Here is a 72,089-nt window from a genome sequence, read left to right on the forward strand (position 1 = left end):
TATGCATTAACCATATATGTTGCCGCCCCTCCTTAACTATTCTACATATTATGTATGTTGTAGGAATGTTGTTATTATAATTGTTGCATAACAAAGTGAATTTGCACAAAAACCTTCCTAACTGCTTTAAATGATTTAAAATTGACTCGGGATTGGCAACTTTTACATGTTTTAACCAGCATGTTAATTGTTATCTTGATATATTTTTTTAATGTTTTTTAATTATTCATAAAAAATATGATTGAATGAGCAGAACAATTCAAACACAAAGTTTTATTGATATCTTCTCCCTCTTTTTGGTAGACTTAAAACCAAAATGAATTTCAGACTCCTAAATGGAAAATTACTTTCATTGGCGGACATGTAGTTACTGTAGCGTTTGCAAATGTAGAATTTTTTATTTGCCAATTGCATAGTATTACGTACTAGTTTGTCATCACGAAGACCAAGGCAAGACCGACCGGAGAGTCAAATGTACATGTACGTGATAGAATCAAGTGTTATCTTAGACAATGCTGATAAGTTTGTTTATTATTCATGTTAATATAATGAGTGCATTTTAAATTTATCTATCTTATACGAGGGTCTGGATCAGGGAGTGGACCTCCTTAATATTAGGTTACTTTTATTTATTCATTAAACGAATGTTTTTCTGTATAATTTCCTACTTTGACCAATTATGATCATGTAATTTTGTGTATAGAAAGTGTTCGTATTTTTTATTTGTTACATTTTTATTTCTGTAAATTCAATCAATATTTATATTTTATGCAGTTCTTTTCTTTGATAAATATATATATGTTGAATGTTTTAATCTACTTTATCATTGAAATCATGTGTAGTATTGACCAGTATTGTATTTTTTTGTCTTGTAGCAATTTTATTCTGCCCTAATAATTTGTTTACCTTAGTTATAAGTTTCTATTTTTACCGTGCCACACTTCAGCCCCGTTTGTATATTAGCAGCCCTTAATTTTATTTAGTTTTTTCTTCTAATTTGATTTTTGATTTTTTATTTTTGTCCCCAGCTGTTCTGTTCTTTTCTTTTTTGGCTCATTATAATGACTGTTCTCTAGTATTCTATTACCCCCCCCCCCCCCTTTCAGGACCTTCTGATATCAACGGTTAGTGACAGCTCTTAGAGCATACAAGAAACTAACACGTATTCAAAATGAAAATCAATATACATGTATGTCGCTTTTCATTTCAACACAATTCAATCTTTTATTAACTGTCTTTCAGCAAAAGTCACTGTCAAATGAATCATAGCCGTTTGAATAGCTGGTTATTGGTCTTTAGGTTAAAACGAAACTACAGACCTTCACCTACGTTATGATAATAAGTTTGACATTTTACCAGTAAACAAATCAATATTCATTGTAAGGTAACATTAATAGTGACACCGAGCGTAGTTGTCGGTAAGTTTCTTTTATTTGTATAAGAATGACATGAGGGTTAATGCTAGGAAAGGTTAAATAATCACGAAAGATTGTAAGAAATTAAGTAAGAAAGTGATTAAACTGGAATCCGCTTGTATTACGCTTCACTCAAACAAAGTGTAGTAGTCAGCCGAAAACCAGCTTACAAAGTGATGTGTGGTCTTAAATTCTAAAAATAGACCTAATTAACTTTTCCGATAGCTCTTTCCGGATCAATCGTATAAAAAAAATTCCGATACTCATGCTGCTTTGCAGATGCAGATTATGACTAGAAGCCTCTACTAAATTTGAACATCTTAACCTACGGTGATTCGACAATAAAGTGCATATATATATATATTGTGTACAATCATTCACATCATCCCACATCATCTTTTTTACATATATCCAATATATATAATGTATTGTATTGTTTGCATACATGCTTTGTAAATATACTATATTGTTATAAATTGTTCATGGGAGAACACTTTATAAGTTTGAATAACTTGTGTCTCATCCCTTTTGCATATTTAAGCAAATAAAATATTTTTAGCATAACATAATGGAAAATAATTAGTTCCTTTTGAATATAGATGAATCAGATACGTCTGCTTTCATCATTTTCGTACCTGTGCATTTACAGCGTTTTTTACCACATAATCGACTCTCTCCAGAAGCTATGGTAGGTTAATTAAGAAACTAAATCTCGTACCCACAGATTCATCACAATACATGAAAGCTATCATAGGGTGCATCCAATTAAAAAGATTTATAAATTTGTAAATTTTCACCTTCAAATTGTTGAAGAACCACTAACTGATATCAAACACACTACTTAGTCCTTGAGGACATTGTAGGCCGTAATAGCTCACAATTTGCAAAATTTCCTCAGAGAAGGTATTGACAAAAATCTTGGTCGTTTATATACGTATTTTATACGTTTGTAAGGTTTTTGGCATTTTTCGTATTTTTTGAAGTCGTGATCTGCACAGACTAAAATTAAATAGTCCCAAAATAATTTAAACAATGACTCAATCATAAAATGAGGACACTTATCTCTATGAATATAAACCCCCTCTACACGAATATTTCACATGCAGATGGTATTGATGCATGTTGAAAAAAAGATGCGGAACTAAAGGGGTATACAAATTCATAAGTCGAAGACAAACTGACACTGAATGCCATGTAAAGAAACAAAAAACGACGAAAAGACAAACAACATTCTACAATATACACAACAACATTGAAAATTAAAAACAGAGCATTACGAACCCCACAAAACACAACATAGAAAATTAAAAACAGGGCATTACGAACCCCACAAAACACAACATAGAAAATTAAAGACAGAGCATTACGAACCCCATAAAACACAACTTAGAAAATTAAAGACAGAGCATTACGAACCCCACAAAACACAACATAGAAAATTAAATACATAGCATAACAAACCCCACAAAACACAACATAGAAAATTAAAGACAGGGCATTAGGAACCCCACAAAACGCAACATAGAAAATTAAAGACAGGCATTAGGAACCCCACAAAACACAACATAGAAAATTAAAGACAGGGCATCACGAACCCCACAAAACAAAACATAGAAAATTAAAAACAGGGCATTAGGAACCCCACAAAACACAACATAGATAATTAAAGACAGGGCACTAGGAACCCCACAAAACACAACATAGAAAATTAAAGACCGGACATTACGAACCCCACAAAACAAAACATAGAAAATTAAAGAACGGACATTACGAAATCCCCAAAACACAACATAGAAAATTAAAGACAGGGCATCACGAACCCCACAAAACAAAACATAGAAAATTAAAGACCGGACATTACGAACCCCACAAAACACAACATAGAAAATTAAAGAAAGGGCATCACGAACCCACAAAACACAACATAGAAAATTAAAGACAGGACATCACGAACCCCACAAAACAAAACATAGAAAATTAAAGACCGGACATTACGAAATCCATAAAACACAACGTAGAAAATTAAAGAAAGGGCATCACGAACCCCACAAAACACAACATAGAAAATTGAAGAAAGGGCATCACGAACCCCTCAAAAAATAGGGTGATCTCAGGAATTTGTGATTCTCAGTAAAATTTATTTCATTATAAATATCTATATAAATGTGTAGCTTTGCATTTTACAGAACCTCAAGAGTCGACAATGAGTACTGGATCAGGTATGTTTGACAATATCAAAATGAAAAACATTTAACTTTCAGTTATTTATAGATGGTTGTTGATTATTAAACAAATTATTGCTATCTACCACGATTATTATGTAGAGCCTATGGGATGTAACTGATACTTAATTTAATGTTTATTGTCTGCACGTTTGTCATATACAAACACACTTACTATCATTAAATTAATGACCAATGTTTGCAAGTTCAAAATGCAAATATATTTGAATCAAAAAAGTTAGACTTTTTCAAGAGTGTCTACATAATGGGCAGAAGACCACTCTATGTTGATATATTGAAAAACAGAAGTGACAGAGCTGCAATATGTAAGATCCGTATAAGCGCTCATATACTGATGATTGAAAGAGGGAGACATCTAAATATTCCCAGAATTGAAAGATACTGCTCTATGTAATTCTGGTCAAATTGAAAATGAAAAACATTTTCTTTTACATTGTGAAAAATACTCAACTAAAAGGGCCATATTTTACCAAAAAGTTTCAAATATAATCGTTGATCCTACAAAATTTAAAAAAAATGAAAATAATGTAATCTTTTTATTAAATAATAATTCATACACAATCCTAAAATTGACTTCCTCTTTCATTTCAGACAGTCTGAACCTGCGTAAAGCAGATTAACTCTATAAAATTATCAATATGTCTAATTCATAATCATTGTTTATAATATTACATATTAATATAGTCATTATTTGCAATACTTATTATGTATGATCAACTATGTAATTAATATACCATGAGCCTTAACCATTTATTGTTGATGAGTTTGTGCTAATAAAATATTTGTATTTGTATTTGTATTAAAGTTTTTTTTATGTAATTTTGTAGCAGACCATTATCGATCAAAACTCATTACAATTGATCAGCAAAAGAAGAAACAAAATTTATTATTGCAAATAGTTGCAGGAAGCTTAATTCGTACTCTATTTGACCTTTTAACGTTCTTGAATCGAACTTCACTGATGAGACTTTTGTATCTACGAAACGCGCGTCTGGCGTGCAAAATTATATGCCTGTCATCTTTGATGAGTGTATTTAATATCTTTTGAAAACCCAATCATTTGAAACATTCTCAAGTCTGAACTATTGTTTAAGTATTCATTTGAAATTGGTTTGATTTAGCAAATATACATTAAAAAAAACTGCGTACAGATGCGTAGATTTTCAACTGATTAAACTTGTATGTTTTTTTTTTACTAGATTACAAATTCAGTGAGCCTTTTAAACTTACGAGTCAAATGTATGATGACTATCACGACAATGGCTTTCTGATTATACGGTAGGTAACAGATGCTTCTCTATATAATAATAATGAGATGTGGTATGATTGCCAATGAGATAACTATCCGTCATAGTTCAAAGGACTAGGATGTAAACAACTAGAGATTACTGTCCGACCTTCAACAATGAACAAAACCCATACCGTATGGTAAGCTTCAAAAAGACCCGGCATAACAAAATTGGAAACAATTAAAAAAGCAATGGACTGATTTATGCCATAATCAATGAAAAAAAAATATGACAGAATCACCCCCATGATTTCGGAATTTGGCGTAACAGCACAACATAAAAAAACTGTAAAATTAGTTGGAAAGGGCTCGACTCATCGTATCAACACATGTCACAACACAAACACAAAGTTACACAGTTATTGAAAGCTATTTCAAAGCAAATTTCAACTTATAAATACACCATGTTTTCCTATAATAAGAAAACAATCAGTATACATCCAACGGATTTAGTGTAAAAACGTCATAAAAGGTCTTAGGAAAACACGACCTTGTGCATTGCCAAACTATATCTCAACATTTGGTTTGATAAACAGCCAATCCGAATATGAAAGCATGGTAGACTTTTATAGCTGACTATGCGGTATGGGTTTTGTTCATTGTTGAAGGCCATATGGTGATCTATAATTTCTAAAATAAACGTTATTTGGAATCTGTTGGATAGTTGTCTCATTACCAATAATACCACATCTCCGTATTTTATAAAGTCTTCAATACTGGTATACAAAAGTTAAACAAATATTACTTATGTTAGTTTTCAGGAAAATAAGTCCTTTTTTGGTACTAAAACTATGCTTAAAGGTCAACTTTGAAACAGCCCGGTCTAATCATGTTGATTGTAAATTCGCAAAAAAATTTTTGATTGCAAACGTAAGCCTTGAAATAACGTATCAACTGAGAAATAGTTCACAGTTGTAAAATTGAAACATCTTTTGTCAAAAAGTCGTGGTGTCAACATTGTCGTCAAACTTTGAAAGTGAATTTTAGTTCTACATCCGTTTATTTTTTCTTGATAAGCCTCCTTACGAAGTAATTTAAGTCTCAGACGAATGAGGAAACATGCCAGGAGACGAGGAGAGTAGAATGTTCTTATAGGAATGCCGACTGTCTGTAGATAAAAATTCAAACAACAAAACAATTTTCGCTTTCTTATTTTCAATGTCAGCGTTGTTAAAAGCGGTAAAAGTCTTTGTTTATCCTTTGTTCTCGAAAACCTTGTTCTTATTTGAAACTTACACGTCTTCGGCCATGTTTAAGGGTTAGACAATCTGCATGTACCGATGTTGTTTTTTTTTTATTTTGATGTCTTACAGTTAGACAAGAGACTTTCAACAATCCGCTCTCTAAGATCATGTATCATCAATATGTAACAAGAGTAACACGACGGGTGTCACTAATTAAACAGGAACTGCTGACCCTTCCGGAGCACCTAGTTCAACCACAGTTTGTTTTGTTTTTTTGTTTTTTTGAGTGGGGGGGGGGGGGGGGGGGTGATAACTTTAAACACCAATTACTTTGAACAATTAAACCTTGTAAACAGCACTCTAGTTACAGTTGCTTGAATCTTAAATTGAATAAATATGTTATAAGACATAAGAAATAAGAATAAACCAAGGCCCATAAGTCCTAAACAACCCTACAAAAACAGAAATAAATAACTTGGCCAACAAAAAAATATTTAAAAGCACTACGCAGAATTTAAAGGCTTAGAAACACGAACGACGCAACCCAGACTGGTTGTAAATGTTAATGCCGAAAAAAAACTAAGTCTATCTATCAGTAAAATACGAAAAAATGAAGAAAATAAATATTTTCTTTCTTTGTCAAACCTTCAATGAACTTTATCAAACTTCGACTTCAAAATTTACGGTTTTTAATGCTCTTCAACTCTCTATTTGATTTAGTTTCCAACTGTTTTGATTCGAGCGTCATTGATGAGTCTTATGTAGATAAAACGCTCGTCTGGAGTACAAATTATAAGCCAGGTATATTTGCTGAGTTTTTTTAAATATGCAAGTGGTATTCGTTTTTGTCGAGCCTGCGACTTTTGTCGCAAAAGCGAGACATAGCGATCCTACATTCCGTCGTCGGCGGCGTAAGCGGCGTCCACAAATATTCACTCTGTGGTTAAAGATTTTGAAATTTTAATAACTTTCTTAAACTATCCTGGATTTCTACCAAACTTGGACAGAAGCTTGTTTATGATCATAAGATAGTATCCAGAAGTAAATTTTGTAAAAAAAAATCCTGTTAATCCGTATTTTACTTATAAATGGACTTAGTTTTCTGCCAGTTAACATTACATTCACTCTATGGTTAAAGTTTTAAAAAATTTAATTACTTTCTTAAACTATCCTGAATGTGTACCAAACTTGGACAGAAGCTTGTTTATGATCAAAAGCTAGTATCTAGAAGGAAATTTTGTAAAAAATTATTTTCTGTTTTTCCGTATATTAATTATAAATGGACTTAGTCTCTTCAAGTTAACATTACATACAGTCTGCAGTTAAAGTTTTTAAAACATTTATTAGATTCATAAACTATCCTTGATTTTTACCAAACTTGGCCAGAAGCTTCTTACAATCAATATATAGTATCTAGAGGAAAATGTAAAAATTATCTTCTTTATCATTTGTGCATTCAATAAATTTATGTTTCAACTCTTTTATAAATCTATAAATTTGATTGCATACTGTATTCATTTTTTACAAGTATAACTTTTTGCATACATTTCAAACGTTTTATTTCATTAACTGTAAATCTATTATATGCATTCCCCTATCACACTGAAAACATAGACAACAGCAAAAGTAGGCGAGACAGGGGTTCCGCGGAACCCTTTCAAAACTTTTTATAAATATAATGTCTTATTTAATGAAGAATTTGACAAAAATGTAACTTTACTGAAAGAATACTTTTCCTTTTTTACAGTCATATGTTTGATAAGGACGAAATAGATAAAATTGAGAAATGTGTCACCTCAGAGAAGTTTATGGAGAACCGTTACTCGGTAAGCGAACCACAAGAAATTAATTTTTAGAGGAATTAACAATTATACAGGCATATAGTTAAAACAATTAGGCGTACATAATATTGTTTTTTAAATGTAAACTGTTCTGTAACGACTAGTTTCTGTTATTAAGGTCAAGGTAGAGAAAATTATCTATACCACAGATTTTGATAAAATTTTGAATGCAACTTTGGCTCGTTAACTGAAAATTGAAAAAAATAATGCTTTCATCTCTTATTTTTCTGAAATATTGCAGAATGAAAAATGCAATTCAAGTTTCGATTATGAGTAAAATGAATTAAAAAAAGATTGACATTATTAGGAAAGATTTATAGCATCATGTTTATTTCAGTTAGAAGACAAGGACAATAAGATCGTTCGAGTTCAGTGGAAACATCCGGGTAGTGACATCACGGGCATTGCATCAAGATCAGAGAAAATTGTTAACACTTGTGAGAAGGTGTTTATAAATTGTTAACATAATAAACCACTACGGTCTTTATTTGAGATCATAATATATCCTCAACATTTTCATGTTTTCATAAAAAAATATATTTTAGAATGGGACATCTATCTTGAACACCGATTTAATGGGCACATATGAATACTATTTAAACATTTAATGGGCACATATGAATACTATTTAAACATTTAATGGGCACATATGAATACTATTTAAACATTTAATTGTCTGTCAAGTTTGAAGGCCCGTTTTAGTTTAACATTTTTCTTAACCTACAAGGTTATTAGCTAATCTAATGAACTTTTAACAGGAAAGGTTTTCGTTTAGAGTAAATTCTGTTTTATCTATTTTTGGATAAGTAAATACATAATTGAGTTTAATTTTAATCTAAGGTCTGTATGTTATTATATTAATTTTATAATTGCAGTTATTAGACGGCGAAGTTTATCATTATCATTCCAAATTAATTCTGAAGGACCCTGAGGTCTCTGGTGCAATATATTGGCATCAAGATTATGGGTAAACATATTCTTATGTTAGCATATCTTTTTATTTGAGAATTGTTGATATCTGACGTATGTAATGTTTATACGTTATGTGTACATTGGATATCTAATTCACGAGCTATTACCCTATTTACTGTAGAAAAGAGACAACTTGCATTCCCTTAAGTAAATGTTATATCCTAGTGAATGCTGATTAATAGGGTTATGCAACAGTAGTTCAACGATGTTCCAATCTCATACATCGACTAAGAAGACAACTTAATATAACAAACACATACTGATGGACTCGCTTTAACTTCAAAAAGGAGGGAGATCTGGTGCTCCGACGGGGAAAGGGTCTCCTGCTTAGCATGCATTATATACCCGCCATAAATGTTTTTTTTTTTATTTTTCTCTACAAGGAAAATCAACTCGAGCTTTTATTTTTATTCTGTAACTACTTTTTTGCTTAAAGAGAAAATTGTAATTTGACTCTTTATTGTTTACATCCGTCTTTTGGTCTCTCGTCGATAGTTGTTTCTTTCACAATCATACCACATCACCTTATATTTAAACTTGTAGCTGTTACAATGTAAAAATACTATGTTTAATATGAATTGACCTGCAGATATTGGTATCATTATGGAAACCTTTTCCCTGATATGATGACTGTTTGGGTTGCAGTTGATCCAAGTAAGAAAGAAAACGGATGTCTAGAGGTAACTTTCATAAAAAGAACTGAAGGAAAATATTTTTTTTGTTGTTAAATTGAAATATTGTTTATAACATTCACCGTTTTCATGAAATGTGTTGTAATATTCATGTAAAATCACATGTATAAAGAGATTTTTAGTGTTCAACAGTTCTCAATAAATTGAATAGTTGCATGGTTACACTTTTATACATTCATTGGTTGGTATTTTTTTAAAAATTTGAACCCCCAACAAAAAATGAATTCTCATGATGGTTTTCTTAGGATTTCTAATGAGCCATTTAAAACAAAACAAAAATAAAAATTTGCATTCAATTATTTTGATTTAGTTTTTTAAGGGCAAACAAAAACTGCTGTCACACAGTCAAAGTAAAGTTTCGAGAGTAGGGGGATATTTGTTCTTGCGGACAATTAACTTATGAGTTAGCACGATTTAAATCTCAGACTCAGTGTGTTGGTCTCGTAATGAGAAGCTGTCACTTCACTTTTGGTCATAAGTTGCAATTATGGAAATTTCAGCCGTTAGTTATTTGAAAAGTAGTCAGTGTTGGTTACAAAGCGTTGTACATTTTACAGTGCTATAGTTTGAAGTTCTAGAATTATTCTAGCTGTTTACAAAATAATTTAAAATGTTTTTAATACATTAATATAGTTGTATATTTTCTGCAAGATTTTATTTTAAATTGCTGTACTGACTAAAACACCAAATTGGTACTGTAAAATTTAAGTAGTTGTATATTGTACTGCCCGTTACATAATTTGATATTTCTGCTTTATACATATCTTGTACTTTGAAATTATTGTGCTATAATAGTACAATAATTTGAAAATTCTTATAAACCAATACTGAATATCTGTTAAAAATACTTCAAATATATATATATATATAACTATAGTACTATAGTATACTCACAATAGAAAACCTGAAAATGAATTAATTTTACACATATTTGTTGTTTTGAATGATATGGAACTTTCTTTGAAACAATGTCTTTTACTGAACAAATTAAACATTTTGCTTGTTTTTGTCTCGCCTTGCGAGACATAGGTATTACTATCCGGCGGCGTCGTAAACTATTTGTATAAAGCTTTATATTTCAGAAGGTAGACGACCTGGATGCTTCATATCTTGTATGCAGATACCTTATGTTACGAAGTTTCTGTCAATCATATGTCCATTGTCCTTGACCTCATTTTCATGGTTCAGCGACTGCTTGAAAAAAAAATTGAGTTTTTTTGTCATGTGAATATCTCACTTAAAATGAGTAATAGGAAAACTATATTGTATATGGGTTCCTTACAACGTCTACATGTCCGTCAGAAAGAGTTCACCTGACCTCAACCTCATTTCATGGATCAGTGATCAAGGTTGAAGTTACGTGATTAGGTCCGTTTCTCAAATACTATAAGCAGTAGGTCAACTGTATTTGGTGTGTGGAATGATTGTAATGGGTACATGCCAGTCTGGCAGGTTTCATCTGACCTTGACCTCATTTTCATGGTTCATTGGTCAATGTTAAGTTTTTGTATTTTGGTCTGTTTTTCAAGTACTATAAGCAGTAGGTCAACTACATATGGTGTATGGAATAATTGGAAGGATATACGTCTGTCTGGCAGGTATCATCTGAACTTGACCTCATTTTCATGGTTCATTGGTCAATGTAAAGTTTTTGTGTTTTGGTCTGTTTTTCAATTAGCATACGCAATAGGTCAACTATATTTGGTGTATAAAAAAATTGTAAGGTGTATATGTCTGTCTGACATGATTTATCTGACCTTGATCTCATTGTCATAGACCTTTAAAAATGTTAAGTTTCTGTAATGCTTTTAGTAAAACCCTTATCTTTAAGACTTTCAACATAAAATCAATGGTCAGTAAAGCAGGCGAGACATTTCAGCGTGTGCACTCTTGTATTATATAGTGATGCTTTTGATAATGTATATATAAAAAGAAGATGTGGTATGACTATTTTGTAGGTTTTAGCAAGATCTAATAAATGTGGACGTTTAGACCATCATGTTTATGATGGACAAAATCAGATTGCTGAAGAATCTCGACTGCAATCTATCAAAGAAAAGTGTCCTCACATTTACGCTGAGATGGAAAGAGGTATAAAGTTAAGAAAAATATGCATTTCTGAGATTTGTGAACTCATTTCTTGCAAGTTCAATGTACATAGTATAAGGTTTGAGTGCAAGAGTATTCACTTAACTCTGGTCATATTCATTTTTGAGGTACATTATGTCTTTTTTTCAGCAGAGTATGTATTTTCTTTTTATCGTTTTCTTTGTATACCACTTGGTGGTTTTAATTGTTATGAATAATCAAATACAAACTAGCTAATTATAATAAAGCACTTTTAAGTTATATATCAATCATTGAAATAATTCTGATATCAACTGTCAACTTAACTAATCTACCAGTCCTGCTTTTGTATTTAATTTGTAGTTTAAATATATATGGTCTAGTTTATACATAGGATGTATGCACTATCATGAATAATCTACTAGATTTTTCTTTTTCATCCTGATGTCGCATAATTATACCTTTATGTTGTTACCACAATAGTTAACTGCTTTTTTGTAACTTGACAGTTTTAGAGGATTTATCACTGTTTCTACGCAATAAATGAATCTTTTGATTTCTATATGAATCTTTTGATTTCTTTAAACAGTATAAAGGGTAAAAGTATTTAAAAAAATAAGATTAAAAAGGGGAAAGTTCATAAAAACTGATACAAAAGATACATTTGTTACACGTAGAAGGTTGTTCATACACTTTAACCATGAACTACATATATTAGTATGCATCTTTCATCTACTTTTAAGATTTGAATTAAGCCATACCTTTAATAGTATTTGGATTTCATTGAAAATTGAGTGTTGCATTTTGATACCTTAATTTTTGTAATTATGTACAGAAGGGACTGCATTTTCATGTTCCAATATCTATTTGACAGGCGATGTACTGTTTCTCCACTCGAATACATTGCATTATAGCAGTCCTAACAGAAGTAAGATGAGGAGGCTTGGATTCTTAATGTGTTACAACAAGGCAACTAATGACCCCGTCATAAAGCATCACCATGCTCAGTATACTCCATTACAAAAAGTCAGTATAGATAGCAATTTAATTCTGCAGTAAGATCTTTCAATGTTATCATTATCGGTACTAGCATTGATTATGTCTATATAGGAGAGAATAGATGCCAAGGGGGCAATTAAAAATCATAAGTGCAATAAAAGCGGACAACACCATGGCCAAACAAGACACATCATAACGGTATCAATTGCGCAGAAAACATAATATCAGAAGTGTATCAACAACTTTGCCTTCAGAATGTTTTACTGATATTTCATTGCGCAAAAACCTATTCCCGTATTTCTTTTAAGGAACAGTATTTTGTGTCTTTTATCATTTTTTTGTTGTGCTTATTACTGATCTAATGAGTCAAACCCTTTTTTTACTGTTTGTGCACATTTATATAACAGTAAATATTTGTGCTATTTGACTCTGTTTCCAAATGTCATCCACCAAACTTTTTCAATAAGGGGACAGTTCTGTGTCTAAAAGATGACGTTGTCACTTTTCTTTTAAATTGTTATATCTTTGTTGTTCCTTCATTGTTACGTTCTCCCAAATAATCAATTTTAGGAATAGATAACAGGCAACAGTATTTTACTGATGTTAAGATCTAATAAGTTCCTACTTACAAGATACAAATCAAGATAAAAATAAAAAAGAAGGGAATCTCATGAACTGTAAAAGAAGCGAGACCAGGAAAATGTCCATTGTAAAATATTTTCATAGACACATTTCTTTATTTTTAGCAGAAATGGTATATTCTAGATGATATATAATAATTAGCACATTTCAGGTTCCAGATTCAGCAATCAAAGAATGTTCAAACTTTACTGATTTTTCTGGAAAAGAATTCGAACATCCCTCCACAAACACAACGATGATCGGTAGAAAAGACTTATCACACTGATGTTTACATTCAGAACATAGTAATTGAATCTCACAGATGGTTATCTATAGTTTTCGGGACATCTGGAATATATTTATATTAAATACTGATTAGCTTAATACATGTATTTCTTAAGGAAAGTAAAGTTTCTAAAGATCCAAAGTTATTCACTTATCAAGTTTTAGATCACATAGTGGTATGTCTTTTTTTTAACAGTGTGACTTGAATTATATTTTTACAATTTTTCACAATCATATATTAATTTTTCCTGATGTATTGTACGTATTTGTCTTTGAAAGCTTGATACTGAAGATTTTCTACTTATCCCTTTAATTTAGTTACAAACATTTTATGGATGTAGTAAATTATATAGTCAGAAAACCAAAATCAGTAGAAACATCAAAAGGCATGACACATCGTGGAGTTATAAAATCCTAAAGCGCATTAACTACAACTAAAGATGGAGACCAGGCGTGTCTAAAATTTACCAAACGACTATCATACAATCTAAGGGTTATGTCTTAAACCAAGTGTCAACGCCAGGAACTTGACAAAATCGGTAAAATGTCAGATGGGCGTTTAAAGGAAATTTACAATTATTACGAATATCGAAAATGTACATCTGATGCATTAAAATTGGTACCGTTAATGTTATTATTACCATATAAGGGAAAGAGAAACCCTTGAAACAAAAGTATCTAAAATTTATTTAATTTTAAAATTATCAATAATCATAGTCTCTGTTTAATCAAAGTTCTTTTCAACAGGATCTTTACAAATAGTACAGATGTGTTTTTCTTATATTTTTGAAATGTCTAAAGTTAGAAATGTACTAAAAAAAATATTAATTATATAACATGCATTTAACGTGTATACAGCCTATTGATATTATAGTTGCAATTCAAATATTTCATGTAATATAATCTGTTTTAATATTTCGAAATCATTTTAATTTAAGATATTATCACCCTCATATGCACGTATAGCTCTGATTCATGGTCAGGGTTTGAATATACTTTTGATACTTTGTGAGTTATCATCTTTTAAACGTTAGTATTAGGTTTTGGACCTTCAAATATTTAGGCCTCGACATCACTGAAGTGCACATCTAGTGCAATAAAATTTGTACCGTTAATGTAATCACACCCTTTAACGGTCCTCAAATTCGTGATAGCGACCGTAGAATCTGCAATCGTTTTTCCTTCTTGCTATAACAGTTCTCAGTTCTTGCAAGTAAACTAGACACGGTCTGTCCGAATATCAATCCACAATCACACAACTTTATTATAGTAGCATAATCAGCTCCAATGCGGGAGGTTGTAAAATCGAGTCAAAGCCTGAAACCAGAAACTTGAAAAAGTGGTATTTGCTGCTTCACACGCAGCATTTAGGAGTAATATTAATAGAAAGACTACTCAACTTTTAGTCAGAATACTGTGCCCGGGTAGTATGTAAAATTATTCGGTGGACGTTTAGTGTTCACCAACCAGTTAATTAGTTTATTAGCATTTTGGATTGTTTCTTCTTCACAGAGGATTAAATGGTTTACTATAAACAGCTTATCAATTTCTAGTTTCACAAAGAATAAAAAATATAGAAAAATAGCTATTATCTATTTTATACCATGCCTTATTGATTGAATGAATATCAACAACTATGTAAAATGAATGCCACGTTACCTGCATCACAATACTGGAGTATGTGAATGTGTCAAGAGCTGTTACAAAGTAAATTAATGTAAGGGAAAAATACGGCGTAGAGATAACTCCGATTACATTTGAAACCATTGGTTATACAACAGTCCACCTCTTATTTTTTTCATTGTTTGTTTCGGATTTTAATGTCGTGTTCGTTATATGATAAATGTATGATACTGACTATTTGACGCACGAGAAATATTTCTGGAATAACGTTTATAAAGTATGCTGGTCTCAAAGTCCAAACGTAAAAGATTTGTTTACTTTATTAACACCAAACCAGGCAGAAACCCGGTTGAAATAGAACAAAAGAATCGAAGCTCTTTGTTAGAGAAGGCGATAAATGCTTACTGTAATGTTTACTATAGTAACAATTTTTTAAAAGTTAATAGAAACAAATAAAATGACAATTTTCTTCTCAATTATGAAGTGTTTTATTTTAAAAACACCATTTGCATAAGTTTTCAATTTATCTATTACATAGTTAAGCAGAACAATTAGATAACAAGGCGACGACATGAATATCTATCAAGTTGGATGTTGAAAATGCATAACCTCCGATTTTTAAAAAAAATTTACCACGGACGGAGAACATATCAATCTATTAGTTCAGTAATTTTCGTGTCTGCCCTTTCATTAGGTGACTCAAGAAAAAATTCCAAAAAATGGGTAACAATTGTATCGAAAAGAGAAAATCGAGTGCACCTTTTTATGTTAGGGCGTGTTTGAGTTGAAAAAATTGTCTTGAAAACGTACAAAGCAAGAATATTTGATACATCATCTCGCTTCAGGTTCTATCATTTTTATATATCAAAGCTACAGGTTGACTTTATAACATTAAAAAATCACAGTACTAAAAGATGAAATATATGGGTCAAGTGAAATACCTATCTAATGAATCACAAAAACAGAGTAGGTGTGTTCGAATAGCTATTTTTTTTTACTTAAAGTACTTGCCGACAGTCTTTCAAGTTGGATGATGAAAATGCATATCTTCGGAAAAAAAAATTTTTTTGTGTGTGATAACTAGGGTTTATAGTCTTCAACCACTGAAATGTTTTAGTCTGCCCTTCCACGAAATATTTAATTAGAAGATTTTTAAATGTTTATGAATTTTCGAAAATTCCACCTGACAACTGATCAGACAATAGTTTTAAGTTGAATCAATGCAAACAAGATCATTAACTGATGCTCATTAGCTAGTACATACATTTGTCTTTTAAAATACAATTGACATATAAGGATCGTGATGGTGCTATGTGGATAAATTTATCGGTTTTCAAGAGGAAAATTGGCAGCGCGTCATCCCTACAATGGCTTCCATTTCTACGATTGTGAAAATGAACTGGCGTAATGGGGAGATAATTTTGACGAAGTAGATTCCTGACTGAAACCCTTTTCTGTCACTAAAACAACCAATTCTGCATGCGATATTAACCTTTGACCTTGGATAGGATCGATTGGTGTTGAATTACACACATCAATACACTTAGAAGGTCAAATCAATTACGAAGTTCAAGAGCATTTGATAAGCATATTTTCTTAAAGACATTTTCATAATTTGCGTCTCAATATTTCAAAATTATCAATGACTATGGAAAAACTAAGATTTTAGAATTAGCACGTTTCATGAATTTCATCTGAAGTGTATCGGAAGAAATAAATATTGTACAGCATTAGAAATGCAAAAGAAATGATACGAATTTGAAAGAAATTTATTTTAGAAGTTCGTATTTAATCAGAAATCAAGCGGTTGCTTGGTTAATTGGATAGGTATTTACAGAGCTATTGTATTTTCCAAGAAATTGCACAAGCTCAAGAATCACTTTACTTTTGGTAAAATGGATAACAAGTCACAGACAAATCCTAATTTTTTTTTACCCATTTAACAACTTAGAGCATATGTTTTGTCAGCTGTATGTCTGATACTTGAATTAAAGATAAGATGTAAAATTAGGCTCTTTTTGCCGTTCCTGCAGTTTGATTGTATGCTTTAATATATAAATATTGATGTCTGATAGACGCAATTAAGAATTGATATAACAATTCATAGATTTAGTACGTCTGAAGCGCTTTCTGCATTTATGTATTTACATTCAACATGAACGATAAAAACCAAAGTACCGAAACACATGAGATATATAACCAAAAGAGACCTTGAAATGGTCAAATCCAACTAAGGTATCCTTTGATTGAGGGAGGTGGAACCTATGTTTCTTAATAATTTCAAAATTTATAAACGGACAATTTAAGAGAGGTATGTTATAAAGATTTCAGTACCGAAGGACATGCTGCGCTGAAGATACCCTTGTGGACTAATAGTCGACCGGCAGCGATATTGACCCTGTGCTATAAAAATGAAAATTGCCTGTGAACATCTGAGGGATGTCATTTAAAAGATTAATGACTAGCCTGTTTTATTTTGGAATTCAAGTGAGCAAAACTGATCGCATGATACCTTTTTCTATTAAGAAACAGTTGAAAGAACCATAATAGTCATGTCCAAAATCCTGTACATAGTGTGATCTTAGTTATTTATATCCTTTGCTAAATTTCTGATAGATTTTTTTTATCTGTTTTCGGCATTAGCCTCTTCGTTAAATATTAGTAATGTTGTCGCAGTGTAAATAGTTTCTTAGAGCTACAAACACCCAAGTGATATAGTGTAGTACATTTATGAATTATGTTTAACATGTAAATTGATACTTAAAATAGATCCGAGATAAATAGTTATCTAGAAGTAATACGACGAACATTGTTGACCAAAACTAGGTTAGTACATTTAAGATAATTTTCTTTTTTCAAGTAGCTTAATTTTATGAATGAGGGGTAGGGGCAGTCCGTCTCAAGAAAAGCATCGACTGAGCAATGAAAACAAATACAAGCTCATGCATCTGCTGTTTCATTTAACGTAATGATATTGTCTTGTGTATCTCACCTGATGTTATTTGAATAACTGCAGTGATGTAATAATTATAATAACGTATTAACGTCCTTGGTAAATATCATTAAACTGTAATAAGTACAAATGTAAAATGCACCAAAGCTATTAAAAAATAAGTCCTTGAGTAAGAGTTATTAAAACATGATGATTTGACTCCCCTAACTTGTTCACAAATATTTTTTATTCATAACTTTAGGAAAGAATGAGTCCAATTTGTAATTGTTTTAGTGGTGTCTAATAAAACGAAAAGCCAATGTTCAAACAAATATTTGTTTTTTTATGGAGGAAAACGTCGTACTTTCTTATCTTATCAACCAATCTGATTAAAACAACTGACATCATGAAGATGCTTTTGTATTGACAAAAACTTTGTTTGGGGATGTATTTTTAACAGACCGTCGGCATTCCTATCGGATCCATGTACTTGTTCATGCCGACTTCCCCCCTGATACGTATGGGGCAGACCTTATATATGAGCTTTTCAAGAAGAATTAAAGTAGTTTGGTTTCTACTTTAATCGCATCTTTTACATTAAACTGGGAATAAAGGATATCACATTTTCTGTTATTTCAAATATTGGTTTTTATCTAGAAATTAGCAAATGTTTGTCAGTTTGGATTTATAAACTTTTTGACAAGAGATTATTTCAATATTCCAATTTTGAACTTTCAAACTTTAAAATCTTTCTAGGGTACTGGAGCTGGAAAATTTATCATACTATACTTTGATTAGAATGACAACCCTTTCGAAACTGTAGTTTTTGCAATATTGTCATTCCAGAAACCACTCCATACTTTTTTGCGTGTTTTTGTCCACACTACATTTGTACTTCAATGACAATAAAACTATCAGGTGCCAGAAATAACAACGGTTAATTTGCCCTCGGGTACATAAGAATGCATTTTAATATCTGTCACAACCATGGCACTAATAATTCAATATCTGTCAATGATGACATTATAGTCCATGCGAATATAAACACATTAAACACTGCTTTTGATTATCTTGTAAACAGCAAAAGGTTCTGATTGGCTCTGTTTACGTGAGCATGAGTTTATGACTGTGTGTGTATGTTTGTGTGCGTCTCCCTGTTGTGTTGCAAGATGCATGTATTGTATTTGTCTTGTTTACATGCATAGTACTTGTCTTGTTTACTTGTTTTGTTTTTTATTGCGTAGAATCACTAGTAACCCTTGATGCGTTGACAAACCCCTATAAAGGGTTAAAGTTTATGATATGTAGCAACATTCCAGCAGAAATTGTGAATTACAAAATGGCTTGTTGCATTAACAAGAAAGCCATTGGACCAAGTGTTCTTAGTTAAAAAGTTGTTGATAACTCTTTGAAAAGTTTACTGACGCCATCATAATTATGTGAACGTTTGAGATACATGTATCACAAATATCTTCTTCTTTTATTCATATGAGGCTGACTTCAAACAGGAACTTCTTAGGAAGAAAGAAAAGAAGTTAGCAGTAAAACTTTCCACTATATAGATGATGTTCTCTCACTAAATAATTCTAAATTTAGTGACTATGTTGAACGCATCTATCCCATCGAACTTGAGATAAAGGATACAACAGATACAGTTAAGTCTGCCTCATATCTTGACTTACATTTAGAAATTTACAATGAGGGTCGGTTGAAAACAAAACTGTACGACAAAAGAGACGATTTCAGCTTCCAATTGTGAACTTTCCTCCTGCATACGGAGTATATATCTACAAGTTGAAACGATATTCCAGAGCTTTAATTTCTTATCATGATTTCCTTGATAGAAAGTTGCTGCTCACAAGGAAGCTATTAAACCAAGAGTGTCAAGTGGTGAAGTTGAAATCATCCCTTCGTAAATTTTACGGACGCCATCACGAGTTGGTTAACCGTTATGGAATATCATTTTTACAGATGACGACAGATATGTTCCAATTGTCGTATCTTTTACCTCTCTTGACCACGGATATCGATTACATTTGGAAGACAAAATCAGGTGCTCTTTTTCTCGATTATTACATCACTGAAAGGCGACTTAGCGCCAGACTTTAACATGCCAATAGCAACGTTACGATTGCAAGTAGGAACTGCTTATCCTCCCAGAGCACATGTGTTCCCCCCTTGTTTTGTTTTAAAGGTTAAGGTTCAGTTTTGTATTTTGACCTTTCATTTTTCACGTTTGTGTTGTTTCTTCCTGTTCCAGTCTCGTATCGTTTGCCGTTTAAAGCGTGTATTCATTTCAAACTTTCACATTCAGTTTGGTTGTAGAGTTAGGCACATGTTCCCATGGTTTATGCATTTGGTAATGTCTTTGGGTAAGACCAACGACAGTTTTAACTCACTTGGTTTGAAGGACCCTGTGAGCTTTTGCATCTGTCGTCCGTAAACTTGTCTTTAAAGTCTTTCTCTGAAACCGCTTAATGGATTGCTTTCAAAATTTGTCAGCTTCCTCTATGAAGTTTTCGATTTCGTTCCGGTTGATCAACTAACATGGCCACTGTGGCTAAAAATAGAACATAGGCACCAAGCTGTAGTTTTTACCTGTTTCGGAATTGTTGCCAGTGAGATTTCTGTTTTTCTAATGTTCGCAGTGTTTTTGTTCTTATTGCAAAAACTAAAGGAGCTAAGTTAAAAGTCTAAATTGAAAAATGACCACCAACATAAAAAAAAAAACAACTAGCATGTGCAGTTAAAGGTCCTCATTAGCAAACTGACACTTTTTACAAGGTGAGCGAGACAGGTTCATGTGAGTCTCTTGTTGATATCGTTGCCCCATCACTGAGTAGCACGACGGATATTTGTGAGGTTAATGTGCCTAGTGTTCAGTTTTTAGCTTTTGGTGTTTTGAACCGTTTTTTGTCCCTCTTTTTTTTCTTTATCTGTAGTATTTTCTTTTTTTTCTACGGCTTATGCTTTTTGATTGCCCCCTTTGTATCCTCTCCCCTTTGTGGCTTTTTATTTGACATTTACAATAACACGTTAGTTTAAGAATAAAATCATCAATATGTAATTTCATGGTATCATTGATGTGTCATTTCCAGTAGTTAAAAACTACTGCTGATAATTCTGAAGATCTCGCCTAGATTAAATATGATTGAGTACACATAACTTAGTAACTGGTTGATTACTGCTTAATGTTAAGTGAACAAAAAAAATGAATACTTTGCGTAGTGTGCTAAAATAATAGATTCAACCTATAGCTGCTAACTTCTACGTCATTTTGTCTCTATTGTAACGTTTTCTCATTGGCCATCAAACCACATCTTCGTATAATTATATTGAAATTTTGAAAACTTATGAAGTCGATTTTTTACAGGTATCTCAAGACCGCAAGATGAATATAAGATCAGGTATGAATTTATGAAATTGGAATGTACTTGTTAACTTTTATGTTTTTAGCATAACCAGGAAAAAAAGAGCAATATCACTTATTAGATAAAAATACTAGCGTCATAACAATCTACATTATATGTATGAAGTGAATGAAAATATAACGTTCATGTAAGGAATGAAATTTGTCTCCCCTCCTTCAGAAAATCGGATTATACACTTTTACACTTCTAATGTATATTTCACAGTACAAATTAGATTTCAGTAGGATCTAAAATCCTCACAGTACAAATTTGGATTCCAATATCTACTAATAGAAATTGGAGTTCTGATTTATACTAATTAAAATCCAGCACAAATCAGATTTTCGACTGGTAGACTGATCTGATTTGTACTAGGAGGATCCTGGATTGTGCAATATGATTATCTAAAATGACACGATAATAACATTATTTTTATCTACTAGCATTCCTGTTTATGTCTGATCTATAGCACTACTTACGTTTATTAAGCCTTCATATCGAATCACCGACCAATACCAATCCATATTCCGTAGACAAGGTTTGTGTATTTCAAAGTAGGTCCTTGTGTAGTCAGATTTTTTAAATTGAATTGCTACTAAATTGAGCATCTGTTATTAAAATTTTAGTTTTGCAGTTTTGGGTTTTATTTTTTGAAAATAAAGAGTGTTTAAAATCATTAAAGTCCAAAATGTTGTGTAGTACAATTGTACATGGCTGGGTGCAAAAAAACTCAACATATATACCAGGATAAAACTTTTGTACGCTAGACGCGCGTTTCGTCTACATAAGAACCATAAGTGTCGTAAAAAAAGTTTAAAATATAGTACGAAGTTGAAGAACATTCAAAGGTTAATCAGTTAATTTATATAATTATGACCATATCAATGATAATTTATGTCAACACTGAAGTGCTGATTACTGGGCTGGTGAATCCTCCAGCTGCAGTGGTTGTAAATAAACTCATCATAGATACTAGTACCAGAATAAAAAAATTTGTACGCCAGACGTGCTTTTCGTCTAGAAATGACTCATCAGTGATTGTTGCTATTGTCATAATTAATCTGAGTTGACTGTGTCCCATTTGAGGTATCTGTCATGTCTAGTGAAAAGGGGACATCTGCTATTTCAGACGACACCGTGTCTTCAATGGTGTCTTTTTCGGACCTTTCTATACTGGTCGAGGTCCGCGCCAGTATTATATTATATCTTCATAGTTCATACATTGTATGATAATAGGTGAATGATGTCCTCTTGGGCAAAATGTCCACCCGCAATGAAATCGACCCAGTAGTTGTAAATATGAGACAGAAGATACTAAAGGGATATTCAAACTCATAAGCCGCAGATAAACTGAAAACACCACAAAACACAATATAGAAAACTTAAGACTAAACAATCCGAACCCCACCCTAAACAGGGGTGAAACCAGCTGCTAAGTAACAATCAAGTTATTGCTTATCCTGTTGATAGGTAATCTCTTTGTATTCATATTCATGTACATTATAAATAACACTGGAAAATGAAAATAAAACTTTATAAATTCATACGTCTTAAGCCCTTTTCTGGATTTATCTTCAATATGAACTCTCAAAGCCAAAAATGTTTAAGTACCGAAACAATTGAAGAGCTATATGATCTATTAAAAAGTGCCCCAAAATGATAAACAAATTTGTCTACGGTCAACTTTGCCTGTGTGTCTAGAAAATTAGCTTCATAATAATTTCCCAAAACATACATTTATTTTATAGATATTAATGTGTTGGAATATTGCATATTTCTTTTAGAGTACAGAATCAGCGAGCCGTTTAAGCTTACAGAACAAATGTACAATGACTATCATGAAAATGGGTACCTTATCATACGGTTGGTTTTTTAAAACTTTTTTACATAATTTTGTCATTATTATTATTGATTTTTGTTACCAATCATGACTAAGATTTGCATTATAGAAAAAATTCGTTGAAACGCTTTTCTATATTAATCTAGATCAGGATCACTTCGACGATAACAGTTCAGAAAGTCAAAGATAATATAAATATAATGAAAACTAGAGGAAGTGCAGGAAAATCTAACATAAAGATACCTACGCCCATTGCAAAGTCCCTAATAAAATAATTAGGGCAAAAAAAACCCAAACTATATTTTAAAGATCCTGGGAAAGTTTGATTAAATTCTAAAAAGTGGATGAATTGTGTACTATAGTGTAAAATGCGGGTATAATAAAGTCCATGCCATGACCAAGTTAACATAAAAAACATTTGGCTTAAATTGTCAACCATTTATATCCCCTGTCTTTTGCAATAACAAATCTGTATTTTTTAGGAATATGCTTGACAAGGAGGAGATTAACAAAATAGAGAAATGTGTGACCGGAGAGAAGTTTATGGAGAACAAATACTCGGTATTACATTTTGGGATAACATACATGATTTTTGTCTGATGCAAGTTTTATAAAATAAAATAACATTGATTGTGTGCATAGGCGTTTTTATAGAATGGAGTCAAGCTTGTGTAATAAATGGTTAAATGTATGTAATAAAGAAGGAAAATAAAACTTCGTCCGAAGCGCTTTTCTGGATTTACCTTCATCAGAAACGCTCAAAGCCGAATATTTTGAAAGACAAGAAGGAGAAGAACCATCTTACCAAAACGGACATAAAATAATAGCCAAATCGATCAAAGGTCAACTTTGCCTGAGGGAGTTGAAACCTAAGTTTTTTAATAAATAACATATTTTAAAGCATACGAATTTGTATAAAAAAGTGTCCTAAATTGATTTGGTTGCTGTCTCGTAAACGTTAACATGGCAAAACCTTTATTTCCAAATTGCATTTTTTATTCATCTTTTATTTTTATGTCATCATTAATTATAGACAATATAAAAACTTCATATTATTTTAGCTAGAAGATAAAGATAATAAGATAATACGAGTTGTTTGGAGACATCCGGGTAGTGACGTCACTGGAATTGTATCTAGATCAGAGAAGATAGTGAACAGTTGTGAAAAGGTCTGTACTTAAGTTTTTAATATTGCGCCTTAAATTATAACACATCTATTAAACCTCCTATGTCCTGAGTAGACAGATTGTTGTTTGTGGTTTATTTTTGAGGATACCCATTCTCATTTTCAACAAGACACAAAATTTTACACTAAGAATGTAATCTTAACGAAAACATTTTAAATGCTTTCCCTTCAACAGTTTGATATCAAAACCATTAAACCTTTTTTTAGGGGATATGGGGTAAATAAAACTTTATCATAATTTTTCATTAGTTTGTATGACATATTTTTATAATGTTCAATATTTAATGTTTTTGCCTTCTTATATTTAGTTGCTTGGCGGTGAAGTGTATCACTACCATGCTAAGTTGATTATGAAGGAACCTGAAGTGTCTGGTCCTATATACTGGCATCAGGATTACGGGTGACTATTTTCACGACTTTTATCTAAGGTTGACCATAAAGGCAACAGTAGTATACCGCTGTAATATTGGCCATAATATTCTAAATACATGTATATTACCAGGTACAGGACATTATTATTGATATCTTTTTATTTGTTGACTTTTTTGTTTGACTAAAACTTGTATTAACTTAGCCAAATGGGGAGTAAATTTCAGCTGGTTTTTTTCTACAAAGCCTGATATCTAGTGCTAGTAGCATACTATGTAATGATTATGATTATGGTGATATATGGTCTTATTAGATAAGTAGATTCAATTAAACTATTAGTCTTCGTAATTAACAAATACATGTCATTTCACATAGATAATAACATTAAAAAAAGTTAAACAGTGTTTTTTCGACTTACTAGTATCAGTTCAAGATGTAAAATTAAGTGATACAAGAATTGATAGCAATCATTATTGATTAGTTAAGGATAGGTTGTTCGATTTCTCATTTTGAAGAAATGAATATCCTCCCATTGTAACAATATAATGTCAAATGCATATGTAAATTTTTCAAGCTATTGGTATCATTACGGTAATCTCTTCCCTGACTTGCTGACTGTTTGGGTTGCAGTCGATCCCAGCAAGAAAGAAAACGGATGTCTGGAGGTTCGTAATGTTCTATGTTTATAAGTTAAATAACAGAAAATAACAAATTAAGCCGGCAACGAAAACGAACAAAATTCTTTTTCAAACTCGTAAAATATACTTGAATAGTCATTAGCTGTATCTGAAAGTCTTGCATATACTTTGAATAAATATGTTATCATAACCCCTCCATAATGAAAAGTATTCCAAAACAAAATGCACAAAGATATAGAAGGTCAGAATAAAAGACATCCGGCCAGTTCACATTATATTCATCATTTTGTTACACATGTTTTTTTTCAACCAGTCAGCTTACATACTAATATTTATTATAGGTTTGAGCTTTCAATCATATGACATACTATTCTTTGTTATATGTTAAGGCATCCATTCAGATTACATGCTATTCATCATTTTGTGATACAGGTTTTTGCATCCAGTCAGTTTACATACTACTCATCATTTTGTGATACAGTTTTTAACATCCAGTCAGTTTACAGACTATTTATCATAATGTAATACAGGTTTTAACATCCGGTCAGTTTACATACTATTCATCACTTTGTGATACAGGTTTTAACATCCAGTCTGTTTACATACTATTCATCAAAGTTAACATACTATTCATCATTTTGTGATACAGGTTTTAACATCCGGTCAGTGTACATACTTTTCAACATTTTGAGATACAGGTTTTAACATTGTGTAAGTTTACATACTATTCAACATTTTGTGATACATGTTTTAACATCCGGTCAGTGTACATACTATTCATCATTTTGTGATACCGGTTTTAAGATCCGGTCAGTTTACATACTATTCATCATTTTGTGCTACAGGTTTTAACATCCAGTCAGTTTACATATCAATCATAATTTTGTGATACAGGTTTTTAATATCCTTTCTGTTTACATAATATTCATCATTTTGTGATACAGGTTTGAACATCCTGTCAGTTAACATACTATTCAACATTCATATTTTTGTGATACAAGTTGTATCATCCTGCCTGTTTACATACTATTCATTATTTTGTGATACAGATTTTAGCATTCAGTCATTTAACACACTAACCATCTTTTTGTGGTACAGGTTTTAGCAGGATCCAATAAATGTGGGCGGTTAGATCATCACGTAGATGATGGACAGAATCAAGTTGCCGAACTATCACGTCTAGAATCCATCAAGAAAAGATGTCCTCATGTTTACGCTGAGATGGATAAAGGTAATTCTGTACTTCATAAGAATCAAATTCATCTGGACCCATTTTTTAATAATATTAGTATCACTTTATTCATCTTTTTACTTTATTTGGCCTTTAAACTTTTTTTAGTCGAGCGTCACAGATGAGTCGTTTGTAGACGAAACGCGCGTCTGGCTTACACAATTATAAGCCCGGTATCTTTGATGATTTTTTCTCATGATAAATTAGACGGAACAGTACATTACCGATGTTCAAAAATCATAAATCTATTAAGAAGATACAAAATCAAGGTTAAAAAGCAAAACCTTATGGAATCGCAGGAACTCCAAATTGAGCGAGACTGGGTAAGTCGACATGATAAGCATCACCCGCCATGCGAATCCAGACTCGGTCGAATCTTCACCCTCGAGAATAAGACATGAATGGTAAATTTTCAGATCAGACTACTATTCTGGTGTTGAAAGATCTGACAGCGAAAGCATGACGCTTGTGAGTTGAGACAAAGACAAAGCGTACCGGTCAATCAGTTAGTGATGGTTACCGTAAAGTGTATGTGATGTCGATTTCTTTCGTGCTTCCTTGTAACTCTGTTTGAATGGTTTTCTGCCCTGTTAAAAAGGTCCGCATAGAGTGATCATGCACGAGCGTAGCGTATTCGTTGATATAAGACAACGATTTATGAAGCAAACCTTCTAGTTTCGTTACTATCTTTAATCCTTAGAAATATGCCTTTTTCAGGAGATGTATTGTTTCTCCACTCTAATACACTACATTATAGCAGTCCAAATCGTAGTAAAATGAGAAGGATTGGATTCCTCATGTGTTACAACAAAGCCTCCAACGACTCCGTCATAGAACACCATCATGCTAAATATACCCCCATACAGAAAGTAAGTTTTATCATTTTGACTCAATGTATCCTTGAAGGTAGATGTATTTACAAAATTGACTTTCAACAGAACACCAATCGTAGCTTATACTACTTCAGTCGGGAAATGATATAAGTGAAAATATACAGAAAACGTGAAAGTAAGTTTAATTACTATTCTCTGTATTCCCCATCAGGAAAGTAAGATTTTCTTACTTTCAGCCGGATGAAATGTTTATATATATAAAAATAAGAAGATGTGGTATGATTGCCAATGAAACATCTGTCCACCAGAGACCAAATGAGATAGAAGTTTACAACTGTATGTCACCGTACGGCCTTCAAACATGAGCAAAACCCATACCGCATAGCCAGCTATAAGAGGCCCCGAAATGACAAATGTAAAACAACTCAACCGAGAAAACTAACAGTCTGATTTGTGTACAAAACAATCCACGGAAAACAATTATGATATACAGCAATAAACGACAACCACTGAATTGCAGGCTCCTGACTTGGGACAGGCACATACATAATGTGGCGAGATTAAACTAGTTAGTTGGTGCCAAAACCTTCGCCAAACCTGGGATAGTGGTGTAACAGTACAACATAAGAACAAACTATAAAAATCAGTTGAACATGGCTTAGCTCATCATATCGATACAAAGCAGAAACACAGCTTACAAAAACACAGACCGGACGTGACAGGGTATTTATACATCCCCGAAACAAAAAAGACACTGACTACAGATCTAAAAGTACTCGCAGTTACTGACAACTAGTTCAAAGCCAATAAAATATCAATCAGTACACATCCAACATAAAATGGATATAGTGTAAAGACGTCATTAACAATCAGAGAATTCATGACCTTGTGCGATGCCAAGATACAGGTATCGACAGATTATGTGCTCATTAAATATTCCAAAAAGTTCAGTTACCAAGTACAGTATACTTTAAGTAAACATATTAAGATGAACAATAACTGAACTTATTGTCACAGTCAAAATGAAATCCAGGTGTATTATATTTCAACATTAGAGATTGCTCTGGGGTTTGAGTGCTCTCATTGTAAATAACAAACAGTAATGGGGTACTTAAGAACGGTGAAAGTGACGCCGCCCTTATTCGAAAATATTCTGTGTTTGGTAGTTATAAACATTATGTATAAGTTTTAAAACATTTGGTTTTGGCAAGGCGAAGTTAGAGTGCGGAAATGTCAAATTCAGCAATTTTTCTATTTATAAAGAGACATAACTCGAGAACGGTGAAAGTGACGCCACCAAAATTCAACTTGATCTGTGTTTGGTTGTAATAAGAATTGTGTATAATTAGTTTCATGACATTTGGTTGATCCAAACTAAAGTAAGAGAACTGAAACCAATTTGGGACGTACGTGTGGATGGACGAACTACAGACGAACAAGGATAACCCTTAATGTACCTTGCGTCTAGCGGCGGGGGCATAAAAATAGAACAAATAAAATGCTATGAATTAAAGATCGATAGCTATCTCACAAGTAAAAAAACCCACATAGTTTAGCATTATAAAACATTTAAATCAAAGTCATCTTAATCAGTTTAGTATTTCAAAGTTTATAACTAAATTCACCATGAGCAGTACCGTAATGTTGTTATCAGCACCTTATCTGTTAATATAATTTTTTTCCTTCAAAATTGATATTAGACGACATACATTGTACTATTCAATTCAGTTAAAGCAGTTCTCTTTCCCCCTTTGGTCTGCTGATGTTTAACACCTAGTGTCTCTTTGTAAATACTGCTGATTTCAAATAAACTTTAAGATTAGAGTTCATGAAACATGTTAAGACTAAGAATATTGTTTCTTTTTTCTTTCATTTCTTTACTACAGTATTAGTGGCTACCTCAGCTAGCCCGATGTAGTAGAGAGAACATTTTGCCCCTGCATTCCAAATTATGTGTCGTCCTTTGTTTTCTTGCTCAAGTTAGTGGTCATCATTTAGTTAGTGGTTAGCAGCTGAACTGTGAAGATTTTTTGTGTGCTTTACTGATATGATAGTGTACCTTTTTTCAAAGGAGTTGATGGGTTGTGTGGTCTACTGTAAAACAAAATTGGTATCTCTTGTAATACTTTTTGTTTTAATTGGTAAGAGGAAAATATATAACACAATTGTCTTCCTCTTCAAATAATAAACATAGAGGGAAGACTCTGCTGCATCTGTTTCAATTTATACATATGAACAGCACATGCATGATTGTCGAATAATGCTTTTTATATTATTTCAGGTTCCAGATTCTGCTATTAAAGAATGTACAAATTTTACAGATATGTCGGGAAAGGAATTCCAACATCCAAGTACAAATACAACAATGATTGGCAGAAAAGATCAATCTCACTAACATACACGGTTGTTTTTGAGACAAAGTATACACGTTCGAATAGTTGGAATGCAGATGCAGATTTTTGCAAATCATCAGCTGGAATAATATTGCAGTAAATAAATTAACGATTCAAACATCAAAAAGAAAAAAATAACAAACAATAAATTTATAAATTTATTATTCAACTAATTTCACTAATCATAATATACATTTTTAGTAAACCATTCGGCACTCACAATTCAAATATAGGAGATGGACAAATAACTTAATGATAAACAAGCACTTATGATATGTTTTCCTTCAAAATACCAACATAAGGATATTTAGGTTTCTGGAAAACTCCTTATATTTATATCTGTAAGCTCATTTATCATACTGCTAACAAACAAGGCATTGTAAAGGGGGTCTTGCATGGTATTAGTATATTTGTATGAATTAAGGCAACAGTAGTTTCCTGATCTTCAAAAGCTAGGGGCATCGCATGAACCCAAGAAGGAGGGAGACCTGGTGCGCCGAAAGGGTAATTAAATTTCTCCTGGTGTGCATGCACAAATCACCATTAAAATTCTACAGTCAAAATGTCACAGTCGGGAAAATAGAGACGACTATTTGAAGATATAAAACCGCAAAAAAACATGTCGCTAGTAAACTGAGACGCAGACAGATCGTATCGGGCAACCAATTCGTGATGGTGACCGTAAAACTTATGTTGTGTTGATTTCAGTTCTTTATACCTCATTGGAACAGTTTTCGTGTAAAGAGCGAATCAGTTGCAGAAGTCAATGCACAAAACGAAAAACGACGAAAAGAAAAAAAAAAACAGTCTATAAAACACTATATAGAAAACTGAACGAAGCAACACAAACCCCACCAAAAAAATCGGGAATGAACTCAGGTTCTCCGGAAGGATATACTTTTGTGACCAACCGTTGGAAAGCCAAATACATAAAACAGTTGGAAGCAACAAAAGAAAGGTGTCTAAACGTAAATCAATTTATCAATCAGTATTGTATAACACAAATTCATTTGGCTTTCCAAAATGTTGGTCTTGGTTTCACCTAATGAAGTTAATTCCCGAAACACATCTCATGCGGTCTGAAATTATTATTTTATGTTAACATCATTGGGATATTACCGCCGATGGTAAAATTGTCAGTATTCTGGATTACCAGAGGCCAGTGCGTCGGTTTTGGTTTGATTGGCATCATAAATTTTGTCTTTAACGTAAGTGTTTAGTTAATACATATATGGTGTTGGTGTTATTAACTTAAGGTTTCAACTTCCTCGAGCAAAATGACATAGCCACAATAGCTATAGCCTCAATCCCGTATAATTCTTTCTTCGTTTATGTTTCAGGTAGAATACATCTGTTGAATAAGTCAAAACATTATTTATCATTCAGGAGTATCATTCTTTTTTTTTACTGTAACTGTATATTGTCATTAATTTACTGTTCCTGTACAGTTTGTGGCTGTAAAACGTGTTGCAGGAGTAATTTTAGAAGCATCTTTTGATTTTCAATTAATTCTAATGTTTAAAGAACTTGGATGGAAGTCAATAACGAGGGGAAAAAATCAAGCTATATTACATCGTTTAAATGTATGCAGGGGCGGTCATCTTCTCATCTATCTAGTAAATTTATTAAATGTTAGATTTTATACAATACAAATTGATTGATTGATTGATTGATTGATTTTTGGTTGCTTAACGTCTAGCGGCCAATATTTCATGCATGTTCAGGGCGAGAACAAATAAGCAATAAACTCAGAAAAAGGTTCTTTTTTAGGTCGGTGAAATTCGGCCTGCCATTGGAAAATTATCGTATATTGGATAGGGACAGAAATTTTGCCTTGCAATAAGCCACCTACGTATCTCTCAAAGAGTTGTTGCAAAGATTCTTAACGTATAGAGAGCGTGACACTCTCTTTACACAAGAAATCGGATTTAAAAGAGAAGCGAAGGATACCGAAGTAGATTCAAACTCACAAGTCGAAAATAAACTGACAACGCCATGGCTAAAAAAGAAAAAGACAAACAGACAAACAACAGTACACAAAACAACATAGAAAACCAAAGACTGAGCAACACGAACCCAACCAAAAGCTGGGGGTGATCTCAGGTGCTCCGGAAGGGTAAGCAGATCCTGCTCCACATGTGACACCTATCGTGTTGTTCATGTAAGTACAAACCCGGTGATATGTCTAATTTGGTCGGTCACAATCGGGGGAAAGGGGACGAGATTGTAGTTACGACAATTGGAACATATCCGTCGTCATCTGTGAAACAGATATTCCATAACGGTCAACCAACTCGTGATGGCGTCCGTAAAATTTATGATTGGGATGATTTCAGCTTCACCACTTGGAACTCTTGGTTTAATAGCTTCATTGTGAGCAGCAACCGTCTATCAACAAAATCATGAAAGGAAACACAAGCCCTGGAATATTGTATCAACTGGGATATATATACTCCGTATTCAGGCGCTGTTGGAATGTTCCTACATAGAAATGGAAAGTTCACAATTGGGAAGCTGAAATTATCTCTTTTGTTGTCAAGTTTTGTTTTCAATCTACCCTCATTATCAATTTCTAGATGTAAGTTAAGATATGAGGCAGACTTAACTGTATCTGTTGTATCCTTTATCTCAAGTTCGGTGGGATAGATGCGTTCAACATAGTTCCCATTCTGACCGGGCGTGGCTGTGTACTTTTACATCCCGCACAGCCAACGGACGCCCCACTTTGGCAAGGGTTTTACTGTGGGTCGGAACAGAATCTAAGTGACCAGTCACCATTGCAAAATGAAGATACATGAATCACATATATTTGTTTTCTCCTTTGTCGAATTCAAAGTATTCAATACTAAAGCTAAATATATGTATTAACCTGTACCAAGTCAGAAATGTGACAGTTGTTTTCCATTCGGTTGATGTGTTTGAGCTTTTGGTTTTGCCATATGATAAGGGACTTTCCGTTTTAAATTTTTTTTGGAGTTCGGTATTTTTTACTTTTTTGTATACATATATATGGACGATGTTAAATGATTTACCTTTGTTAAAAAAGAAAGATTTACCTTTGTTATTTTAATGGTTCATAACATCACCAAATTTACGCCTTGTCATTGATTATCATTTTTAACACGACGGGCGCAACTTTTTGTAGCAAAAAAATACTAAAGTTCGGAGCACCATAGTTTATTTCTATTTTTTCTTGCTTTTGTTTCTTTTCAGTATCGTATTTGAATTCTTTTACCTTTAAAGTTGATAGTGTTTATATTGGAAACTATATGGTATATTATTTGTCCTGAAATTATTACATTGACTCATTATTAGATATGCTTCGTTAACTTTAACATGAGTTACATGGTTACTTGTTGAGAAGAAAATGCAGACCCTCCAAGAGCATCCAAGTTCAACCCCCGCTTATTCGTTTGGTTCATCTTGCTTAAACTTTTTTTGTGAACTGGCCTGGTGTTTGGACTTTCAAATAGTTTGGCCTCGAGCATCACTGAAGAGACATTCATTACCGAAATTCGCATCTGTTGGTGTAAAGTTTGTTCCCTTAATGTTATTAGCTGGCCTGTTCTTGTTATTTAACTTTTGAACCTCGCAATGTTTTTACGTTTTTGGTGTTCTCGAGCGTACCGTGGAAATGTTGTTATGTGCAACTGAATAATATATATTGATATATCTTTGGGGGAGTACTTAGTACTGATAGTTTTTAACTTTTGGCCCTGATTCCGGTGGTCATACTTTCTCATTCAACAACGAAAAAAGTGAGGAAATTTCCTTGAATAAAATCGGACAAATTGTTTAAAATGATATTGTTGTAAAAAAAGAAAGAAGATTTTGATTGATAAAATCAGATAATGTTTCTTGATTTTAAGGAATTCGTAAATTGTTTTAGTTCAGAACATGCTCAATTAAATGAATAGGACTAAATGTATATATAACTTCTTAAACATATGTCTAAAACATACAGGAAATAACAAACAGGGGAAGGGGATTCAAGTATCTAATACAAAGAAAGAAAAACAAATTAATTGGAAAACACAAATACAAGCAAGTCTAAAAACTGGTAACAAAAAAAAAATCAGCACGAGTAAACATTTCAACACAGCTCGACTTCCTTGAACAAAAGGAATTAATTTTTTAAAAGACTACTCGGCCACTATTTAGCAGTGTTCACTTTTACAAAGAACATAATTAATATATGTATATATATATATATATATATATATGAACAAGTCTAAATTGAAAACAACGTTCTAACCTATAATTGCGTTGGATAAAAACTGCAATTTTTATACGTGTGCATGCAAAACAGATTTCTTGGTAGAGGGGTCTAAATACAGCACAAACAACATTTTCCAAAAGACCTAAAAAGTGAAACAGTATATTCTAACAAAACGCATTTGACTAGCAGGTCGAATAACGGATGTTCTAAAACCCTGCTGACTGCCATTGGCGATTGCCAAATAAACGGATCACCAGATGTAACAAAATGGATCCTATATATAATAAGTACGTCTAAACAAGTGACAACTCCATCCATTGGATCACCAGTGAAGGTGATACACGGCTGAAAACACATTATATTCATAATAACTCTAAAGCACAACAATGTTAAATCTGCAAATTTGCGGAAACAATTTTTTGTTCTTCCCTCGCCGGGATTCGAACGCATGCTATTGGGATATCGTGACAACACCGCCTGCACTGTGTCCAGCGTTCTAAACCACTCGGCCACCTAGACTGAACTAAATATTCAGCTTTCGGTGGCCGAGTCTTACCTTTCCTCGTTATTAGAATCTAGAATTGTAACACAGTACATGATATATTAGGCATGAAGATGGAATTGATTGCAGATTAGCTAAATCATCTGTCGTATCATAAGATGCAGTCACAGAAATAATTACGTCTCTACAAGTGACAACTCTACGACAGATACTTATAATTAATTCTTCATGCCTAATATATCATGTACTGTGTTACAACTCTTACAACTTACAACTCATCAGTAAGATGTCAAATGGTTCTTATCTTGACATGTGGTAGTCACACTGTAATAGTAATCTTGATCGTTATACAAATTATCACAAATCAATACGCTGGTATATTTTTTCAATATTGATGTTTAGGAGGAGGAATAAATTCCTTAAAACTGTAAGAGTCCTGTACTGAAGCCTGAGTTACTGGAAACAAGTGATGGTAGGGACTCACTCTATGTTTTTTCATTAATGCCCTCTGGGGAAACTGTCCTTAACTTCCTTATCCAAAAACTTTTCCGAGCAAGTATGTCGGCCTTTGACCAACCCTCGTCGTGGTCTATGATAGTGATGGTGAGGTTTTTGAAATCAGCTTGGGCGCGCCCAGGTGATCTCAAATGACGACTTACGTGAGGTCGGGCTTGCAGGTGTAGTTACAAGTTACATTGCAATATATAGTGTATACGGACCCAGTGGAGTGGCAAGTAAATGTTTGAGTGTTCAGTATTTGTTGGCAAGTCAGACATCGTCTGTTACCACACGACTTGCACCATCCTGCAGTTGAAGAGCTTTTATAAGAGGCGACATGAGCTCTCACAAATAAGTCTTTCAGATTTGCTGGTCTCCGAAAAGCTAAGACAGGAGGTTTGTGAAAGATCTTGGGTAATTTTGGATGTTTGGCAATAATCTGCCAATTGACACGGATCAAACGGGAGAGGTTAGTAAAGGCGGGATTGTATGTTAAAACAAACGGAACTATTTCGCTTCGCCTTTTCTGTTTGTACTGTAATAGGTCATTGCGGCTGTTATTGTTAGCACGCGCAAACCCCTTATCTATGTCTCATTTCTTATTACCTCGTTTGGTCAAAATATATATATATATAAGTCTGAAGATTTGCACAACGGTACTAATATAAGATGGTAATATACGAAGATGATGTTATAAAATCGTGTTGACAAATATTTCGGCTTAACAAATAGCCTTCGTCAGTGTCAATAGTTTTTACAATACTAATTGTATGTGTAAAAATAGCTCAGTAATACCAGTAATAAGGTAATATAAGTCTAAATTGAAAACACCGTTCAAACCTATGATTGCGTTGGATAAAAACTGCAATTTTTATACGTGTGCATGCAAAAACACATTTCTTGGTAGAGGGGTCTAAATACAGCACAAACAACATTTTCCAAATGACCAAAGAAGTGAAAAGGTATATTCTAACAAAACGCATTTGACTAACAGGTCGAACAACGGATGTTCTTAAACCCTGCTGACTGCCATTGGTGATTGCCAAAAATATATATATATATATATTCCCTTCATATGTGCGATGTGTCGGTCTTCAATTGCTATTTAGATTTCGACGTTTTCGTTGCGAACACGCTTTGACACTGTTTCAATGTCTTCTTTGCGCATCCTATTTAGTCATAGACATTTTAGAATACTCATTTGTCAGCACCAGAACTATATACAAATGAATCATCTTGTGTGGAACTTACTTGTCAGTTTCAGAGCTGATTGATACCAGCAGTAACTTTTGTATTTATTGACTAATTTTAAATAGAAATCAAAATTTTACGGTAAATTGTATTGAAACATATTCGCTAATTGATCCCTCTGTGCATTGAAACTTACAATGCATACAGATTAGTAATTACTATCAAACAAGGTGTCATTTAAGAGTATTGTCTGAATATTGTATACTAAATAGTGAATATCTTTAACAAATTTCATCATAATCTGCTCTCATTTAAAACTTAAAGAAGCATTTTCCAAATGAAATGAAAACTAAATGAAAGTAGATGTATGACATAATTGCTCAACAAATAGAGAACACACAGAGACAAATGCTATAGTCATGCAACTGTATATGTTACAAAAGCTTTACGTCAAATAATGGAATAATTATTGAATGCCCAGCAATCAACCATATTGGAGAACAGTTTACAATACAAAATGTTGGATGATCTTAAAATTTACTGTGAAAAATTGGTGAAAAAATAAATACCAAAAATCAGTAACAAAAACTGGATATCACAAGTTTCTGTAGAAAATTAATAAAACATCAAGCATACAAATATTGGTTACGTTAAGATAATTTGCATACATACATCGCAATGAACAAAAATGGGCGAGCAGTTTCAATTATGACAAATGGAGAAAAAGAAATGTCAATGTTAAATCGTTCCTGGTTACAGCAGTATCCAACCTGGCTTTTCAATCAAGAATATTCTGGTGTTTTTGAACCGCTACCATCTCATCTTGGTGCACGTCTTATGTTTTATCTACACTGTGTATATAGAGTGTTGGACATAAGAGATGCAGATAGTATCGAAGACTTAATTGACTATGAACATCATATTAAACTTTCAACACAGGACATTGACAAACTGATTATTTTAGCAATAGCCCTTTCGCCAGATCGATTACTCAACAGGTGCTTCTTTGAAAACGATGAAAAATGCGGAGTATTGCTAAATGAATTTTACCATAAACATGAACTTTCTGACGAAGTAAAGATTGCAGATTTCGTACAGATTGGTGAGGACCAACGGTCTGTTTATAACATTATGTGTTTCAAACATCAGTTTCTGCAAGATAATTATTATGCTCCATTGAATTTTTACAAAACTAGAATACGACAGATTTCTGAGGCTATAAGCATATGTAGGAGTAAAGACGATACTTCTAGAAGTCGGCCAAAAAACGATGATCTGAATACATGTTTCTGTAGTATCTTATAATCTAAAAAGTGATGCTGTTCCAAATTCACTCTATTCTGATTATTGTAGTTAACATGTTTTACGTCATACAATTCTTCACTCAATAATATGGTACAAACAATGCAATTGAAGATTCATGACTCTTCTTCGACTTGTTTTGAATATTAAACAGTTACAGTAGTGATAACACACAATTACATTGTAACGTGGACAGTTTCATAGTTTTTTTTCGAATGATTTTAAAGTAACCGCGTTTTGTGCAATTTTCTTTACGTCAAAAGGCCATATAAAAACAATCAACTGTAAGGTAAACTATGCTTTTATGTTATGATTTTATAATCTGCTGGTTTTTTTTAACTTGTTTAACAGTTGCTATCAAGAGAACACCTTAGTAAGTACATTGTAAGTATTGTAATTTCCTATACTTTTAACACTTCTTTGGCGTCCAAACAGTTCCGTTTTTTGGGGTAATGTAGAAGTACGTGTTTTATTTTTATTTTACAAAACACATGTAGACAATTATTTGAGAAACAAAAGGGATACACTGGAATTTATGTAGACAGTTATTTGAGAAACAGAAGGGATACACTGGAATATATGTTGACAGTCACTTGAGAAACAAAAGGGATACACTGGAATATATGTATACAGTGATGTGGTTCGTAAGCGTTTCTCGTTTCTCGTTTTTTATATAGATTAGAATGTTGGTTTTCCTGTTTGAATGGTTTTACACTAGTTATTTTTGGGGCCCTTTATAGCTTGCTGTTCGGTGTGAGCCAAGGCTCTGTGTTGAAGGCCGTACTTTGACCTATAATTTTTTACTTTTATAAATTGTGACTTGGATGGAGAGTTGTCTTATTGGCACTCATACCACATCTTCTTATATCTAGTCATTATAGTAACAAAAGGAATACACTGAAAACACATGTGGACAGTCATTTGAGAAACAAAAGGGCTACATGATAAAATTGAACACATTTAGACAGTTATTTGAGAAACAAAAGGGAAACACTGGAATACATATGTAGACAGTAATTTGAGAAACAAAAGGTATACACTGGAATATATGTAGACAGTCATTTGAGAAACAAAAGGGATACACTCGAATATATATGTAGACAGTAATTTAAGAATCAAAATGGATACATTGGAATATATGTAAACAGTTATTTGAGAAACAAAAGGTACACACTGGAATATATGTAGACAGTCATTTGTTTTGGTGATCGATTGTCTTTTTCTGCTGTAAGCGTACTTAGAGTTGAGAATTGATATGCTCACTACTTTAAGAGATTATCCAAACACATAAAGTCCGTTTTACACGAAATTTAAGAATTGTTTATGTAGGTACTCAAATACGATTTCTTAATCAATTAATATTTCTTCATATATTAGACAATTTCAAGCAAGAAATTAATTTCATTCTTATTAAATTAATAAATCTATTTTGCTGTTTACTACACCACGCGTTTTATTGAAATATTCCACATTTAAAGCAGATCAATTTGTTAACCAATAATTTAGACATCAGTAACAAACAAATTAATAAAAATCAATTAATTATGACCTTAGGGCACGATATCAATTTATCGAATATGGGTTTAGCAAAAATAGTAAACAATTAGATATATATATGCTGTTGCCTTTTCGTGGCATTTGTATTCTCTGTGTCAAACTCTAGGACTGTAAACGGACTAACATAACATTTGTGTCATGTTAGTGTTTTGAGTGGATTTTATGAGTGACTATGTCTTTGTTTACTTGACTGAAATGTTGAATGTGTACAGTTGTTCCAACAAAACTGACATGGGATTATGAACAGTAGTGATTCTACAGAGATTCTGAGTGAAGACATCAATTCACTTCCGTCTCAATTTAATAAACGCTTGTTATGTTATTTAAAATGTGTGTTTAAATGTTTAATGGCAAGCGATTGTAATTTCGGACAAAAGGTTTTAGAATTGGATCAGATCTCTGTATTAACCGATTTAGATCTAAACGAGATTTTGAAATTGTGCAAATTGTTTTCACCAGATAAGTTATTAAACAAATGCTTTTTTGAAGACGACTTAAAGTCAGCCAACTGTGAAAATGAAACATTTCCAGTTGATAACTTCCCGGGTCTGAATATTCCTGACATTATATCAATTGGCGACGGATCCTGGAATATACTAAGTGTATTATTTTTCGGAAAAAAATTCCTTCAGGAAAATTACCATCAGCCTATGAATTTTTACAGAAATAGATTATTAAACATAGAAACAAGGAAACAAGAGACAAAAAACACCTGTTGTATAGTTTTGTAGTTGTTGTATAATTTTGTATAATTTTGTAGTATATCAATATTCTGATGAAACTGAAATCATGTGATATGTATTTTGTGTCTAGTGAGTATTGAAAGATTTATTTCTATTCCTTTCGTGTTTTATTAGGTGTGATTATGTGCATCTATCCCTTATACATCCTTTTATTACTATAAACGCTACAAAAATAGCAATCGAAACATTATACATAGTAAGATACGCTCACATTTGCAGCTTATGATATTAAAACTATTAGAAGCTACCCATATGCAATAAAAAGACAAACATAAGTTGAAGTTGGCAACATGTTTAACCTAGTGACATTCTGTATGTACCTGTTCCAAGTCAGGTGCCTGTTATTCAGTAGTTGTCATTAATTGCTGTCTATCAAAATTCGTTTTCGTTTATTATTTTGAATATAAATCTGAGTTTTTTTCCTCGTTTGATTTTTTTACACTTCATCATATCCGAGCTTTCTATAGCTGACTATACAGTATAGGTTTTGCTCATTATTGAAGGTTACGATGATCTACAGTCACTTACATCTTCGTCATGTGTTATTTAATGTAAAGTTGATACGACAGAAACTACGTAAGGAGACGTGATTGTCTGTAACTAATCAAACATATTCGTGGTCATATGTAATATGTATGATCAAGTGGCTGTAATATGTATGATCAAGTGGATGTAATATGTATGATCAAGTGGATGTAATATGTATGATCAAGTGGATGTAATATGTATGATCAAGTGGATGTAATATGTATAATCAAGTGGATCAAACTAATTATTATTTACTCTCATATCTAGAAGATGCCTATCACTTTACCCTTAAGAAATGTTTGATTCAGCGGCTGTCCTGTAAATTGAAACTTTCTAGCGAAGAAAACATATGAGGATACCAAAACTCTGGAATATCTTATTAACTGTTTGATATGATGTACATTTGGCAAGTGTTAATGTTAACATTATGTATTATAGATAATGCGTTGATTCTTGAAAAAGAAACCATGAGCCCGGAGGGCGAATTGTTTATTTTTCATGAATCAACGCTTATCCATGCATTAGCACATACTTACAACTTCTCGTCCAATCAAATTGCTAGAATTTGCCTTCTAATTTTCATAGTACATACTTTTTCCGTGTACTAAGTAACTACGCATGAATGACCACAACGGTAAGATTTCATTGTATCGTAATCAAGATATTAAAACAAAATTGCCACTGGCTATTTTTAAATAAAATGCTGTGTTCCAAATTAAATTAAATAGTTTGTAATATAGTTTTCACGTTGATTTTTAAATATCCTGCAATTAAAATCGTTGAATCTAAAAAATGTTTTTGACGATTGTAAGTTTCTTTCATTTAAATAAAGAGTAACAAATATGGTTCTTTAGAGATTTCCAATAAAATGACATACGTACCTAACTCGACGTACGCACGTAACGGGACCGGTTATTGCTAACCTATTAATTTTGTTAAATGCGTCACTTAAGTTTTAACTAAGTATTCCTAAACTATTAAACCCATTCATGATAAATTTTATCAATATCAAGTATTTCTAAGATGATGAAAAACGAAAGAAATCATGATTTTTATATATCACGTGATTATTGAGATTCCCGCCAAAACTTCACTGTCATAAGACCACGTATATACACGTATCTTTACCTATCATACAATTGATTTGAGTCTTCTATCATGGTTTTGACCATGACTTTGTATTTCGATATACTTTGCAAATGAACCTTTTATTATTTAATATTTGACATGCTTTTATTTTTCGTTATCAGATTGGTGTCCCTTTTTCCTTTCGTCTCTCAATGTTTTATAATATTTAATTTCCGTGGGTATTTATTATTAGACAGAGATTTTTCTAGCAATTTCAGAAATATCGAATTCAAAGTGTTAGTCAGAATTTGTCTCTGTTAAAGTTGATAACTGGGATTACATCATACTTTATTAAGCATCATTTCAACCGTTCTTTTCTTCTGCAGTTAATCTTGTGTTTTTTTACAATCTCCGATTTTTTTTCCCAGGGAAAACGTTCGACAAAGGGATGTGTATATTTAAAAAAATATTAATACAGTTCTTGTACTTATTGAAATTTTAATAGTTAACATACACTTTTCTTTCAAATGAAAGTCAACATTAAAAAAAAAGAATTTTGTAATCAATAATGATATATGTAAATAAATATGTATACCAATTCGTTATATAGATTGTAATTTGGAAGGTGTACTTGATTAGCAATTGATGACTAATCTGCATATAAACATTGACCGCTGTGGATAGTAAACTATCAATTTATAGTACATAGTAATTGGCTAAAAATGTCCTGTTCCCAAGTATCTCTGATTAAAAGTGGACGAGAATGCCAATTTATATACTTTTTGCATTGTTAAGACAACTATAATGCCACTCCAGTCTTTACAGTAATTTTCTTTTTAAAATGTACTTTTAATTAGTAAGGCTTGATATTGTCATAGTCGTTTTTGGATTATGGATTCTAAAACTATCACACATTGATTGACTTAAGCAAAACATTTTAGTTTCAATTTTTGTCTCGCCTTAGAGGTATATATTTATATATAAAAGTTCAACTCTACGACATATCCATGCATAGGATTACCAGTGAAGGTGATACACGGCTGAAAACACATTTTATATTAATAATTTCTTTAAATATGTATATAATTATCAAAGGTACCAGGCTTATAATTTGATACGCCAAACGCGCGTTTCGTCTACATAAGACTCATCAGTGACGCTCAGATCAAAATAGTTAGAAAGCCAAACAAGTATAAAATTGAAGAGCATTGAGGACCAAAAATTCCATATGTAAACCAAGCTCTCTGAAGGAAGGTTTTTCCAGGTTGTTCTTATGTCGTGCTGTTGCACCACTGTCCCAGGCTTAGGGGGAGGGGGTTGAACACTCATTCCTTATGTGCCTGTCCCATGTCAGGAACCTGTGATTCACTTGTTGACGTAGGTTCATATCTGTTATATTTGTTTTCCGTAAATTGTTTTGTTTTAAATCAGGCCGGTAGTTTTCTCAATTGAATTGTTTCATATTTTTCAAGTTGGTTCCTTTTATAGTCGACTATACGGTATGGATTTTTCTCATTGATGAAGGCCGTACGGTTGCCAATCATTGCTTACATCCACTTCATTTCTTATTGGCAATCATACCATATCTCCTAATTTTTTTAAATTTTTTTTAACTAAATACGTTTGATATTCTCAGATAATTTAACATGTAAGAATTAGCTTTCAGTACCTGTGGGTACTTTAAGATCGGTACTCTTTGTATTTCATTATAAAAATGTAATTGTTCTAGGCTTAATTCAATAATGATTAGTTGAGCTATTTCCAACTGAATTTTACAGGTTTTTTCTTCTTATATTGTACTGTTACACCAGAGTGTTGAGCGCTGGTAAACGAGTTTAATCAGGCCAAATTCTATATTGGCTTTCCCAAGTCAGGAGCTTTCAATTCAGTGGATGTCGTTGGTTACTTTCTGTCATTTTGGGGTTAATTTTACTCTTGTAAAAATGTTTATTTTCGTTTGGACTGTTTACATTTTTCAAAGTCAATGCCTTATATACTATAGTATCTGATAATACGGTATGAGTATTTGCTTATTGTTGACGACAGCACGAGCCACTGTAGTCGTAATTCACGCCATTTGGACTCTGTTTGATAGTTGGACGCTCCAAACGGATCTAGGTATATACATGTCGGAGTGTAATGAATAAATCGAAAATAGAATGCATGCTAAGCATACTAATGCTTTTGAAGAGAAAATTGTAAATATTTGTTGAACCGGGATAGACTGGCGGACGGACAGACAGAGTGCTTGCAATATGAGTGCAGGTACAATATTTTATCAGTGTATGTATCTAAGATGCTAGTGGTAAGGAAGTCTGGATCAAAACGGGGTAATATTTACTTGTTAAAAAATATTTTATACTATTTAGAATAATAATTGCATGCCTACTGGATATTAATACAATAGCAAGTCACAAGGATAAGGGAAGCTGTGAAACACCATTTTACAATAAAAACTAAGCTTTTTGATACAAAGAAACAAGGAGAAAAACCAAACAAATTATGCAACAAAACAAGTGTTGCTAGAATAGTAATATAAGCACATAAAGCATGAAATATATTAACAGGTTTTTATTAGATATGGGATTGACTGGTAGCAGATTAGCCTCGATTACGGGTTCAATTATTTTGTTGGACCCCCTGATCGAATGATTTTAAAACTGGATTTTTCGGCTTCACCACCAAGCATGATGCACTCACGAGTAAGAGCAGGTGTTGGTTTAATCAAAGAAAGACAAGTGTGTCTTTGTATCGGGTACGCTAATTTACCTAGCATATAAAAATGCGCCTGTAAGTGTTGGTCATGTACAAAAAGGTATAATCATTTATCATTATCATTTCATCATCCTTAATATATATGTTATATTTGTCGCTGGATATAAGACAAGCATCAGTATCATCATCATCATAAGTATTATAGCTTGAGGCTAAATATTCGTCGTATTCATTATAGCTTGTAAGTATCGTAGCTTGAGGCTAAATTCTTATCTGATATTTTAGCCAATTTATGTCGAGAACTTATTTCACGCATGCATCTCTTTTCTACATAGTTTTTATAAATGTCCAAGTTAAAGCTAACAGAGATCATAGAAGTATGTTTATCAAATGATCATGTCTACTCACAATTAAAACAGTTAGAAAGGGATTGACTCGTCCGACTAAAACGAAGCACAAAAACAGCAATTACTAGTATTTCCAAATAAACTCCATGTACCGATCTTAGAGTATATATTCACAGCTACTGAACACTATCTTAAAAACAGCTACTACTAATAAATACAGAATAATTATCCAGTTTAGAATATTAATCAATTATTTCGTACTGTTACACCACTGTATTAGGTAAGTGGGCCCGTTAACATGTTTAACCCTGTCGCATTATGTATGGATGTGACTGTCCCAAGTAAGGAGCCTGTAATTCAGTGGTTATCGTTTGTTGCTGTGCTTTCGTTCATTTTTTTGTACATTATTTAGGCCGTTAGTTTTATACTTGTAGTTGTTTTACATTTATCATTTTGTGGCCTCTTATAGCTGACTACTCGGTATGAGCTTTGCTCATTGTTGAAGGTCGTACGATGGCCTATAGTTGTTAATTTCTCTGTCATTTGGTCTCTTGTGAAGAGTTGTCGAATTGGCAATCATACTACATCTTCTTTTTTGTACACATCACAAATTAAGTAAAAAAGTACATAAACCTGTTCTAAGTCAGGAATCGGATTACAGTAGTTGTCGTCTGTTTATGTAGTTCATACGTTTTTATATTATAGATTAGACCGTTGGTTTTTCCGTTTGAATGGTTTTACACTAGTAATTTTTTGGGGCCCTTTATAGCTTGCTGTTCGGTGTGAGCCAATGCTCCGTGTTGAAGGCCGTACCTTGACCTATAATGGTTTACTTTTATAAATTGTAACTTGGATGGAGAGTTGTCTCATTGGCACTCATACCACATCTTCCTATATCTATAAACACTAGAAAAGCAAGACCTTGTGTCATGCCAAAAGCACAGAGTGCCTGTAGGACCATTAGTGTTCATAACTGTATAGCAGATTATATGTAGTTTCTATAAAATGTAATGATAATTTATCAGTAAAAGATACATGATTATTTGTTAGTGGAATTATATATAGCTAGATAAATGAATATTTATATTAAAATAAACATCAGAAACGAGAATATGTGTCCATTAGATTTCACGCCAGTATCACATTTCCGTTTTGAGTGAGCTCTAAATCTAAGAAAAAATCCAATTCAGTTTGTAGTCTTAAACTTTTAAATCTCGTGCGAGATGTCTAAATTAATGTTCAAACATTGTTGTTTTTAAAACGTATTTATCAAAGTCAAACGACAATCATTTGATTTTTTTTCGGTGCCATACAATTTGTGATTATAGCCGGATCCAAGATATTTGAATGAGGGCATAGTTTCCGATAATTGAATTTATACTGCCGAGCGGAGCAACGCGAAAAAGAATTAGACGATTTTATACTAAACATTCGTATAGATAACATGGAAAACGTGAGATTTTCCAAATTATTTAGCGATCGAAAGGGGGGAGTACGCCCTCTACCCCTGTATCTGTGAATGCACGTTTAGGTATACATGGATAAAAACCTCGTCCCATGCATTATTATAGTTGAAGACTAAAAAATACTATTTGATAATGTATCAATGATATAAATTTCTGTCAAATTATCCTGAATTAAATTATAGAAAAATTTATTTTTTTTAAGTTAGTCGCGTACACCTTTTACATTCGGGTGTGTTGGAATCTACTTTTTAAACGTTAAAACTTATAAAAACAAAAAAAAAGAGATAAACTTCTCGCTTCGAATTTCATTATTTTAATATTTTCATGCTAAATGTTTATTTGGTAGTTTTTAAAATTCACAATTTGAGAAGAACTGAAATATGGGTCAAGTGAAATGACAAGAAATGATGGGTGTATTTGATTACAAGTTGATAGCTTAAGTATTCCATTAAAATATTTTTGTCAATAAAATCATTCAAAATTTAATGACAAAATATTTAAAGATTAAAAAAAGTAGTTGGGATTGATTTTTACATTAGGTCTATATCAGCAAAAAATGCGTGTTCAAAAAGCAAAAAGTGCATGCAGTGTATGCTCCCCTCCGTCATGCTTCAATGCAATAGGACGAAATACGTTGAGTTAGGTCGGTAATGTCGAGTAAAGTCATTTTATTGGAAATCACTTTTATACCTTGATTAGAGTACACCATCTTAAAATTGTGATACTAGTAATTTATCATCCATGCAATTACTTTCTACACAAAAAAGTGTGTACTATGAAACCTTGTGAAGGGAAATTCAGGCAACTTGATCTATTTCATCATGAACTGATTGATTATTGGTTGCTTAATGTCCATTGGCAAATATTTCATGCATGTTCAGGACGATGTCATGAATTGCAAAACCGTAATAATGCCTGAAGAGAATGTGCCACCTATATATATATATATATATATGTATATATATGTTCTGATACATCTTTTAGTTTTTACTTTGAAATAAAAAAAACATGAACCCTAGTATCTTTGATCTATTGGTAGTCGTTTTCTAATGACTATCCGCAGACTATCTATGGGGACATACCAGGGGCGGATCCAGCCATTTTTGAAAGGGGGTTCCAACCCAGGAAAAAAAAGGGTCCAACCATATGTCCAAATTCAAAAGCATTGATCGTCCAAACATGGGGGTTTTCCAACCCCCGGATCCCCCCTGGATCCGCCACTGCATACTATCTATATGTTTCAAATTTATTATAGCTTTAGTTTTACTGTGAAATTGAAAAATGTTTTCAAGACATGTAAAACTTCCACTGCAATTTAATCATTGCTTGCTTTTGGTCAATTTATTTTGTCGTCTTACCATGTAAAGAAGTACATGTATAGTAAAAACACCGCTTTATACCAATAAACATACTTACACCAGCAGCTACCATCTTTTCATTCTGGAGTCAAGGGCCTTTTGAAATCACATATTTTACGATGATACTAGTGAGTAGATTTACAAAACTTCGTTAATGAGCTCCGTTTTACAAACACCTGTGATACAAGTAGTCAGCCAAAATAAACTATCAATAGACCAATTAAAAGATTACTCGAGTTGTAAATATGTGCTAAATTGGATAGTCTATGAAAAGGTATATACTATGAAATTAAGATATACTATGAAATTAAGAGCTCGGGGCAAGCCCCTCGCTCTAAATTTCATAGTATATACCTTTCCATAGACTAACCTAGACTTGTGTCTCAAACTTAAACTGTTGTGTTGATGTCTTCAATATTAAAGCATTTCCCTATTTCCCTAATTAGAAGGTATTGTATGTGACTTTATAAAACCATGTTACCGTGTTCAACGATACATTAATAAATCAACTGGTTAGAGATATACACATATAACATAACACGTCTGTCTTAAAATTATCATGAATCTGAATATTACTAGTATTCGTAATTTACAAAATAAGACATATTCGAACTTATTTCTGAGTTTATATAATACGTATGTTACCGAAATTTCTAGCAAGAAACCTAATTCTTGGCACATCATGATTTACTCGCATAGGGATATGTGAATAAACATTTGTAAAGATTTGAAGTAAAACAGATGAAACCATACTATATATATAAAACAAAAATGGACAAATTGAATGTAATCATTTTCTTTTCAAATACGTGAAATAGCCAATAATAATCCAAAATTAAACGGGAAAACCCGCTGTTATTACAAAAATATCCACTATAACATTCAAAATAAGAAAAACTAAAGAATAGGGACAACAAAAAGAAAACAGGGATTCGAACCTAAACCGACAAGTCTCTACTTCTATATAGGTACAATCCCTGTGTGTCCGTTGTACCGATGTGTATCATATGTTCATATCTATATATAACATAGACATATCAATTGCAACCAATTGGTAGCCGAGAGGTTTCGTCGATATGTTGATGTCTGTCACACATGGGGGTTTCACGATAGACCCGAAGTACACTTCCCAGTTTTGATTACTGATAAAATGATTATGCGTGTTCACCACGAGTGTTTTTTGCCGTTTTGTTTTAAAGATTTAAAATTTATATTAACCGAAGTTTATACGTGCTGTCCCTGTACTTTTATTAAAAGAACAAATGAAAATAAGGAGAAATAAGTAGAAATATATGATTATTAAAACAGATATATATATAAGACATATATAAATAAGAAGGGATGGAAGGGATAGTCTAGGCCCAAAGTACCAGCGGTGACAGTTCTCATTTCCAGGCCATCCGGTCAATCTACCTTGCAGAAACTACCATATTGAATAAATGTTAATTTTGTTTTCGTCCTGATTTTGCATGAAATATTTGCCACATGATGTTAGGCAAGCATCAACTAACCAGTCGCTAGTTGATCAATGTCATGTGACAAAACAATGTTGATGTCATGTGATATCGGAGTTATAAATAGATTACTGTTTCGAGAGGTGCGATCCAGTAAAGGTAGACAAAAGATTAATTTTACGTTTTATCTTATTCATGTTATTATCATACATCTGAACATGCAAATATATTCTATTATAACCTTTTTATGATACTAATGTCGCATATTGGTTTAATCGATTCGAGTATTTGTTATTGGTATAATTTTTATTATTCAGCTATATCTCATTGCAATTACATGCCATTACATAATATTAGGCATATTTGTGTAAATGTACGTCAGTGTCCTTGTCCGCACCATTATTAGTTCGCCATATATGTTATTAAGTAAACAGTCCGTGAAGGTAGATAATTAGTACGAAAGAGAGTTAAATATATAGATCTACGCTCAAAATTGATTGATTTTAAAAATATGTATAGGACACTGAATTATTTATAGATTGAATTTGTTCAGCAAAGTTATTCGACTTTTTTTTTATCTATCTTTTATGTTTTTATCAGCGCTATTTCTGAAATAGATAACTATATAGCCGTCGTTTACTCAAAGTTACTTGTATCTATTTCACATGACTGATATTTTAGTAAATTTGATTATGCCAGTATAGTATTTTGAAAATATTTCTCTTTTCATAATACGTGATTACGTATGCATAAAATTATTAAAGTATTGTATTGTAATGCGCAATTTATTGAGGTTTTTTTTTCAGGTCAAGATGAGCTACATTGCAGGTAAGTTAGAATGCATTACATAAAAAATCTCGTTTCGCAATTCATAATACTATCAGAAGTAAAGTTGTGTATTTCCTTTCAAATGCAGGTTAATATAGATTTCCTTCGGTGAGAACTTTTACAGAAACATACATAAATATCCATCTTTTATCACATTTATCTCAATGGTAATGTAAATCACTGAATAATATTTAAATTATGGATATATGTTACTAAATAGATGAAAAACGAATGCAAAGAAACAACTCTTTTATGTTCTTCATCTCAAAGTTACATGGAGGCTTCAAGTATTACGCAAGGACTATCACGTTACTGCAAGATCAAACCAACATTTAGCACCAGTTTGGGTGCAATTCTTTTCTGGAAAAAAGAGGCGGAAGATACCAAGGGGACATTCAAAACGAAAACGGCAAAAAAGTTCACAAAACACTACATAGAAGCAACACAAACCCCATCAAAAACTGGGGGTGATCTCCGGCGCTCCAGAAGGGTAAGGATTAGTGATCGACTCTCATCTAACCCTAAAACATCTCAAAATTCGTAAACTATTTTTTACCCTTAAACTGACCAATTAGGAAAACACGTTTCAAGGCAAGGGATAGGCAAGACTGTTACCGGTAGATACAACACAGAAATTTTAAAATAAAAAAATAAATGTGTATTGATAAATCCAGCTGCGGGGTAATATAATCAAATTATAAATAAATCTGGCGAAGAAATCTTGCAAAGTATGTATTTGTCATTAGGGAATTCCATGTGGGGGGGGGGGGGGGGGGGGGGGTATTTTCTAAATACCATGGCAGATGGGAAACACCATGTCTAAAAATAACGAAACTTCCGGACCTCTATAGACTTTTCGATGAAAAAACGATAAGTACAAATACACATGGTCAAAATACACAAAATGCACACAATATATAGAATTGATGTTATGATAAAAATCCATTATGTTATACAATACAAATTTGCTACTATGCTATTTTAGTATTTACAGTTAAGTTTAGGAACAGGATTATTGGACAGTCGGAGGAACAGTTGATTACCATTATACATACAAAATTTATACAGTCAAGCAGAAACCCCATGGGATACCTGATTACAATAAAAATTCTGATGTCAAGATGGATACAAAGAGCATTCCGATTCCGGAGAGAACTCTGTTTCTGCCTCACTAGCGACGATTCCACAACACAATCACTAATGATTTAATTGGAGGAAAAAAGCTAACAAAATGTCAAATTAGACTCAATGAGAAAGCGAGTCCACAACACAATCAACGTTGATAAAAAACCTGACGATGGAAGTTGACAAAACTGTTAATTATGCACCACAAATTTACATATTCACCTTTTGTGACTATACAAGTTCCATCATAGTAAATAACTTACTACTCGTAACACAATTTTGTTACAGAATATCAGTATACAGATGAATTCGAAGCAAATCACAAAATGGTACAAGATTTTAAAGATTACGGCTATATATTAGTCAGGTATATATGTATATTGAGAGAAAATTACGAACATAAATTGTTCTTATAATAACTCTTTCAAAATGCTGAATGGCAATATTTTTCAAAACTGAATAGGTGAGAACATAGGGCCAAAATAAGAGATAAACAGACCAGCCGGAAAAGTAGAGAAAATATACATATTGCTGAATGTATTTAATTTAATTTATATCAAGTAAAAAATGCACGTTGAATAAGTGTTAAACCCTTTTCTAATATAAACTCATCATAGATACCAGGCTTAAAATTGTGTACGCCAGACGTGCGTTTGGTATACAAAGTGTCAGTGGTTTGGTGAACTTTTTGTTACAATGATGACACTAGAAAAAACAAAGTATGATGTAGCAAGTAAAGAGGGTGATCTTAATATCAAAACGTTGACAATCATTTCATTTTTTTTTAAGGAACCTATATGACAAAGAAGAAGTAGCAATGCTTATCAAAGCAGTGAGTGAAACTGATGCCTTTCTCAAGAATTCTTATCAGGTAAATATATCCACTATAACCATCTTTTTTATTCTCCTGTTTTCATTAATATGCAGTATTCCTTTAAATAAACAATTAAATTTCGATTATACATAATTATATATAATACATTATATAATATATAATCTGGGAATATATATGGTTTATTTGAGTTTCGGTATGGGTATGACGTCATTTATAAAATAGCCTTGAATAGTCCATGTTGTAATGTTACACTACTGTCTCAGGTTAAGGTAAAGATTGGCGCCTGTTAAAACATTTAAATCCGCTACATTTGTTTGCACCTATCCTAAGTCAGTAGCCTGTTGTTCAGTGGTTGTCGTTTGTTGATGTGGTTCATAAGTGTTTCTGGTTTCTGGTTTTTTATATAGAGTAGACCGTTGGTTTTCCTGTTTGGTTTTACACTAATCATTTTGGGTCCCTTTATAGCTTGCTGTTCTGTGTGAGTCAAGGCTCCGTGTTGAAGACCGTACTTTGACCTTTAATTGTTTTCCTCTTATGCATTGTGACTTGGATGGAGAGTTGTCTCATTGGCACTCATACTTCATCTTCTTATTTATATAGACCGTTGGTTTTCCTGTTTGAATTGTTTTACACTAGTCATTTTGGGGCCCTTTATAGCTTGCTGTTCGGTGTGAGTCAAGGCTCCGTGTGGAAGGCCGTACCTTGACCTATAATGGTTTACCTCTTATGCATTGTGACTTAGATTGAGAGTTGTCTCATTGGCACTCATACTACATCTTCTTATTTCTATTAACTGTCGTTATTGTTGTTTCCTTCTGGATACTGCTTCTATAATTTTGTTCTCCTCGGAAGATTATTCAGAAGTTGAAACTCAATGATTTTGAAACTCATTGTACTAAAAGCCAAACAAATTTGCGCTGTATAATTTACATTTATGTATAATACATATACTTAGTTCCGAAAATCATTAAAGTTTCAACTGAATTTGATGCTAGTACTGCTGAGAAACTATAAATGATGTAGCTCGAACGTCATGAAGATCAAAAGGACCAAAATCAGTCTTTCCAATCAACATTAAATCTTACTTTTACAACCAATTTTGAAGGTTTGTTTTCATCAATAGAAAAATGTAGGGTATAAGTCAATGAGACAGTAACTCAACTACACAAATAAACAAATCACATCAAGACTCTTTATTGAGACGTCATAAGATGCTTGAACTTGTTGAGTTGTATCGTGTAAACTATTTCAGATCTGTAAGTTGTCACTTAATTCTTGATTTATTATGCCTCGAATAGTTATCATACCCACTGAGCAATTTTTCGGCTATGAATAATGTCGAGTCGGATAAATTTTGCTCGACATCGTGTGCAACTACTTGTTTTTTTAAGTTCCTTCCTAAATGAATGGCTACATTTGTTTATAAGATGGGGTGAAATCTTCAGTTACATAGGTTTTGATTGCACTGATATATATTAATCTGACTTACAAATGTAAATCGGTTTACTACTGACTTACTCCTTGTTGAAGTTGAGTTTGGTGATCTCTGTTCTTAGTTTTGTAGATTATCGTCAGATTTTTCGATCAAGGCATTGTTTGTTCTCCTCTCAGGGGTTTCCTGTTTTAAAATTGTAATTCATATCATTTTCATACTTTTCTGCATTCTTTCACAGTTGCATTTTGTTTTTATGCCCCACCTACGATAGTAAAGGGGCATTATGTTTTCGGTCTGTGCGTCCGTTCGTTCGTTCGTTCGTCCGTTCGTTCGTCCGTTCGTCCGTCTGTCCCGCTTCAGGTTAAAGTTTTTGGTCAAGGTAGTTTTTGAAGTTGAAGTCCAATCAACTTGAAACTTAGTACACATGTTTCCTATGATATGATCTTCTAATTTTAATGCCAATTTAGAGTTTTGACCCCAATTTCACGGTCCACTGAACATAGAAAATGATAGTGCGAGTGGGGCATCCGTGTACTATGGACACATTCTTGTTCTTAATATGTAGGTTGAGAAGGGGGCAAAAAAGGCACCAAGGATAATATGGAGTCATCCAGGAACTGACGTCACAGGTATGGCAGCTAGATGTGAAAAAGTTGTAAACACTTGTGAGAAGGTAAGAATAAAAGTTTAAGCACTATCAAGCAGTCTTCACGCTTAACCACAAGTCCTACGGCATTGGCTTGTAAAATTGCTTTCGGACTTGTAAAATTCTTCTCTACAAGCCAACAGAATCCAACTAAAATGTTCAAAAAATTGAGCTTCTGGCTTTTGGACTCAAAAGTTAAGCGTGAAGGCTGATCAAGTGTAGCAATGCTGAAAACAGCTCCGTTGTTTCTTCATTATTTATCAAATAAAAGACAGTTCAACACCCATTACCTATTACACTGTGTCAAATAAGCCAGTTGAGATTCTAAATATTGGGAAAGATAAGCCAAACATAATCGGAGTCGTTGCTTGACTTTGTTCTCAATGTATATATATTGACGATCTTTAATTTGAGTGTGTACTTTGGAACGGTATTCTAAATGTTTTGTTATATTATAGTTCCATTGCATGTAAAATAAAGTAAGGAAAAGAAATATAAGTTTTAGCGAGAAAAATGCAGTTCGTAACCTAAAAGTAGTCTTGCATAGGACATTTCTGTATATTTGATACTGACTAAATGATTTGGTAATATTTCCATTTGTGGTATTCAAACCATTCACATCTTAATTTCCGTATCACAACACAATAAAGCAAATGATCCATAAAATCTATAATGACTATATGTTTGTTATCTGGTAAATGGTTTATGCTATCATAGGTAATACCTACATATAGAAAACATTCATCCTTAGACTAATTGATCACATTTTAATCACAATAAAATTTTGTAAGAGTTTAATTGTCATTTTCAAGAAAGAACATTACTGGTTCAAGTTAACTGAGGTCATCACAAAGTCAGTTTTAATGGACGTGGCTTCGTGCAATTTCGAAACACTGCATGGTCGCTAATTAACGGGCGTATGACATTTGCGCCGATTTTTACATCGCGATGACCGTGAGGTCATTTCGATGTATTGCTATCGCCTAAATTTCCATTATGCAAATTAGCTTTGGGTTTTCAACCGATCTATAAAAATTATAGATCCGCGGTAATTATCTAGTGCAAAATAACATTACTTATCGCTTGTTTCAAATTCATTTTTTCAATGGATACTCCTATAAATATTTTTATTAAAACACAAATTTATAATATGAAAATGTGTTGTCGTTAGTTATATATATAAAAGTAAAAAATCATTGATGATATCTATGCACACGTACCGAAAAATTGTGTTAAAGCTTACGGAAGAATATCTCAAGAACGTTTTGCGACACTCCCGGCAAGGACCGATAACTCTGTTATTGTTTTGCGGGAAAATATGAATGGCTTCTCATATCCAATCTTTTAGAAAATCGATTTTTTTACAGAAGAGTGTCCACCATGCACTTGCACTGCACTATAATTAGAATAGTAGAATAGAATGATATACAACTAGATGAAAATTATATATACATGCAACCGTAATATTAATATAATATATAACAACGAACCAGTGTATACTCTGGGACTATTATTATATTAGTATAATAGTCCCAGGTATACTGATTTGTATCACTACAATATAATAGTTATTACGGTGCGGTTGAATTTCCTGTCATTTATTCATCATCCATGCACGAACTTGTATCAGAAAAAAAATATATCTCTGTAAATTAACCTCAGTTTCAGGTATAGAGATGTGATCTATTTCTGTGACATGTGCTTTTGACCATCCACAAGAACCTGCGGTCATCCGATGTTCAGTACTTCAGTACTTTGATTAAAATTTTCATTCTTTCATTTGCGCCGATTTCATTTTTTCATTTGCGCCGATTTTATATTTGCTCCTAATTGCATTTACAGTTTAACACAGGTGAGTAAATATTTGTACATGTACTATAATAATACCTTGAATGTATATTGGTAAAATCTGGTTATAAACGTTGTTCACTTATGTTTAAGTTAAGAAAATCCAGGCCGTTACGTATGTTAAAATGCGAACTCTAGAAATGCCCGGATCAGTACGTTAGCCAGAGAAAGAAAAGATGGACTTCGTTATTGACAATTACGACAAGTATAGAGACGAAATCACAAGAAAGGAATATATTAGATGTGTTGCCTATAAATACTCGGCAAGAGCAGATTTATGATTTTAATGTATTCCGTTATTATGGATTTTAATGTTGTAAATAGATTTTTAATTCGTCATTTTAGTATAAACAGAGTAAAAACAGAGTGCTTTCATTTTAGGTTTTTACTTCTTGATTTTAAAGTATGTGAACATAGTGCTTTTAAATTGACTTATCCTGCTCAAAATCCTACTTCCACCTCCCCGTGGTGAGCAGAGGACAACAGTTATATGCATGTTATGATTGACAATTCATAACATTTGTACAACTGGCGAACGAAAGAGGTCTATAATGATAAATGAATAATAACATTCACCTGTAATTTACCTGTAATTTACCTGTAAAAAAATCGGCGCAAATGAAAAAAAAAATCGGCGCAAATGAAAGAAAAAATCGGCGCAATTGAAATGCAGATCGGCGCAAATGCAAAACGCCGTAATTAACACCTGACTTAGCTCAATATGTTTGCAAGACGCCCTGAAATGACTTACTACAGAGTTGACATTGTCTGTGTTATGAAAATACAGTGTGTTTATAATATGTTTATATATACTGTGTCAAACATGTTCAAGATACAATTGGATATTTCATAATGTATAATTATTCCAAGTTGGATTTAATTTTCTAATTAATTACATATTTATTTCTTCAGTTACTTGGAGGTGAAGTCTATCATTATCATTCTAAGTACATGTTAAAAGATCCTAATATGGCGGCTCCTCATTACTGGCACCAAGATTATGGGTAAGAACACTTAAAAAGACATTCTCTTTTCAATATCAGCTTAGTATCAATATCAACAGCTATATCTCACAGTTCATTTAAGTTTTGGTTTCTAGCTGGTATTTGATTCACCTGTTATACTAGACTCGTGCACTTAAATGGTTATCACTGTTATTTCTGTTATATACAAAGTATTAGTACTTTGTATATAACAGAAATAACAGTGATAACCATTTAAGTGCACGAGGTTATCACTGTTATTTCTGTTATATACAAAGTATTAGTACTTTGTATATAACAGAAATAACAGTGATAACCATTTAAGTGCACGAGTATAGAGACGAAATCACTTTGATACAATTTGTATCAGAGCAAGGATCAAATGCACCCTCAATAAACATCAAAACAAACTTCAGAAGGTTTCATCAAGGTTGCATCTTCCATAAACATTGCTCTCTAAATCACTGAAGCAATTAACGATGCTAAAGATAAAAACGAGTGTCTCATCTTGATTACTTTAGAATAGATGCTGAAATAGCTTTCGATATTGTAGACCTTATATACATATTTTAGAAATTATACCACCTAGGAATTACAGGATCAATTTGGTTACTAATAAAAGAACTGTATAACAAAACAAGCCCACAGGTTAAATCTCAAGGCTGTATCTCAGAACCTTTACCAAATCAACAGGGAGTCAAACAGGGAGGAATTATCTCTGCTGATTTCTATAAGGCTTACAACAAGAACATACTGGATACATTTGAAACCACAAACATTGGATTAAAGATCGGGACCAATTATGTAGGCTGTCCCACGTGCACAGATGATATAATGATATGTGCAAACTCAGAATATGATGCCTTAACCCAACTACGTATCATAGAAAATTGTACTGCAAGAGACAGAGTTAAGGTCAAAAGTAAAAAAACTAAAATCCTGCTATCAACAAAAAGAACAAAATAGTAAATCTTAAACTATTTAATAATGAGATCAGTGAAAAGCAGACAATCAAACATCTAGGCATAGAAAGACAGGTCTGAGGAACGAAATAATCCAAACATAGAGAATAGAATCTCCACTGCAAGAACAACTATGTACTCTCTTATGGGAGTAGTTCTAAACGGAATTAACGGAATTAATCCATTAGATATCATACAAACTTTGGAGAACATATGTAATACTAGTATTCTGAATGCCGTATGGAATTGAAATTCTCAATACTATACTAAAACTGATATCCAAAAATTAGAAAATATAAAAAAAAAAGACATTCAAGCAACTTCTGTCTTCACCCCCAAGAACTGCTGATGTCGCTATTTATATCCTTCTCGGAGCTGAATCGGTTGAACAACTTATTCACAAAGCAGTCATCTCCCTGTTCCTCAGAATATCTAAAGTTGAAAATTCAATCGAACATAGAATAGAAATTAGACAACTAACAACAAAAGATAATCAATCCAATAGTTGGTTTATTAAGGTGGACAATATTCTCAGATCTTATGATTTACCTACAGCGCATGAAATTATACTTAATCTAAAGAAAAATTGGAAAAAAATAACCCACGACATGATGAACTCTTTCCTTTTTTGATAAAACAAAGGCGGCTGAATGTAAGTTATGTATGGAAGGCCCTGAAGATTAAAAACATTTCCTAGTTACTTGTAAAAGCCTAGATAATGTGAGAAATGCTCACCACAGCAGACTAAAACAGATAATGACGGACAACCAGATTATTTCTAATCATGTCATTAAACCAGTAGTGGTGTCAACGTATATTTGTTCCGCCTAACAGAAGTTCCACTGGAAACTTTGTTATAAACAATGTCATAATGTCTGTTCCTGTTGGAACAAATTAATATTCTATACCATTTATTCCGTTAGGTACATTTACTGGAATATTTTTCCAGTGGAAATAATATTCCAGAATATTTTTTCATTTGGAACTTATATTATGAAGGAACTTCTATTCCGTGACATTGGACCTATATGAAGTGTTTGTCCACTGCAGCACCAATACCTGCATACCTATATCTCACTTGGCTGCTATAGAAAGAATATGCAAAGATTTGGTCTATGCATTGCATATCAAGAGAGCTGAACTACACTGAGTGTTAATGAAAAGAACTGGGTTATAAGAAAACAAACTTTTATAATCGACTAAATAATCTCCACGACTATACAATAGCGGTTGTGCTATCGGTCATGAGAAACGATAACTACATATGTTTTGTCATATTTTAATCTATTTTACTGGATTCTTAGTATGCGATGTATTTTATACAATTAACTTAGTTAACCCTATAACCCCCATGTTTTTACATCTAGATAATGGGTAACTACCAATTTTTAAACCTTATACTCTTGTATTTTAAAATCGTACAAAACTCAGATTTTGAAAATTAAATTTTATGCTATTAAAATTTTAGATTTTAAATCACTCAGACATGAGGTTTCCCACGCGATATAAAAAAACCCTATCCATTGGTCCAGACAATGAAAAAACCATGAATTCTTTTATTATTATAACAAGTTAAAATTTTTAACTGTAGATAATCTTATAAATGAGTTTTATCCATTATGAAATAATAAAGGTTTTATAATTTCTTGTCAGACGAATGTGTACAGTGTTTTCTATCCTTTTACCATTTTACCTTTATTTTATTTAATTAACATTTATAACCATATTAACAAGGTAAATTATTTTAAAAATAAACGCACTTATTTTTAATGCGGTGACCCTGCAAATAGGGTGGGAATCCAATAGAAGAAGAAGTTATAGAACCTCAATGGTTGACTGGACACGTGGTCCGGGAACACAGATATCGTCCTTTGATTTTCGTTGTCTCAAATATAGTCCCTAGTGTGGACAGTGTATTACTTGCAAATTTTTTTTTCATACCCCTTCCAAATTTATTTCTTCATGTTTTATGCCTCAAATACCAAGTATAGGGGGATGAAATTATACACTGTAAAAAAAAGGGTCATGAATTTTAAATTAAAGTAGTGATTTGGTCCAGCTGAAAAAGGTTAAAAATTAGTATGTCTGAAGCTGTCAAAAAAATTCTAGACCCCCTTAACATAAAATTTTCCACATTTTAAGTTAGAGCTGATAGAGTTTTCTATAATTTTGATATATTTTGTCCCAAAAGTAGTACACCACACTGTAAAAATATTATTGAGAAAGCGTAGGTGTGATCTTTTTAAATTTTCGTTTATTGTCTAAAGAAATGCACTACGAGTTCTCGGGCCAGGGGTATAGAAATATTTGAATCCCTAGACTTCTCCCAACGGATTGTACGTCCCATGCTAAAGATGGCGTCTGTTTGGCTGTGTGGGATGTTTAAATACAAAGTCACATTCGGTTGGAATGGAGACCACAAATCCGATGCCTCATGTAGGGAGAGTGCCACTCTCTCTTCACACACGTTAAATATACAGCGTTATAACTCATCTAAGGGTCCGTAGTAGGTATATTTTAAAGAAAAATGTCTGTCCCCTATCAAACATACCATTTTTCCTGTTGCAGTCGAAATTCTCGCCTTTCGTCCCGTTCGAGCAATTTTGCAGAACTTGCATATTGTATTTATTTTTAATTTGTTCTCGTGCTGAATATGAATGAAATATGGGACACTGAACAATAGGGGAGCAACAACCAGGTATAGGTCAAAGAACAATAATTTTGATATATTTAAAGGTGCATAGGTTGTTATCGTACAAACTGGAACAAGAAAGATTTTTAAGCCTTGAAGCATTTTTAACAAAACTCTTTGCCTCTATACTAACTTCATTTAAAGACGACCTTCTGAAACATTCAATTTAAAAGTTCAATGGTAAGATTTGAAATAGCAGTGGAGCGTACATCTCCTTCTGATTAATTAGAATGTAATTTTTAAACATTTACAGTTAAGATAGGACTTTAAAGCAAATTAGCTGACTATAAACGTCAAATTTATAAAATTTATAAACACAACGACTCAAACAACGGTATATTCTCGATTCTCATGAAGTTTTCTGTGGTCTCCGTTCAAAACTGAAGAAAATACATTAAAACCATAAAAAGTAGCTGACTTGGTTTCAAACATTTCAAAACTCTTGTCAATGAGTACTTACGTTGTGTTTTAGTTGTATTAATTATTTGCAATCTGATGGAGAGAAACAAATATGGTGCGACTACGAATTAAACTATTACTATTGTGAAATAAATTACTAGTACTCATCATTGTGATGTTATTTACTCAATTATGTATGACATTATTAATTTGTTAAGATACTGGTACAAATGTGGCAATCTGTTTCCTGACATGATGACAGTATGGGTAGCTTTGGATAAAGCAGTTAAACAAAATGGTTGTATGGAGGTAATAGCATGTTTAGATTTAGTCATAACGAGTTGTAGTCAATAAAATGGTTGCTGGATGAATAAATGACAATTCTTAAAGATTTGTGCATAACACGTGTTCGTGTGATACACGCTTTCATTAAAAATTGATATAGAACAATAACTTTGATAGTAAAAAACACAAAAGTACAAACTCTCCGAACAAACTGTTAAGAAAACATACAGGTGAGGAATACTGACCTCAGAATTGATAAAACAAAGAAGAAATTCCAAGGGCCCAATAAAAATTATAAGTCGGAGAAGGAAAAACAACAACATGAACAATATAAAAAATAAAAGTCTACAAATCACTTTACCTGAAACTAAACAATGAGCTTCACGATTCACATCAGTTTCCACCCCTTCGTGTCATTTTAAATCTAAAACCAATGGAAGGGAAACAATCTGACACTGCGGACTAAAAATAAGGAATTATGTTCAGATATTTCGATTTAGTATATCGGGTTGTCTTTTCATGAAAGGGACTTTGAAAACATCAAGCATACTATGAAAATCCGTAAATCAAAGGTAACATAAAAATCAAGTCGCACCCAGAAATGTAATAGTATGTCCATTAACTGTACAACCGAACATTATAAGTCTCAAGGTTCATATAAAAGTAATAAAAGCTGTTATGAAAATAACGCTTTATAAATTTCGTGGGTCTGAAGGTCTTGTTTTACCTTCATCAGGAACGCTCAGACATAAACATTCCAGGGATGTATAAATACACAGAAACGTTAGGATCTATATAACAAAAAGGGACGTAAAAAGAATAGCCAAATTCATCTAAAGTCAACTTTTCCTCTTTTTAAACGTTAAATATGTATCTTTTTTATTTTAATTTCACCCAGATGGTATCAATTAATGTTTGATGAGTTATTTCCTCAAAATTTAAAATAACACAGATGTCTTTTTGTTTCATTCGTTGATAGGTTTATATTTCATTAGGAAAAAACCCATCTACTTTATTCTTACATTTACTTTAACGTTTTCTTTTATTGCATGTATAAAACATTAGTTCGAATAGAAGAGTGTCTGGATGGGGTGTTTTCATTTCTATATTATTTTTATTTTAGAATTCTGTTCTTCTCTGTTCTTTATTGTTTTGGCCTCTTTCATCTATTGTTTTTGTTTTTGCCCATTATTCTCTATTTTGCTGTAAGACCCCATCTAGACCCTCATAGAGCATATAATACCATTGCAGATTCTTAGTGGCTCTCATAAATGTGGTCGAATTGAACACCATCCATTTGATGGCCAATATGTTGGTCTCAAATCTCGTGTTGACTTGATTAGAGAAAGATGCCCTCACCACTACATGGAAATGAATCCAGGTTTGTGAAATGTATAGAAGAAAGTGATTTTTGAAATAGATACATGAACAATATTTTATTTTAAATATTTAGAAAACAAAGAAGCCATATTAATCTAGACTTAAAGGAACTGTGTAGGATTTTTTTTTACTACTAAATACGTTTAAGTGTATGACTGAAACAACTAAAATTTAGACCGCGCACTTATAGAATTATTGTAACTGATGCTTTTACTAAAAATTTGAAAAAAAAAATCCAACAAATAAATTGATTTTTGATAACGTATGCCAGATTTGCCTTCGCAAATCTAAGGTAAGAAGACATGATTTATTTGAAGTGAATGTTATTCTATTACTTTTCTACAGGAGATGCTCTGTTCTTTCACTGCAATACAATTCACCACAGTAGTGCCAACAAAAGTGATTTGAGAAGATGGGCTTACATAATGACTTACAACAGGGCTTCCAATAACCCAACAATGGTACATCATCATCCACAGTATACTCCTTTAGAAAAGGTACTTACGACTAATTCTGAAACGTGTAATTGTTGTGGTAGTAAAATTTTAGAATTGATAATTGAACTATGATTTCGAATAGGTCGTAGATGTCTATTTAGAATCCCCAAAGCAGACAAGTTCTCGAAAACGTCATCAAAAACTTAGCTTACTGTTCATGTGCATGTAACTAATTATCATATATTTTCTAATTTTAGGTTGCTAATTCTGCTGTCAAAGAATGTACCAATTATACAAATTTGTCAGGAAAGGATTTTATTCATCCACTAAAGAACACGACGTTAACAGAGTTATATCAGAGATAAAGTACACACACAAACTAAAATCTAAAAAATAATATCCAGTTGTAACAGAGAGAATGATTTAATAATCAGTATTTTAAAACATGTTAGTATTAGATATGAGACGAATATATCTTTTTTAAATAATAGTAATTTAGTGTGCTTGTATTTGATATAGGCTTCTCATATCTGAGAGGCGTTAGTCCCGAAGATATGAGACGACTACATCTGATTTACGTACAATTCATAAATAAATATTTTATCTTTTCTCTTGTTCTGTAAAGAGCAATCAGTTTTTATAAAACAGGAAAAGTGTCATTATCTCAAATTTTCAAGATGAAGTAACACTTTCAGAAGATGTTTTGTAGTTATGGATTTGGAATGAATTCTTAATTGCGTCTATTTTTCTGTCTTCAAATTGATACTTTATCATTGCTTTTGTATGGCAATATGAATCGCTGTACTATCTGTCCTTTTTTCTGGTTTAATTGCCAAAATCTGAACTTATTGCGGATAAATGATAACACTTCTATGTAAATTTTATTGTAATTATTATCTCAGTGAATGTATGGATTTTATAGGATTTCACATTCTTATATTTTATGGCTTTCTAGCAAAAGCCAGCAAATTATATGTAAAAAATAAAAATATGTAATTTAAGATAATTTTCATTGACTTTCATTGGTTCAATATATGACATCCTTAAGGGAGGAAAGACATACATAATCATGGTTGAATATATATTACTTTTGTTAATGTTTTTATCCTTGAAATTATTTAAAGATTATTATACTATGTGATAATGAATGAACTAAGGTGTGGGTTACGTCTATGAGACAGCAACCCAGCTTGTTTGGTAGCTTACATCTGATTACGGGTACATTTAAAGAAATACCATTCGGGCAATCACTCGATTTATGTTAGCTTAATGCACGGTTGTGGTTTAAATGATACATTCTGACAGCACATTTCAGTTGATACATATGGAACATTGACTCAAAATATGATACTTATTTTTTTTTTATTTATGCACGGCTTTCCCACATGTAATAATATGCAAAACAATAAGATTCTTCCCTAATTAGTATTACAACGCTTGCATGTATTTATAAGAAGTTTAGGTGAAAATTGTGCATAGTCATTTGATATTTAAAAAAACAACTGAACTGCCGAAATAACACTGCTGCAGTTTAAAAATAATAATATAATCTTCGTTTTGTTCATGGAGCAAATCATCTGATAACATGTATAGAAGTATAGGTTGAAATCCCGCTGAGGGAAGAGCACACGTATTAAACTGCTAATTTGAAGTTGTAACACTTTTGAATTGTTGGATTTATATAATGATATGGCATATAATTTGTTGATTTTAAGTAATGTATAAAATATTAATGTTTTTGAACGCACTAATAGCATCAATGAAATGCATACCAATGAAATATTAAAAATGTGAAAACTAAAGTCATCATTCTTTCTGCATTATTTTCAGAAGTATGACAAGTTGAACTTCACGACGAATGTCTTTTCAATGTCTAAAAATTTGGCTTTCCGATTTTTTGGTCTCGAATGAAGGATATTCCAGGAACAACTGACATGATATTATAACTTGTCTGCTGTTACGTAGTTACTGCTGCAGGTCGATAAACCATGCAGCGCTTTTGTATTTAATATAATTTTAGTTAAATATTTAATTTTTGGAAAGTTTGCTATAGCTTGCTATAGCAATATACTTTCCTAAGGCATCGGCCTAAAACCTGAAGTTGGACAGACTATCGCAAGTGTTCTACTCCTAGATAATGTAGTACTAGTGTTTGAATACTAATTCTAGGAAGATGCTTTTGAAATTTTGAGTAACTTTTATTTTGATTAGCTTACAGCTTGAATTAAAATGTACTGAATGTTCATCGATAATTCAAATGAATGCAATTTCATTTTGAAAATGGCTATCACAAACACTACTTCGCGGATCTGCGCTGCGCGGAAATTAAAATCAATACACATCTACACGAGACAGCAGTTTCTACATTATGCTTATATCGGTATTCCCCAGACATGCGTGAGATCCATATATGTGTACCACCCGATGGGAGTACAATAATCCCGGTTTCAGGGGTTTCCTCCCATCTTCCGGTTGAAGAGAAAATAAATACCGTGTTTAAAATATTTCATGAATGAACATTTTTCGACGCTATTTTAACTACGATTATTACAAATGTTTATTAAAGACGTAAAAGCCCGAGTATATCAAAAGTAACCTGGTATCTCATCTCGGCCCATAACAGACTCGGACTATAACAAACTCGGCCTATTACAAAATCGGACTATAACAAAGTTCGTATATACTATTTGTTATTAAGTCTTCCAAACAAAGTTTGGAGACTTATTGTTTTTGCTCAGTTCTTGTTATTTTTCTTCTTGGGGTCTATTTATGTGTATTTTGAGGGGCCTACAGAAGGGAGGGATTTACTAAAGAACCCTATGGGATTTTTTTTTTTTATTATTTTCAAATGACTATAACTTGAGAACAGTAAGTGATAGACACACGCGGTCTTCAGTAATGATCACAGGACAATAAAACAAATCAAATAAAATATAGGGGGAGTCACCCATCCCCCTTTCAATTTTTCGGATGGGCTTTTATCTTGTAAACAGTCGAGATCCCCACACCTAAACCATATATATTAATGTATGGGATAATAAAACAAATCAAATGAAATATAGCGGGAGTCCCTCTGGGTCACCCCCATCCCCTCCTGTTTGAGAACTTGTAAACGGTCGAGATCCCCACCTTGAAACCATATATATTCTTGTATGGGACAATAAAACAAATCAAATGAAATATAGGGGGAGTCCCTGGGGGTCACCCCATCCCCTCCTGTTTGAGAACTTGTAAACGGTTGAGATCCCCACCCCTAAACCATATATATTCTTGTATGGGACAATAAAACAAATCAAATGAAATATAGGGGAAGTAAATGGGGGTCACCCCACCCCCTTCTTTTTGAAAACTTGTAAACAGTCGAAATCCTCACCCCAAAAACCATATATATATTCTTGTACGGGACAATAAAACAAATCAAATGAAATATAGGGGGAGTCCCTGGGGGTCACTCCACCCCCTCCTGTTTGAGAACTTGTAAACAGTCGAGATCCCCACCCCTAAACCATATATATTCTTGTATGGGACAATAAAACAAATCAAATGAAATATAGGGGGAGTCCCTGGGGATCACCCATCCCATCCTGTTTCAGAACTTGTAAACGGTCGCGATCCCCACCCCTAAACCATATATATTCTTGTATGGGACAATAAAACAAATCAAAGATTTGTTTGGGGGACTTCGTAACAGCATCCTGTTACAACCACACAATCTACTTATCGTAGTCCGAGTTTGGTCAATATATAACAATTCAAACAAGAAAACTAACTGCTTAATTAGTAATAATACAATTTACTACAAACAAATATGAAGAACCTTAATCAATAAAAAATACTTAATCACAGGCCCTTTACATGGGATGGGCACAGAAAGAAATTAACAGAGCTTTCTGTATATTTGATTATTTTAAATCTACAGTTTAAGGTTGCAATAGAAATTATCAAAATTTACATGACAAACATATTAAGAAAGCGATTTTTGATAATTGCTGATGAGACAATGGTTTAGGGAAAAACACCATAGCTGCGATTAAATACATATTTGAAATAATACACATCTACAACCTATTTGAAATAATACACATCTACCGTTGCAAACTTTCCACAGGTGCTATCCAGCACTTTGATTTAACAACAATTTCATAAAGGAATTAATTGTGATTTCATCGGTCGATCCTCTGCGCCACGATTTTTTGGCATATAATAATTCCAAATTGCGCAAGTTTTGTTTTCTTCTGAATCATTGGTATAAAATACCATAGGTACTTGGGGATAGGACAATTTTTTTAGCCCTTCCCCTAGTTTCCAGAATCCGTTATTTTTTTTGTTTTCTATCAATTTCAATTATTTTCGCGTTTTTCTGTATTATATGAACATAACTGTGTCCGTTATTTAATTTAACGGCATTTTGTCCAAGGTTATAGTTGTCTTTCTGATATTGTTTTTTATCTCACCCCCTTTTTTATTAATTTTATATTTGCATTGTGTCATAGATCAAATTTATTCGTTCAGTGTATATTTACTTGTGTTTATGCCCCACCTACGATAGAAGAGGGGCATTATGTTTTTCGGTCTCTGCGTCCGTTCGTTCGTCCGTCTGTCCCGCTTCAGGTAAAAGTTTTTGGTCAAGGTAGTTTTTGATGAAGTTGAAGTCCAATCAACTTGAAACTTAGTACACATGTTCCCTATGATATGATCTTTCTAATTTAAATGTCAAATTAGAGTTTTGACCCCAATTTCACGGTCCACTGAACATAGAAAATGATAGTGCGAGTGGGGCATCCGTGTACTATGGACACATTCTTGTTGTTAATATGTCTTTTGATTGAGTTAAGCCATTTCAATTGATATTTTATAATGTGTCTTTGTATGTTGTGATGTTACATAATAACTCAGGTTTGGGTGATGGTTGTCGCCTGTTAAAACGTTTAAACCCGCTGCATTTGTTTGCACCTGTCCTAAGTCAGGAACCTGTTGTTCAGTGGTTGTCGTTTGTTGATGTGGTTCATAAGTGTTTCTCGATTCTGGTTTTTTATATAGATTAGACCGTTGGTTTTCCTGTTTGAATGGTTTTACACTAGTCATTTTTGGGGCCCTTTATAGCTTGCTGTTCGGTGTGAGCCAAGGCTCCGTGTTGAAGGCCGTACTTTGACCTATAATGGTTTCCTTTTACAAATTGTGACTTGGATGGAGAGTTGTCTCATTGGCACTCATACCACATCTTCTTATATCTATAAATATACTAAAAAAATGTATTTGCTATTTTCTATCAATTCTAAGTTTACTATCCACAGGGGTCACTGATATATTATAAAGAAAACACATTTTTCATTCTAATGGCTTCAAAATAATTTTATGACATTGTTGACAGCTTTTTGGCTCTTCTGGAAACGGTTTATTGTCCCCTGCGCAACGCGTTTCGGGGGACATAGAAACACCGGGCGTCCGTCCGTCCGGTCTTGTTAGCGCTCTCACGTGAACAATTCTTGCCAGATTTTTATGAAACTTATATCATAGGTTTATATCAGCAATGTCTTGGACATGTTTGAAAATCAGTGCCGATCATTTATTTTTAAAAGAGTTATGCCCTTGGAAACATTAATAATATGAAAAATTGCATCGTTGGCGCTCTCATGTGTACAATTCTTGTCAGATTTTTATGAAACTTATATTGTAGGTTTATATCAGCTATGTTTCGGACAGGTTCGAAAATCAGTGCCGATAAATTATTCTAAAAAGAGTTATTCCCCTTGGTAACATTTAATTATATGAAAAATTACATCGTTAGGGCTCTCATTTGTACAATTCTTGACAGATTTTTATGAAACTTATATTGTAGGTTTATATCAGCTATGTTTCGGACAGGTTCGAAAATCAGTGCCGATAAATTATTCTAAAAAGAGTTATGCCCCTTGGTAACATTTAATTATATGAAAAATTACATCGTTAGGGCTCTCATTTGTACAATTCTTGACTAATTTAAATGAAACTTATATCATGGGTTTATATCAGCAATGTCTTGGAAGAATTCGAAAATCAGTGCCGATCATTTATTTTTAAAAGAGTTATGCCCCTTGGAAACATTAATTATATGGAAAATTGCATCGTAAGTGCTCTCATGTGTACAATTCTTGCCAGAATTTTATGAAACTTAAATCATAGGTTTATATTAGCAATGTCTTTGACAAGTTCGAAAATCAGTGACGATCAATCATTTCTAAAAGAGTTATGCTCCTTTGAAATATTAAATATATGGAAAATTGCCTTATGAGCGCTCTAATGTGTACAATTCCTGCCATATTTTTATGAAATTTATATTATAGGTTTATGTCATCAATGTCTTTGACGGGTTAAAAAACAGTGCCAATCAATTATATTTAAAGGAGTTAGGCTCCTTGCAAATACTGATTATATGGAAAATTGCATTATCAGCGTTCTCGTGTGTACAATTATTGCCAGAATTTTATGAAACTTATATCATAGGTTTATATCAGCAATGTCTTTGACACTTTCAAAAAGAAATGCTGATCAAATATTTTTTAACGGGTTATGCTCCTTGGAAATATTAATTATGTTGGAAATCACATTGCATTTGCTCCGAAGCCTTCATTTCACTAAGATATTAATAAAAAGTTTTAAAGAACAAAAAAAAGTGCTTTTTTTAGTTATTGCCCTTGTACATTGAATAGATAAAATATGTGCAATGCGGAGGGACATTGGAACTCTGTTCTTTTATTATGTTCCTTCTTCGTTTTAGACTTTTCATTGGCAGACACACTTAATGTTTTTTTTAAATCAAGATTTTCACTGATACCGATTCAATGATTTTAGCCAATCGCTTCTGAAATCTTACCAGTTGCCCCTCATTTGCTGTTCAATCTGCTGAATATCATATCAACTGGTGGATATTTACTATATATGCAAGTGCTATTCGAAAATAATATTATTAAAGGTAAATGGATTATGTACAATGGAACATTCATTTTTTTTTGTCGTAAAGTTTAGTTCTCAATCAAACCCTCATTGTTAATTTATAGACGTACGTCTAAAGATGTGAAGCTCACTTAACTACATCCTTAATTTCAAGTTCAAAGGGTTTGATGCAATCAAAATAGTCAACGATCTTTGAACAAATTACTGAGATGTTATCATCTGTATACGGAACATGAGATTAAAGGATAATGTAATCTTTTTTTATCCATTTTTGCCGAAGCTCCGGTATGGAGTCAGCTTTGATCAGAGTGTGTTTTTTTTACTTTGTTGTTGCAAAGTGTGATTTGTCCCTCACTTAAACAAGATATTACCTGCCTTGACAAAGTATGATTTATCCCTCACTTAAACAAGATATTCATACCTGCCTTGATAAAGTATGATTTATCCCTCACTTAAACAAGATATTTATATCTGCCTTGACAAAGTATGATTTGTCCCTCACTTAAACAAGATATTTATATCTGCTTTGACAAAGTATGATTTATCCCTCACTTAAACAAGATATTTATATCTGCCTTGACAAAGTATGATTTGTCCCTCACTTAAACAAGATATTTATATCTGCCTTGAGAAAGTATGATTTGTCCCTCACTTGAACAAGATATTTATATCTGCCTTGACAAAGTATGATTTGTTCCTCACTTAAACAAGATATTTATATCTGCTTTGACAAAGCATGATTTGTCCCTCACTTAAACAAGATATTTATATCTGCTTTGACAAAGTATGATTTGTCCCTCACTTAAACAAGATATTTATATCTGCCTTGACAAAGTATGATTTGTCCCTCACTTAAACAAGATATTTATATCTGCCTTGACAAAGTATGATTTGTCCCTCACTTAAACAAGATATTTATATCTGCCTTGACAAAGTATGATTTGTCCCTCACTTAAACAAGACATTTATATCTGCCTTGACAAAGTATGATTTGTCCCTCACTTAAACAAGATATTTATATCTGCCTTGACAAAGTATGATTTGTCCCTCACTTAAACAAGACATTTATATCTGCTTTGACAAAGTATGATTTGTCCCTCACTTAAACAAGATATTTATATCTGCCTTGACAAAGTATGATTTGTCCCTCACTTAAACAAGATATTTATATCTGCCTTGACAAAGTATGATTTGTCACTCACTTAAACAAGATATTTTTATCTGCCTTGACAAAGTATGATTTGTCACTCACTTAAACAAGACATTTATATCTGCCTTGACAAAGTATGGTTTGTCCCTCACTTAAACAAGATATTTAAATCTGCCTTGGCCATTTTTTTAACGAGATAAAATTATATTAATTTGTTCAATAAGTCTATAATTTGAGAATGAAGAACACTTATGTAAAGCGTAGGAAAGCCAAATGGTGACGCTTTTTCACGAGGAGATAAACTCAGAACTTTAACGAATCTGTTGAAATTTGAAGTATCTACATCTGGTTCACATGGTAGAATAAGTTATTTCACATAATCTCTAAAGACCGGCATTACATTTTCCGATCTAAGCGTTCGTCTGTTCGTCCGTTCGTCCGTCCGTCCGTCCTGTATAAGGTCAAAGTTAAGGGTTAATGTCGTTTACCTCACAGTTGTGGCCAAATCAACTTGAAACTTAGTATACATGATCAGTATGATGTGATTTTTTTAAATGTCAAAGAAGCCGGGTTTTTACGCAGAACTGATCTGGTTCACGTTATGATACAGGTGGGTTAAAAGTTTTAGTTCAAGAAAATTTAAAGGTTTGATTTGAGGTAGGTTTTAATTTTGGCTTATGACAGGTTGAAGTTTTGGTTTAAGGTAGTTTGAAATGAAAGTAAATTACTTGTATGCTAAAAACTGTTATGAATTATGAAACAATGTTCATAGTTGACGTTACAATACACATATCGAGAGGTAATAACTACAATAAGATGTGCAATGTGAAGTTTAAAGGGCCTGATTAAATCTTTGGTCCAATATTAACCCTTCGTGAACCTGCTCTTTTGTAGTCGTTAAAAAAGACGTGACAGGAAAGAAATGAAACCATGGGGAAAACAGTAGGTAATATGTCTCGGAGCTAGGGTATCATCAGTATTCACCTGGCGACCAATTCGTCACAAATTAACTTTGTATCTAGGTTTTATCACACTTGCTGTCGTGTAATAAATTATTAGTAAACAAGCGTAGATAAATTCAAGGTAAGTGGTATGAAGTCCATATTTTAATATGATGTTTCAGCTGAGTTTCTGAATATTA

At 32.7% G+C, this 72,089-nt stretch overlaps 3 protein-coding genes across 4 annotated transcripts; all 3 read left to right on the top strand.

The window, feature by feature from the left end:
• The first annotated feature begins 1,322 nt into the window (after positions 1 to 1,322).
• Positions 1,323 to 15,189, top strand: LOC127730847 (L-proline trans-4-hydroxylase-like). The gene is made up of 10 exons (XM_052239450.1): positions 1,323 to 1,418; positions 3,602 to 3,634; positions 4,858 to 4,936; positions 7,878 to 7,956; positions 8,309 to 8,416; positions 8,847 to 8,938; positions 9,533 to 9,623; positions 11,594 to 11,726; positions 12,577 to 12,728; positions 13,495 to 15,189. Exons 2-10 carry the CDS (start codon positions 3,619 to 3,621, stop codon positions 13,606 to 13,608), a joined length of 864 nt encoding a protein of 287 aa, XP_052095410.1. The 5' UTR covers positions 1,323 to 1,418; positions 3,602 to 3,618; the 3' UTR covers positions 13,609 to 15,189.
• A 2,219-nt stretch (positions 15,190 to 17,408) lies between these two features.
• Positions 17,409 to 30,231, top strand: LOC127730848 (L-proline trans-4-hydroxylase-like). The gene is made up of 10 exons (XM_052239451.1): positions 17,409 to 18,056; positions 21,536 to 21,569; positions 23,357 to 23,435; positions 23,895 to 23,973; positions 24,474 to 24,581; positions 24,907 to 24,998; positions 25,542 to 25,632; positions 26,704 to 26,836; positions 27,554 to 27,705; positions 29,951 to 30,231. The coding sequence occupies exons 2-10, from the start codon at positions 21,554 to 21,556 to the stop codon at positions 30,062 to 30,064; spliced, it is 864 nt and encodes a 287-aa protein (XP_052095411.1). The 5' UTR covers positions 17,409 to 18,056; positions 21,536 to 21,553; the 3' UTR covers positions 30,065 to 30,231.
• An 18,889-nt stretch (positions 30,232 to 49,120) lies between these two features.
• LOC127730846 (L-proline trans-4-hydroxylase-like) lies at positions 49,121 to 64,667 on the top strand. Of its 2 annotated transcripts, none has more exons than XM_052239449.1 (10): positions 49,121 to 49,169; positions 49,817 to 49,838; positions 51,252 to 51,330; positions 51,753 to 51,834; positions 53,799 to 53,906; positions 56,640 to 56,731; positions 60,982 to 61,072; positions 62,300 to 62,429; positions 62,774 to 62,925; positions 63,123 to 64,667. In XM_052239449.1, exons 2-10 carry the CDS (start codon positions 49,823 to 49,825, stop codon positions 63,228 to 63,230), a joined length of 858 nt encoding a protein of 285 aa, XP_052095409.1. In that variant the 5' UTR covers positions 49,121 to 49,169; positions 49,817 to 49,822; the 3' UTR covers positions 63,231 to 64,667. The 2 variants fall into 2 exon arrangements, with proteins under 2 accessions (XP_052095409.1, XP_052095408.1); XM_052239448.1 differs by lacking the exon at positions 49,121 to 49,169 and adding an exon at positions 49,411 to 49,453.
• Positions 64,668 to 72,089: the final 7,422 nt, after the last annotated feature.

This window comes from Mytilus californianus, unplaced genomic scaffold (genome assembly GCF_021869535.1).
Source record: "Mytilus californianus isolate M0D057914Y unplaced genomic scaffold, xbMytCali1.0.p SCAF_2, whole genome shotgun sequence".
Classification (NCBI taxonomy): Eukaryota; Metazoa; Mollusca; class Bivalvia; order Mytilida; family Mytilidae; genus Mytilus; species Mytilus californianus.

Bases quoted from the DNA above. Each gene is read 5' to 3' on its own strand.
- LOC127730847 (XM_052239450.1), top strand. The intron at 4,937-7,877 runs GTAGGTAACAGA...CCTTTTTTACAG, and splicing joins AATGGCTTTCTGATTATACG to TCATATGTTTGATAAGGACG. The intron at 7,957-8,308 runs GTAAGCGAACCA...TGTTTATTTCAG, and splicing joins TTATGGAGAACCGTTACTCG to TTAGAAGACAAGGACAATAA.
- LOC127730848 (XM_052239451.1), top strand. The intron at 24,582-24,906 runs GTCTGTACTTAA...TCTTATATTTAG, and splicing joins TAGTGAACAGTTGTGAAAAG to TTGCTTGGCGGTGAAGTGTA. The intron at 24,999-25,541 runs GTGACTATTTTC...AAATTTTTCAAG, and splicing joins TACTGGCATCAGGATTACGG to CTATTGGTATCATTACGGTA.
- LOC127730846 (XM_052239448.1), top strand. From the start codon at position 49,427: ATGTTATTAAGTAAACAGTCCGTGAAG. The intron at 49,454-49,816 runs GTAGATAATTAG...TTTTTTTTTCAG, and splicing joins TAAGTAAACAGTCCGTGAAG to GTCAAGATGAGCTACATTGC. The intron at 51,835-53,798 runs GTAAATATATCC...CTTAATATGTAG, and splicing joins TTCTCAAGAATTCTTATCAG to GTTGAGAAGGGGGCAAAAAA.